This window comes from Cibotium barometz, chromosome 49, assembly GCF_041138505.1.
Source record: "Cibotium barometz isolate CiBa-2024 chromosome 49, ASM4113850v1, whole genome shotgun sequence".
NCBI lineage: Eukaryota > Viridiplantae > Streptophyta > Polypodiopsida > Cyatheales > Cibotiaceae > Cibotium > Cibotium barometz.
Window position 1 is genome coordinate 8,540,809 of NC_141094.1, and position 72,089 is coordinate 8,612,897.

The following is a 72,089-nucleotide window of genomic DNA, read 5'->3' on the forward strand; positions in this document are numbered from 1 at the left end:
TTCTAAGAATATATTCCTATGTTAATTCAAGCGACATCAGTGTTATGGTTTCTAACCGCATATACACTTAAATTGTGATCTCATCAGTGTTATGGTTTCTAACCAGCACATATTTTGAATACACCTGGTTAGTTGTATGGTTGGGAAGTCAAACTTGTAAAATTGTACTTGTAATGTTAAGAACTTCCATTTTTGCTTCTTGTGAATCTTTAAAAAATCCTCAACAAGTCATCATTAGATAGCCATAATTGATACGATGGGTCAGACTCAGTGTGACTAAAAGATCCCTACCCCCTCCGTGTAACGAATTCGGGGGTGCTAGCAACGGAAGTAGCACTTCTTGCACAGGGTAGAGCCTCTCACTCGGGGCCTCACCCACAGATATCCGGACAAGAGACTAATCCCTTGGTTTATTCCAAAACCGAACCCGAAAAAACTTCCCTCGCCCTTCACATCTATCCCGATTCACATCACATCACATCTCATTCATTCACATTTATCTCGATTCACATCACATCTCATTCATTCTCATCACATCACAAATCATTCATTCACATCACATCACATCTCATTCATTCACATTTATCTCGATTTACATCACATCCATTTCACATCACATCTCATCCATTCACATTTATCTTGATTCACATCACATCTCATCCATTTATCTCGATTCACCACATCACATCTCATTCATTCACATCTATCCCGATTCACATCACACCACATCCATTCACATCACATCTCATCCATTCACATCTATCCATATCCATATCACATCACATCACATTCATTCACATTGCATCTCATCCATTCACATCTATCCCGATTCACATCACATCACATCCATTTCACATAACATCACATCCATTCACATCACATAACATCACATCCATTCACATCACATCTCTTCACATCCACATCCACATCCATTTACATCCCATCCACATCTCATCACATCCACATCCATTTACATCACATCACATCCCATCCATATCTCTTCACATCCACATTCATTTACATTACATTCACATCTTATCACATCCACTCACATCACATCCCATCCACATCTCTTCACATCCACATTCATTTACATTACATCCACATCTCTTCACATCCACATTCATTTACATTACATTCACATCTTATCACATCCACTCACATCCTATCACATCTTATTCACATCGTAATCACATTTAGTAGCTTTTTCTACTTCGATACCGATGATGGGACTTTTTCTAAATTTCTGCCAATTGCTTGGCCTAGTTAAAGGTACTTTTTCTCGACGGATATTTTCATATTATTTCTCAAATTTCTCAAGTGAAATATATTCAATATTCTTCTTTTGAGTAAAAGATTCATGGGATTTACAAAAATCAATTCTACCCATATTTCCCAATAAAATTAATAATGTTCAAAATTCCACTTTTGATAAATACTCATAATTTGAATTATGCTAAAAATTTCTCTTTTTCCATTTAATTTCTTGGATCTCAAATATCATGAAAATTCCTCTTTTTGCATTTAATTGATTGAATTCCAAATGTCATGGGAATTTCTCTTTTATCATAAAATAAATTTATCTAAAATTTCTCTTTTCTTTAATAAAAATATCCATTATTTCAAATATATCAAGAATTTCACTTTTATTATTTAAATGATTGAATTCCAAATGTCATGGAAATTTCTCTTTTATCATTTAAAAATTTCTCATGCATAAAATAAATTTATCTAAAACTCCTCTTTAAATTTAAATAAAAATATCCATTAATTCAAATATGCCAAGAATTTCACTTTTACCATTTAAATGATTGAATTCCAAATGTCATGGGAATTTCTCTTTTATCATTTAAATTTTCTCATGCATGAAATAAATTTATCTGAAATTCCTCTTTAAATTTAAATAAAATTATCCATTAATTCAAATATGCCAAGAATTCCACTTTTACCATTTAAATGATTGAATTTCAAATATCATGGAAATTCCTCTTTTATCATTTAAATTTTCTAATGCATAAAATAAATTTATCTAAAATTTATCTTTAAATTTAAATATTCATTATTTTAATATAACAAAATTTCTCTTTTTCCATTTAATTACATGGATCTCCATTATCATGGGAATTCCTCTTTTTGCATGAAAATAAAATTACCAAAATTGCCTCTTTTCTTAATTACTTATTTATGTATAAACACTAAAAATTAGTTTCCCATGAGTATGATGAAAATCATTCTTTTAACATAGGATATTCAATCCTAGAATATGGTAGGAATTCCTCTTTTCACATTATGCATAAAAATGAGCTATGTATTAATTTTTAAAAATTTTGCCATAGCTTCGCTGCTATTATTGATAATTTTTAATATTTCTAGAAAGAATAAGACTTTGTAATACAATTATGATAGAATACTATCCTTAGACTTAAATCCAATTTATGGAATTAAATCATAAGTTTACCATAATTTTATTAGCATAAAAGCATAAAAAATTCATTTTCTTAACCTCTAGCTCACTTACGAGGCCTTGGGTGGCTAATATCTCATAATGTACAACTTTTATAGTGCCGTTTCATGACACTTATTAATGTCCTCAATTGAGGATCATGTTTGTTAATCCAAAATTGGATTAACATCCCCCCCTTCTTGATGTAGGTTCTGTCTTCTCATAACCTGTTACCTTGGTTGGAAGACCTGGCCACCGAACTCATGTCGGTAAAAAATTCTTCTGGATTGGAGCTTTTTAAGTGTACGTCTAAAAGCTAAATGGGATCTCCAAAATCCAGTATCCACCATATCTTCAAAAGCAATTGCATGTATCCTGGAAGACAACGAAGACGGTGGTAATAAAGTATGATCCCTCTATTTGATGGGCCTTGGTTCATGTCGAACCTCAAGTTTTCTGTCTCATGACCATCATAATGTTCCTTTGGTTGGTCTATGAGGACCACCACTAACTTCAAAAATCTGACACTGGCTACAATGGCGGGGTCGGGGATGTTGTGCCATGCTCATATCCATGTCAATATTTGCTGTCTTTGTTCTTGTAAGTGGCCAAAAGTTGCTGGTACAAAGATTGGGAAGCTGTAGCACACATGAGAATCACGTCTTTTGGCTTAACGGTGTCCATCATCTTTTAATTTGCATGTACAATGGATCGACTCACAATGTGGGTGGCGCGGTCATGTACACCTGGTTGTATTCTGGAATCACTAGGTACTCCTTTCTCCATTCGGGTTGAATTCCAAAATCCTCCAGGCGGGGGTGCTCGTCTCAGTAGTTACGATTGTGGCGTAGCCGCCTCTTGTGTGCATGAGGTTTGCTTTTCGTCGCCACCTGCAAAAACAGTAGCTAATCATAAATGTTACTATTCTAATCTCCAGTAAGTCAACATTTTTCCATAAGGTGGTCTCTCCTACCAATGGAAAAAGTTCTTCGAGATCAGGTCATGGGGCGCAGAGAGGGTATGGTACATTATGTTGCTTGGTTGGAGTGACCTCTGAGTATACTTCAGGCATGATCCGTCGTGTAGGCTCAAAGGGAATAATCTGCATTAGTACCTTGAAAATTAGTTTGGGCTCAAATATCCAAGTAACACATATGTGTCACATCATCATCATAAATCTCCTCAAACCATGATCGCGATCCTTTAGACGAGGACGATATGCACCAATGAGTGCGAACACTCTTGAACCACTATGATGAGCGGAAGATCCCTACAATGTCTCATATCCATCAACACAAGTTCTAAATAATCCTAGGAGTCACTTCTATTGGTCCGTCATCTATCTTAGAAGCATGAACAATCTAGGTACTAGTGCTAGGAGCCATATATATCTAGTACTAGCATCATGCATACTTAGCATGAACAATCTAGGTACTAGTGCTAGGAGCCATATATATCTAGTACTAGCATGCATACTTTGCCACTAGGCACTACCCTACCCATTTCACATCGGAGCTACTTCGTGTCCATCATAATAATCATACCAAGAGAACACCTACATTTGGTAGAGAGGGTCCAAGGTCTTGGACGACCGCCTTTGTGATTGCAACCCATGGATGACATCCACACAGTAATTCATAACATGTGTGGTACCTTCAACAAGCTTCCATAAACAAGCACATTTACATCATATGAATACAACAGTATTCCAAAAAACTAAGCAATATTCCAAACACTATACACCATATTTACATTTTGAAGTAGTGTAAACCAAGTTTGATGAGACATCACAGTTTTTCAATCAAAAATCTGAGAAAGTTGAGTTCCTCCAGCCATAATATACCCTAGTGAGATCTTCTCTAGACTCTTCCCTTCTTGGGATCATTTCCAAGTCATGATTCCATAAGTCAATCTAATCAACTTTACTTAAGGTCCTTTACGTATCAAAAAAATAAGTCATTGGTCTAGTTATCTTATTCGGCCTTATGTCAAGAATCTGTAAGGGTCTTTTGTCATTCTTAAGGATTTCCCTTCTCAAAGGTTCCTTAGATATCTTAACTTTAATTTCTTGGTCTCTTTACATTTATTATCATCTTTATAACTCATAAGGACTTGGTCTCTTTGCACTTGGTATAATCTTTACAATTCTTAAGGACTTGGCCTCTATGAATTTAAAAATATCTAATCTTTTCTTTTTCGTATTCTCAAAGGTTCCTTAGATATCTTAACTTTAATTTCTTGGTCTCTTTACAATTATTATCATCTTTATAACTCATAAGGACTTGGTCTCTTTGCACTTGGTATAATCTTTACAATTCTTAAGGACTTGGCCTTTATGAATTTAAAAATATCTAATCTTTTCTTTTTCGTATTCTTAACTTGATCTTAGACCTTACGCATCTCTGAGAGTTATTTTATTTGGTCTCTTTAGTGTAATCAAGAATCTCTTCTTAAGTATAACCATGTACTTGATTAAAGTACTCACAATTTCCTTGATTTAAGAACTAATTGAAGTTTTCTCTCTTAAAAAAATATTTCTTGAGAGAGACTAATTCAATCTAGCAATAGTTAATATAATTTGGTTTTCTAGAGGTACTTTAGTAGGGTGTTGACCTAATCTTGACCTTAATCCTACTTGTATAGAGGATCTCTTCCCTTTTCTCTCTCAAAGTTCCCTTTTCTCTCTCAAAGTTCCCTTTTCTATCTCTATAATTCTCCTTTTGTAGTTTTATTTCTCTAGAGTTCTTTGGTAGAACTGTCAATAAATTTAAAAAATAATTCTAAATATTAATCCTAAAAATAAACCCTAATTAAGCTAAGATATTGTTTTCCATCTTAATGTTATTTTCTCTCTCTATAATCATGATCTACTTTCTCTCTCTAGGCCTAGGACAACCAATTATAATTCTTCTAATTAAGTCCCAATTAGTCATAATTTATTCTAAAGGCTAATTTAGACTTGGGCTCATCTCAATTTAGAGCAAGTTTCTCTCTCTAGTTTATCTATCCTAAGGTTTTTCTCATAATTTAACCAAGTGATAAATTATCATTTGCTTAGGAATAGTCTATTGCAACATCTAATTTTCTAAAGTTCAAGATAATAAAAGGGTTCAACAGTTAAGGTTCTACTAAGCTCTAGATATTCAAAATAAAAATAAAAAGAGTGAAGGCTAGACCTTAGAGGCCTTTGGTCTTGGAAAATGTATAGAGATGATTAAATTACTTTCTTAATTTAATTTAATTAAAAATTATCAATTTTTAATACAAAAAGGTAAGAAAATTATAATTTATGAGCAATAGAATATTGTATGTTATAAAATTGAATTTGTGTGTACCTTATCGTGACTTGTGGTGCATAAAAGATTTGGAGTCTCTCTCCTTCAAAACTCCATGATGTTTTTTTGCAGATCCCTAGGTTATACAATCCCCAATAACTCACCTCTTACACCCCAATGATAACTTTAACCCTTGGTAATCTAATCTAGGAGCAAATTGGGATTAGCGGGTCGATGTGTTGAAAAATAGGTAGAGGGAGAGGAGACACACACACAGGAGAAAACCCTAATGTATATTGCAAACCCGAACCATAGAGGGAAGCCATCTCCCTTCTCACACAATGCATAAAGCCATAATCCATAATACACACAACACACTATGAGTTGTGTCCACAAACATCTAACCCTAGCTAATGTACACACACTATGACCAGCTGGACGCGGTCATTTATGTCTCACACATGTTGCTACCTCACATGCCAGCACATAGCATAGCTGGCTCACACTGACATCGAGCTTGAATCTCAACAGCCCCTCTCAAGCTCATGATGTACTGCCATAGATGAAGATGTAGATGAGCTTGGGCTATCAAAGCTCTCAACACTCCCCCTCAAGCTCATCCCATGTACTCCCAACATAGTACGGAAGTACTCAAACTTCTCCCTACTAAGTGGCTTTGTAAAGATGTCAGCCACCTGCTCTTCAGTCTTCACATACTGTAGATTGATTGTACCACATCCAGCACCTTCTCTCTGACAAAGTGATAATGGATCTCTATGTGTTTGGTCCTCGCATGAAACACTGGATTCTTGGCCAACTGTATACTGCTCATGTTGTCAATGAATGACAACTTTGCCATCAATATGCTCACCCAAATCTGCCAAGAGACTTTTTAACCATATTCCTTCACAAGTAGCAATGGCTGCACCCCTGTATTCAACCTCTATACTGTGGATAAAGCAACTGTAGGTTGCTTCTTGCTACTCCAACTCACCACGGCACTTCCAAGTGTAAAGGCATAACCACTAGTAGAAGCAACTGTAGGTTGCTTCTTGCTACTCCAACTCACCACGGCACTTCCAAGTGTAAAGGCATAACCACTAGTAGATCTCCTGTCATATGAGCTACCTGCCCAATCAGCATCTGTGTAGCCATGTATATCCAAGCCTTTACCATTCTCATATAGAAGACCATAATGTGCAGTGGTCTTTACATATCGTATAATGCGTCTCACTGCATCCAAATGAGGTTTTCTGGGGCTCTGCATAAATTGGCTTACTAGCCCCATAGCATAACTCAAATCCGGGCGTGTGATAGTCATGTAAATGAGACTACCAACCATCTTTCTGTACATAGATGGATCATCCAACTCCTCACCAAAATCAACCCGCAACTTCACATTTTGCTCCAAAGGTGTACTCATAGGCTTACACCCTGTCATCCCATATTTTGCCAACATATCCAATGCATATTGGCGTTGCACTAACCATGTACCTGCATGGTCTTTGATCACTTCAATTCCAAGAAAGTACCTCAACTCACCCAAGTCTTTCATGTCAAACTGCCCACTCAATGCTTTCTTGACATGCATCACATATGTACCATGATCACCTGTGATAATCAAGTCATCCACATAGATGACAAGTAAAACAATCCCATGATCTGTTTTCTTCACATAGAGTGAAGAATCTGCTGTAGAAACCTGAAATCCAAGAGAGATAAGATATCTGCTCATCTTATCACTCCAAGCATGAGGTGCTTGCTTCAAATCATATAATGCCTTTTTCAATCTGCATACATGAGTGGGATACTTTGGGTGTACATAACCTTCTGGCTGTGCCATATACACTTCTTCTTGTAGATCACCATTTAGAAATGCATTTTTGACATCCATTTGATGCATTTCCCAACCATTAGCTGCAGCCATAGCAATGACTGCTCTCACTGTTCCCATCTTTACCACTGGACTAAACGTTTCATCATAGTCCAAGCCTTGGGTTTGTGCATAACCCTTACCAATCTTGCTTTATGTCGCTCAATGGAACCATCAGATTTGCATTTCACTTTGTAAACCCATTTACAACCAATGACATTTTTGTCCTGTGGTAATGCAACCAAATCCCATGTGTCATTATGAACCAATGCGTCCATCTCAACATCCATTGCTTTCTCCCATACATACTTTCCAATAGCTTCTGTATAGCATGTAGGTTCCACATGCTTCACCAAAGACGTCATATATGCATAATGCATAGCAAAATCACGGTATGTCAACCTGTCAAACTGGATATCTGACCCTTTGGGATCTCCGCAATGCATGCGGATCACTCTAAACACCTGTCACTCTAGCATGTGGTGGCACATATCTATCCTGCCTAGCACCAGGTGTGCGTAGAACGGGTATACCAAGTTCCTCATCCAAACTCTCTGAACTTGACGACTCATAGCCTATAATTCCAATTCCTTCAACCTTCTTCTTTCCTTTATCCACAGCACTACTCCCAGTGCTCACACTCTCATGCCTCAAACATCTTGACCATGGACGTACAGTGCTACTCTCAGCCTCTACTCTGCTGGCCCAGACATAGTAATAGAACTAGAACTTGCTTGTGGCAAGTTCACATGCACATCAGCATCAAGTGACTCAATGACACCCTCATCCTTTGCTTTGTACCAACTAGCAAGCTCATCAAACACCACATCTCGTGAGATAACCACTTGTCTAGTTTGGGGATTGTAACATTTGTATGCCTTGCGATCCTGTGCATATCCAACAAACACACATTTTTCTACCTTAGGATCCAACTTCCTCCTTCTCTTGTCAGGCACATGTACATAAGCTATGCATCCAAAAACTTTGAGGTGTCCAATGTCTGGCCTAAAACTTGTAAGCCGCATCTCTGGCATACTTCCATGTATGGCTGGCTGTAGGTGTTTTATTCAGTATATACACCGCGGTAGCACAAGCTTCTACCCAATAATAATCTGGCATGCTCTTTTCATTAAGCATTGCCCTGGCCACTTCACAAATGACTCTATTCTTTCTCTCAACCACACCATTTTGCTGAGATGTATACCTGTAAGTCAATTGCCTTCTTATTCCGTGCTTTCTCAAGAAATGCTCAAAAGCATTTGAGGTGTATTCACCACCTCCATCTGTCCTCAAACATTTAATCCAACAGCCATATTGCTTCTCTGCAACACTTTGAAATCCATAAACTTTTCCAACACTTCACTCTTCTCTCTGAGAAAGTATATCCATGTCATTCTGCTGAAATCATCAAATGAATGTCACATAATATAAACTGCCTTTAATAGATGGGTTTTGTGCAGGACCCCATACATCGCTATGTACTATCTCAAGTGGCCTGCTACTCATATTTCCTTCTCTAGGAAACTGCAAACTTGCCTGCTTTCCAAACTGACAGGCTTCACAAACATGCATATTTCCATCATACTTGAATCTAGGCAGCCCACTAACAATGCCTCTTACCTGCATGTTCTTTAACCTTTGTATATTGACATGTCCAATCCTCTTATGCCACATATCAATGTCCTGTACCACATTTCTGCTTTTAGAGAACATGGCTGATTTTAACTCAGGAATCCCAGCATCCAGCTTTAATAACCTGCCTTCTTGGAACATCGTGCACATGTGCTTTATGTCATTGCATGGTATATTCTCACTATCAGATTGCTAGCCCAGACCATAATGCAACTTTATTAGGAATCCATTGTGATTGGTTAGGGAACATTCAACTTGACTTTAATATGAATCCATCTGCTAGTGAAGTCAAGCACTGTTCCTTGACCTAATGCTGCAGTTACCTGAGCTTTAGTTTTCTTAGATGAAGACCCATTCTTGACTACAGTCACCTTCCTGAAAGAGTTTGTACTTTGTATTTCTATCTTCTCTTTTAGATTATTTCTACAAGGATCTGACTCTTATGTCTCTCTTCCTCCATACTGTTTAGATACTCCTCCATCCACTAACTAGTCCAAGATAAGCCTTTTCATAACTAGAAATTCTCATGATTGGCACTATAAACTCCATTGGTACAATTTCTTCTAATCAATATGCAAACTTAAATGGAGTTTTACATGTGTTGACCTTATGCGGTGTTCAAAAAGCCTATAATGTTGAGATCGATCATGTTCTCATTGATGAGATCTTCTTCAGTATCTGCAAGAGAACTTGACTGCTTGCTTTTTCTTGACCACCAAATAGGAGGATGTGTACTTCTTGTGGCCCTTATAATATGCTTGCTTGTCATCAGTTCTTCTATTATTTCGTTTTAGAAAATGTTTTCCTTAGTCACTGACCAATTCCATTGGGCATCCGAACTGTGTTATGATGTTCTCATACAAAAAGCCTATAATGTTGAGATCGATCATGTTCTCATTGATGAGATCTTCTTCAGTATCTGCAAGAGAACTTGATTGCTTGATTTTTCTTGACCACCAAATAGGAGGATGTGTACTTCTTGTGGCCCTTATAATATGCTTGCTTGTCATTAGTTCTTCTATTATTTCGTTTTAGAAAATGTTTTCCTTAGTCACTGACCAATTCCATTGGGCATCCGAACTGTGTTATGATGTTCTCATACAAAAACTTTACCATTATTAAGAGATGGATGAGTTATTTGTGAGGGCTTTTTCCTCTACCCACTTAGTGCAATAGTCCGTTTTCAACCAAGAGATAACAGTTTCCTATCTATCCACTGGAGCTATAGGGCACACTTTGCCAATAAAATCCAATCCAAGTGGCAGAGTCAAAATGTGAGGCATTTTGTCTGCATAGTTGGCTGACCTATCCTTTGACATGCATAGTTGGCTGACCTATCCTTTGACATGCATCATATTGTTTTGATAATTGCCACGCATCCTTTAGTATTGTGGCCCACCAAAGCCTAGCCTACAATATCTTGTAGCATGTGATTTCTCCTCTAAAATGTCCTCTATTGATGCCTTGCGTGCTTCTATGAATATGGATGATACTCATAATCCAGGACACATCTACAAAGTTTTTGGTCTACCCTCATTCTATTCATAGAGTTGGTTTGCCACTACCACCATATACATCATGCTCATAATCCAAGACACATCTGCAAAGTTGATGGTATTACCCCATTCTATTCATAAAGTTGGTTTTCTACTACCATCATATACATCTTGCTTCTTAGTGTGAGCTTTTTCTAGTTGATCCTTATTCATGCTATTTAGAATGTTCCTTTCAATAAAAATGTGAGCATGTCAGAGTATCAATTACCTTCTAGTTGATGGACTATCACTATATATAAATTTACATCCGTTGGGTGGTTTGGTACTCCTAATTCTTAGCTACTTCCCCATTTTCTAATTTGGACAAAAAATCCACTGTTGCATGTTCACTTCTTGGTGTGTGCAGGGATGGTGAAGTTGAACTCCTACAGCAGGCAACATCCACCTAGCTAGCTTTCCTATCAAATTTGGTTTGCTGACCAAGTATAACAAAGCATGATGGTCCACATGAAACAATAAACGTATTTCCCGCAGATAGTAGTGTTCGAACTTGTTGACTAAATAAACTAGTCCTAGGGCTTCCCTTTCAGTAGCGTCATAGTTTTTTCTACTCTAGACAACATTCTTCTAGCACAATACATTGGTTTGTACCATCTTCCTTTAACTATTGCATTAGGATAATCCCAATTGCTATGTTTGATGCATCCACAAAGACACAAAGAACGGCTTATTCTAGCCTAGAAACCACCATCGATGCTGAGCTAAGCGTCTTCTTGGGCCAAAAGCTCTACTGCATTTGTCTAACTATGCATATGCTGCATTTGTTTGACCATGCATATACTGCACCTTTCTAGTAAATTACGTTTAAGACAAACACGTCCCATTCTGATGGTCATATTTTCCCTATCCACCACATCCATGCAAACTTTGTTGTATCTACTGAAGCCATCTAAGAATAAATCTCGTACATAAGTACCCCGTCTAGCAATATATCCATGGAAAGGGAAAGGGATCTAAAATGGTAGCTACATTCAATCTTCTCTAATTAAAATGGATTTTGATCTAAGATTATTCTTGGGCACAATTATAATTGGTGAAATCCAGGTTGTCTTTTCTATGGGTAAATGAACCCAATATTTAGTAGTTTGTCTATTTCTTCTTTCATCTTCTTGGTATAGTTTGGATTCATTACGTACCTCTGCTTCTTGCACTACATCCTCCTTGAGGTTAATCTAATGTCAGTAAAAACTAGGATCAATGCCTTGTATTTCAATAATGTATCTCCTTACAAAGACAACATTGAATTTTCACTAGGCTCACTAGTTCTTCTTTGAATTTTTTTATCCAATTTTGCATTTGATTCTGGCATTCTTAGGGTCTTCCTACAGACCTAGATTGGCATCCACCAATTCATCTTCTTGTATTCTGGCTAACTTTATGTTTAGCTTTTTTTTAATCTTTTCATTCTCCAATTCTTTATCTCTTCTAGGGAATGTTCTAGGTGTATCTGCATGCATTATGGAGTTCTTAAGTTATTTAGTAGGCCTAAGTGTGGCCAAGAAGCCCAACTTTCTTTGCTCAATAGCTCCAAACTATATGTACACAAAATGTTCGAACTGTGTACATCCAAAATGTTCAAAACTATGTGGAGAAAAAATCTCTCGAGAGGTCACACATCCCAGTTGTGTTCTTGAAAACAAGCACACTTAACCTTGGAGTTTCTAAAAATGGTGTAACCTTAAAATGTGGAGGCTTTCTTTGTGAATGTTTTATGCAAGACTTGGAGTTTTTTTTATGTTTTAATTTTTTCAAATTTATTGAAAAAACAAGCCCCCTTCATATTTTTGAGAGAAGAATTGTCCCTTATCTCCCTAAGTCCACTTTGACGGGATGTCTTGAGTCTCAACTTTTTTCCTCTCCACATTTTCTAAGCTTGTGGTGGGGAGTATCTTCCCACTTCTCCAAATCTTCTCCTTGCCCTTCCTTGACCTTAGCACTAGTTTATCATGACATGAAAATCTCTAACGTGAAAAAACTTGATTATGAAAAACTTATACACTGTGAAAATTTTTGACATGAAAAATATGAGGTAAAAAACTATGACATGAACTTGTACACCGTCGTCGTCCCATGAAAAACTTCATGGTGGTGAAAAACTCTTTTTCATGGCGTGAAAGTCTCTAGTTTTTCATGGCATAAAAAACTTGACTTTTGGATAATGTTACCTAGTCAATCCGTATTCAGTAGCTATGTTATCCCTAACATTTTCGCAACATGAGCTAAATACCTAAGAAACCTTGTATGCCATTTTACTTTACCTAGGAACCACTCTAGTTCCTTCACATTCTTTCGTGGTTGCATATTGTGAAAAACCTACACCTTTTATGGATCTATTGCCAATCCATCTTTTGACACTATGTGGCCTAGTAGTGTACCTTGATAATACTGTAAACATTAGGAACAAATTTAGGCTAAAAAAGGGCCATATAAGAAAGTATTTAAAAAAAAATGTAATGAGTATGATTCAAGATCCATGTAACATGCATCTTTTTGAATCTTCTGCCACCAACTCTAATAAGGTACATTTCTCATAAAATAATGAGAGGTTTACAATAAATATTGGAAAATGGCAAATGTACATTCTACTTTGACAACAAGGTGAGATTTGACTCTAATTCAAAAAAAATGCCTTTCTACTTTTTGTTTCCCCCTTTTTCCACGTTTCCTTTTTTTCCATTCCCCCCCTCCCCACCCCCCCACCCCTTTTTCCCACTCTTAATTCAACTCTACCATAGATTTTCTTAGGAAACATTTACAAGTATGAATCTTCTATTACAATTTGTTGATGTTTATATCATTATTTGAATAGATTTTAGGATCCAAGTTATTGATAATGTGTGTTATGTTATAGGTTTAAGCTTTCTATTTTGAAGTTCTGGTACTTAAAAGTTTTTCGGAGTAGGTCATAAAAACTCTTTAGGTCTTTAATTAAGTTTTGACTACAGATTTGGAGGTTATTCTTCTATGATATTTTTTTGGAGTAGGTAATAAGCAATCTTTAGGTTTTTTTCCTTAAGTTTACGCTTTAGATTTGGACAAGCTGGATCTATGGGTCCTACTTTTTCGATAATCTTCCATGATGTTTGTATTTATGTAGTTGTTGTTGCTACAACTTTATTGATTTGCTTTATCTATCAATAATCTTATTTATAGAGCTATAAGGTAACACATTTTACATTCTGCGTATTTTTTAATCGTTAGTCTTACTTTTAGTGTAATGTCCATTATATGCATATTTATTTTAAGATGGGAAACAAACTCTAAACTATCTTCCTATTGTACATGCAAATGCCAAAAAGACAAAAGATTATAAGTTCTATACATAGCATTGAGGTCTAAAACACGAGAGATGATGAGGAAAGATGGATTAAGAACACATACAACAAGTTTAAATGTACCCTAATAGTCAGAGTTTTTTCAAAGTCAAGTCAAAGGACAAAGGGGATTGGAAAAGCATTTGAAAGTTAGAATAATAGACTTTAAAAGTAGACATATCGATGGGAGTACAATAATGGAGGTATTAATCTAATATGTGTATATGCACAAGGAAATATCCCTACATCTAAACAATTAAATATAAGCCTAATGGTAAGAATATTACTTTAACACACTATTTTTATATTTGGAGTTTTGATATAAAAATATGGTATGTCTTTTAGTATTATATCCATCAATGGTTGAAGAAAATGGCAATCTGTAAAGTTCTTAAGTGAAAATTCATGTTTAAAAATTGAAACTTTGTTGTAGGAAGAAGAGAATGCTAGCTTCATGGCATCACAACGTAATGTATGTTAAAGACCTGTCGTCTCAGGGATGTGGTGCATTCTCATGTTGGGGACCAACAAAGATGGCATCACAACGTAATGTATGTTAAAGCCATGTTGTCTCGAGGATGTGGTGCATTCTCATGTTGGGGACCAACAAAGATGGCATCAATAAATGGATGCCACTGCTATGTACCTTTCGTTGATCACACTAGGAAGGTGTTAATATATACTTCATGAAAGAGTTAAGTGAAGAGTTTATGCATTTTCAAAGCATCAAGGCTATGGTTGAGAAAGAGAAAAGTGAAGAGTTTATGCATTTTTAGAGCTTCAAGGCTATGGTTGAAAAATACAAAGGCATGTACATAAAATACCTATGATCAAATGGTAGGGAAGAATACCTATCCAATGAATTCAGTGATTATCCAAGAAAGCATGGCATAAAGAGACAATTTACATCTACCTACACCCCATAGCAAAATGAGGTTACAAAAAGGAAGAACACGCATATTACAAAAGTTTCTCGTGCATTGATGTGAATGAGAAAGGAATGCCTCACAATTTTTGGGTTGTTGAAGCAGTAGCCCATGTGCAGTTTATATTATGAACTGAACCCCCGCTGCATGGCATGACCCTTGAACAAAAGTCTATTGGCAGAAAACCAAATTTGCCACACTTGAAAGAGTTTAGGTGCATTGCCTATGCATATATACTAGATGAGGTGAGAAACAAATTGAATCCCAGTAAAATGTATCTTTATTGGATAATTTCTTAAGCAAAAATGTTATAGATGCTATAACCCCACTACGAGTGAGATGCAAGTGAGTAGGGATATTGTGTTTGATGAGATGAGTATATATGCTATAACCACACTGCATGTGAGATGCAAGTGAGCACGGATGCTGTATTTGATGAGATGAGTATATATACTATAGCCCCACTACGTGTGATGCAAAAGTGAGCACCGATGTTATGTAGTTGGTATACACTAGTGAAGGATTCCATAGATGCTAATGTAAACAAGAACGTGGCTACATGCGAATGGAGAGTAGCAATCACATGTACTTAGTCCTCTAGCAGCATGCCTATATTAGACCTTGGTCGGCAAGGTTGAGGCAAAATGAATTTCAACACAACATTTAGTGGTACTACAAGTGCAAAAAATTTAGCAAATTTACATGTATCGCCGCATAAGGTAAAAGAGAAGGTGGATCGACCTTTCATAATGCATGATGTTTCAGCATGTCATTCCTTTATTTATGGGGATGATGGCTCAATGATAACCGGTTTATGAGGAGTTTAAGATCCTGATTGTTGTTACACTTGGTGTACAAGGAGCCAAAACAGTGTTGAGAACACCTGGCAATGATCCAGGTGTGCATAGGTATATGAGGGTCAGATATCTAATGGTGGATAGGTTGAGATATAATGGGTATACAAACCATCATTATGCATATATGGTCAAAGTAATATATAAGAGATAGAGCCCACATGTTTTAAGAAGGCACTGGATATAAGCACTGGGAAGATACCATGGATGAAGAAATGGTTGCATTGGATATAAATGCCACATGGGATTTGGTGCCTTTGCCTAAGGATAAGAAGAGGCAATTGGATGCAACTGGGTGCAAGTGAATCTACAAAGTAAAGCATGATTTAGATAGGTCTATGACCAGGTAGTACAAGGAAAGATTAGTAACTAAGGGATATGCATAGGCCTATGGCATTTACTATGAGAAGACTTTTTGCTCGATTGCTAAGATGGAAACCGTGACAACAGCTTGTGCTATGGTTGCAGTTGAGGGATGGTCTTTACGTAAATGGATGTAAAGAATTATTTTTTACATGGTGATTTACAAGAGGAGGTCTACATGGTGCAGCCACCAAGATATGAGGACCATGCACACCCTGATTTTGTTTACAGGTTACATAAAGCCTTATGTGTATGACTTGAAGCACGCACCTAGAGCATGGTCAGACAAGATAGGAGAGTAGCTTGCTACTATTGGTTTTAGATATCTATAGAAAATTTTTCACTTTATGTGAAAAAGACTAGGGGAATTTTGCTGGTAGTCATATATGTTGATGACTCAATTGTCACAATAGACAGTGATGTTATCATTAACAAGGTGAAGATGCTTGGTTTGAACTTAAAGATGTGGATGATCTGCAATACTTGTTGGGTATAGAGGTGATTAGATCACATGATGGGATTTAGCTTTTGCAGAGGCAATATACTTTGGACATGCTATCCAAGAATGAGATGACAGTGCCATTAGAGTAAAACACAAAATTGGATGCAAGAGGACCCTACTAGTCAAGAATCTTCTTGCTCTCTAGCAATAAAGAATCTTCTTTTGTAGAGGCAATATACTTTGGACATGCTATCCAAGAATGAGAAGACAATGCCATTAGAGTAAAACACAAAATTGGATGCAAATACAAGAGGACCCTACTAGTCAAGAATCTTCTTGCTCTCTAGCAATAAAGAACCACAGTGTTAGTGGTTATACCACTTGCCTTGGATCATAGAAGTCCCTATTGAAGAGACTAAAGAGGACAAGAGGTGTGTCAATCCCTCTTGCTTGAGCCCTTCCTCTATTATCAATCTACTAAGTAATCCTTTCAAAAGGCAATGGTTAAGGTAGAAAGCTTGAACCACCTTCTTCTCCACTCTCTCACTCAAGCTAGCAAGCATGCACACTCAACACATTTGAATCACACACACAAGCATGCATCCTAAGCAAGAGGGTAAGAGCTCAAGAGAAGAAGAAAGGTTTGCACTTGAGAATGTTTGAATTCTCCCAATCACACACAAGCATGCATCCTAAGAAAGAGGGTAAGAGCTCAAGAGAAGAATAAAGGTTTGCACCTGAAAAATGATTGAATTATCTCATTCACATTATCAAAAGTTGTATATATACAAATGAGCTTTACCCGGCCACCCAACTTAGGTGGGTGTCCATTGCCTATCTCTAACCATATGTACAAGGCTTATGATTGGCTTTTGATACATCATTCGGCCATACATAATATGAACTAATCCTAGGCTAGAGACAAGGATTTCATATGTACGAAGAGAGTTGATAACCCCCTGCCTAGACATTCTTCTATCCTCAGATGTGAATGACGGGCTTTGTCGATGAGAGTATCTTAAGTTTACCTTTGCAAGATGACCTCATCATGTAGAAGTGTTGCGCCACCTTTTAGCATTGGAGTGGCTTCCCATTGTTGTGTGGGTGAACACAAAGTTGTAACCTGAAATGATGAACTTGGATGCGAACATCTCTTCAAAGGCTCACATCCTCAAAGACTCGCATCTTGAAAGCTTCCAAAAACTAGATGTCCACAAATAGCCCATAAATTTATCGAAGTGTGGGCCTGAGGTTGACGTCAAATGCAAGGCCCCACACATGATTCATTGTATTTCTACCATTGCATGGGTCCCTTCTCTTCCTTGAAGTCCTGTAAACAGATCCGAATGGTATTCAAGAACTTGATGTGGCTACTTGGACTACGACATCTGGGGCATCTTGATATGACGTAATAAACTGTACAATCATCCCACACATCCATTCTTTTGTTGGGATCATGCCGAATGGCCGAGATTCATGTTGGGACATTAGTCATCAAAAGTTTCTAGCCACTTATGTGTTAAAGGGCCTCAATGTTCAAGATTGAAGGGCCATGAAAATTACACTCACTCATCTTTGTCTAGGTGCCTGATACAAGTGGGTGTAGATTCCAAAGTCTTGAATATAGCTACCACCCTAGATTCATGGAAAAATTTATGGTGGAGATGGATAACAAATTTATGGTGGAGATGGATGACATCATCAATGATGTACTTTGCGTTGTATTCCCAGCCTATGAGAGACATCATTTGATGATGAATAAACTATGTGTGTGTGTTCCTCTATCTCTAATCAACTCGAGGTGTGTTGAGCTTTATCATTATCTCTTTTACTTACTCTCATTTGCTTCAATAGTCATAAAGTCCTTTGATCCTTCTTAGCTGCATTGCACCACCCTAATACCTTCTTCAAATGGTATGAGAGTCATCGTCGTCTACCTATGTGCTACCTTGTGTGTACAAGCTGTCATTGAAGCCTAAGCAACCTGTGAGCCTGAGTTCCACACAACTATCCGATAGAGGCTACAGCACGAGGGACAAGTTGGCTCATGTCGATCGTGGTCTAAGCAACGAGCGCCTTGTTACAGAAGGCCTTCTACGAAACACTGCCTTCTAAGCTTAATGGCACGAGGTTTCACACATGGAAGACCAAAATTAAATTTGTGTTAATGAAAAAGGGGTTGTTGACCATTATCAATGGCAAGGAGAAGAAACCAACCGCAAGAGAGAATGAGGCACCATGGATTGATATTAAAACGACCCTTCTTACTGGGACTCGCACAAGGAAGTGCATGTGTCAACCCATGGGTTTTGTGGCACATGGTCATGAAGGAAGTATATAGATTACATAAGGCATTATTGTATAGCCTCGAACAAGCTCCTCGAGCTTGGTATGAAAAGATACATGCTTATTTGAGCAGCCAAGGCTTCCATAATAGTCTAACAAAGAGTACCCTCTACGTCAAGGTGGACAAAGAGGATTTGATTATCATCCTTTAGTGAATGATATGTTGCTAACAAGGACCAATGAGGATAAAATTACACCATTCAAGGCTGAGCTTGAATCCTCATTTGAGAAGTCAAATCGCAAGTGTTACACTATTATTTGGGCATATAGTTTATAAAGTTACAAGAGGACATTGTTTGACTGCGATCCAAGTACATAAAGGGACTACTACAAAGATTCAAATTTCAAGATTGTAAGCCTATTCCTACTCAAGTAGAACCTGAGCTTAGGCTGAGTATGTTGGATACTAGAGAGCCTTGTGATGCCACTCTTTATAGCCAAGTTGTTGGCTGCCTCTCATATACTTGTGTAACACAAGGCCAAACATATAGTTTGGAGTTTCCTAATTGAGCAACTTTACGCATAGCCCAGGGAGAAAGCAGTGGCAAGCTATTGTGTGTTTAAGTACGTACATGGCACCCAGTATCTCGGTTTATTCTATGCCAAGAGGGGTAATTTTCAACTCCATGCTTAAAGCGATTCACAGTGGGCTGGTGATTAGGACACAAGGCAATCCACAAGTGGGAATTGCTTTTTCCTTTGGAAGCTCATGCATATCATAGTTGAGCAAAAAGCAACCTACTATGGCTACATCTTCATGTGAAGATAAGTATGTGGCAGCATTCACTACTATAGTTGAGGGTGTATGGTTGAGAGGATTGATGGTTAGATCTTCGTGGGAGTTAGTATACACGCATTCCCATTCTCACTAATAGTCCCAGTGCTCTGGCTATAGCACGAAATCTAGTCTTCCATTGTCAAAGAGAGGCTACATGCAAGGGAGAACAGTTTGGTTTATTGTCCTACTCATGGGAACATTACAGACATGTTTACTAAGGCATTGGCTACAAAGAAGTTTGAAGATTTCTGCAAAACTTTGAGCCTACTCCCATTTGGAGAGTGATCTAGTACCCTATACATATTCGCATTATTACTAGAAGGGAGATTTGTAGGAAAACTCATATTGGTAGTGCTAGGTGTGAAGTTAGGCTTATAAATAAGGGCACTTTTTTACCTTCTATATTGAAGGGTTTTTTCCCCTTGAGCACCCAATGTGAAAGGACACCATATGGATAGCATTTTATTATTATGCATTGTACTTGTGGTGGCTGTGTACCCACGACACTATCTCCCATGGGGTCTTAAAGACCCTTGTCAAGTGGCATCAATGGATGGCATTGATTAAAATCGTGACACCTTTTTTGGACCGTCGAATAAAGTAAACTACGGCAAGTAAACTAGAGGTGAAAAACATAAAATATAATGTCTTGAAACCACACGATTTCATTGCTTGAAGGTATAGTGTAGTGGTAAGACCATTTCAATGGTGACCCAAGGTCTCAAATTCAAATCCTCTTTCACACATAACATCTTGTTCCAAATTTTTTTAAGTCCCACACACAAATTCACCCTTATCCCATGATGTAAAGTACGAAGTAAACTATGATTTGTTGAGTAAACTAGGAAGTAAACTATGTTCTCTTAGTAAACTAGGAAGTAAACTATGAAGATGAAATTTACCCAGTTTTTTGTAGTTTACTCGACGTAATTTACTCGCCCTAGTTTACTTTATCCGACGGCCCAAAAAGGAGTCATGATTTTGATTAATGTTATCCATTGATGCCACACCTGATAAAGGTCTTTAAGACCCCGTGGGAGATAGTGCTCAGGGTTGTGTACATGCAATCTTATCATTCTAATACATCTCTCTCTCTCTCTCTCTCTCTCTCTCTCTCACGACCTTGTGAATTTGTGCAGCATAACTGTGAGCATGGTGGTCGGTGGGCAAGACATTTTTTTAAAAAAAATGTTCATACTTAGGACAAGGGAACAAAGGTTTTAAAAACTAATAAAACCCCATAGGGACAAGGGGACAAAGGTTTAAAAACCTTATAATTAAAAGAACTTTTTTTTTAGAGTATGACCTTTTGGGGGGGGAGGGCCACGTTATTTTTGGGACTCTCTTTTTGGAGGGTCGGCGCAGGCTGCAGCTACGTGTGCTTTTTCTATGGAGGAGGAGCCACCTAAGGGATACGCGCAGGTGCTCTCTCTCTCTCTCTCTCTCTCTCTCTCTCTTTGTTTGTGGTGACAGTCGGACTGCGGGAGAAGTGTGCTGGACAGAGGGGCAGAGTTGACAGAAAGCTAGCGGGCAGTTAACAGGTGGCTCCCTCTGAGTGAACAACAGGCTGGTTGGGCAATTTGCAAGCGATGCACAGGGGCTGAACAGCAAGCCCCTCACCTCTTTGCAACCGGCCGGTTGTAGGTACACGCGCAGGCCCTTTTACTCCCTCTCTCTCTCCTGGTGACTGGCTGGACTACAGAGAAAAATAGGTTTGGACTACACGTGGGCTGAGGTGCAGAGAAGCGCAAAGATAGACTGCACTTTCTTTCTCTCTCTCTCTCTCTTGTGGAGCGTGATACGTTGCAGGAGAAACAGAGAAGAGGAGTGTTGCTGGACAAAGACAGCCGACTATTGTTTCTCTCTCTCTATCTCTTTTTACAGGTTTGTGGGCGGTGTCAGATGCACACAGGTTCAAACTCCTCTTCCTTCCGACACATGGGTTGTTCGGGAGTGCTACTCCTGGTCTCTTGTGAGAGGAGGGATTTGTAGCCTAAGAGGGCAAAAACAGGAGTAAACTTAGCACGTTTTGGAAGAGATTATGAGCTGATGTATGGCTGTGTTTTTGGCTATATGCATGGGCCATTTAGATGTGTATTCAAGGCCTCATGGATGTACTATCTTAGTTGATTAGAGGTGAATAAGAGTGTGGTGTTTGGGGGCACAGGGCTATGTGAAACCTCTATACTAAGAGGTCCAGAGGACTGGCAGTTTGGTCATGCATGTGTATAAGCCATGAATGGCCATGATGTATTCAGTTAAACTCTTCCATTGAATTTGAATAAAGAAATACCGAAAGGGGCGCCAAGCTTTGGGGCCAACAGGTGTCACTGTTCTTTTTGTATAGGAGCACTCTAGCTCCCTTTTCATGTCTTATTTGCTGGATTACAACCGTGTTTGGGTGACTGCTAATCTATTGGACTTTGGTTTCTACCAGACGTCGATTTCAAGGTTCCGTTGCCGAGGCCATCACCAACTTTCTTAAGGGGGTGAGCTCATGGTTTTCTCGAGAAAAGTCTTGCTGAAAATTTCAGCAAAATGTCAGACTATGAGGATGACTATGACTATGATGATGAGGAAGGGCAAGAGACCACTCCTGAAAGGACTGAATATGAGGATGTAATTGCAGGAGAACAAGTTGCAAAAGATGCACGTTATGAGGATGTAACACGGCCAGAAGATATGCCAAGTAAAGAGGAAGATGATGCCCAATTCAAAGCCCGTTTGGCAGGGGCAGTGGATATGCTCATGCAGCTCACGCAAAGTGAGAAGTTTACTAAATTTCTGAGGACCCCTTCTGAGCCTAAGAAGAAGAACAAGAAGGTGCGTTCTAGGAACCCACCTCAGGGCAACAGTGGTGCCTTCCCACAGGATCCTGCTTTTGGACAATTTTCCAACATGCAAAACACTTATGGTGCGAACCCATAGAGTTCCGTTTTCGGGCAGCCACCTATTCCGTAGCAATCGTTGCATCTAGGCTATTTTGGCAGTGGTTCTATGTTCCAATCTATGATTGGGGAGTTACCCTCAAGGAGGCATGGGAATGCAAAGGAATTTTGGAGCTAGTTTTCAGCCTGGTATGCAAGGCAACATGTATGGTGGCATGCAATCCGGAATGCAAGGAATATGTGTGGGGGCATGCAGCCCGGAATGCAAGGAAACATGTATGGGGGCATGCAGCTCGGTATGCATAGTGGCATGTTTGGAAACATGGGAGGATCAGCAAGATTGCATGGTATGCAAGGTGTGGGGAATGTTAACCCTAGTATGGGCATGAATGTAGGGGGTAGCAATCTTGTGAAGCCACTTCCTTATGATAATCTAATGCCTATGGTGTCAAATCCCCACGGATCTTCCCTCGTGATCGATCTTGGTTCGAAACTCGAATCCTGCAAACAAACGAACAACAAACAAGCATGGGGGTGCAGGCCTGACTCACCTCCCAACCATGACAGCCGTGGGCAAGCCCACAGTCTTGGCTGTCCCCACCGAGCCACGAGCTGAGCTAACTAGGATGACGTACCGACCAATCTCCTCCTCGCGACGTCCCATACCGCCACGAAGCTGCCCTCGCGGGCCTCGAGATCGCTGCCGGCCTCGGCTGCATAAAGCAGGTGCACGTCTGCACTAGATCCAGGCTCCAAGACCATAGAGCTCTCACAAACTCGCGAGACTCTCTATATCAATAACTAACCTTGGCCACCCTTTTATAGGCTCTTGGCCGGTCATCGGGCGTCCACACTTGGCCGCCCGTCCGTCCATACTTGGGTGCCCGCCCGTTAGTATATCCCTAACTCAGCTCGTCAATCAGCCTGCCTAGTTCCAAGCTTCCCCAAGCCTCGAAACTAGTCTTGCATGCGTATAGCACACGGTAGATACCCACTGTGCACATGACATACTCCCCTTCCTCTAAGAGCTCACTCCTGAGCTCACTAAAAAGCCAGGGTAATCTCTCTGAAGAGAAATCAGTGTCTCCCATGTAGCGTCCTCCTCAACACGATCCTTCCACTTGATCTTGTATTCCGTGATAAGCGTATGACGCAATCTTCGTTCACGAAAGCCAAGAATCTTTTCAGGTTCGTGCGGAACAAATGTCATATCCTGGACATCTATAATTTCTTGAGGAGTAACTAACTGATCTGCTCCACCCAGTACTTCCTTAAGTCTACTGACATGAAATACAGGATGAACTTTCACATGAGAAGGCAAATCCAATTCATATGCAACTGAACCAATCCGTGGTGTAACACGAAATGGTCCACAGTATCTAGGGGATAATTTCGGAGATCTACCTGTCCGTAAAGTCTCGGAATCTTTCGGGACTCGCAAATACACCATCGTTCCTTCAGAGAACTCTCTAGGTGAACGATGTCTATTAGAATAAAACCTGTCTCGGTCTTGAGCACTTCTAATAGATTCCTTCGCAACTTGTAACATTTCTTGCATATCTTGCAAAAAATTACGTGCTGCATCATGCTGAAGTCTTGAGAATCCTACTGTAACCGGTGATAAACCGTACATAAGCATGAAAGGACTAAACCCTGTACTCGTATGCTTAGTACTGTTATATGCAAATTCTAACATAGGAAGATAATCCTCCCATGAACTTTGTCTTTTGGATACATATGCTCGAAGCATATCCTCCAAAATCTGATTCACTCTTTCAGTCTGGCCATCAGATTGAGGATGATCTGAGGAACTCAAATTCAAAGTTGTTTCCAACTTCTCGAAAACAAGTTTCCAAAAGTCACTCGTAAACTTAGAGTCCCTATCACTGACTATGTCCTGCGGTAACCCGTACAGTCTAAACAATTGCTCGATAAACTGCCGAGCTAATTGCGTAGCTGTAATAGTCTTCCGGGTCGGTAAAAATCTAGCCATCTTTGTCAAGCGATCTATCACAACCCAAATAGAATCGTGGCCTTGATGTGTTCTTGGCAATCCGGTAATAAAATCCATGGAAATACTTTCCCATTTATTACCTGGGATTTGCAAAGGATGCAACAACCCAGCCTGCCTAAAGCGTTCAGCTTTATTTGCCTGACAAATCTGACACTTGAGAACATAATCTTCTACATACCCTTTCATCTTGGGCCAATAAAAAGTGTGTTTCACTAAAGATAGTGTCCTGTGTACCCCAGGGTGTCCAGCAGAAGGGGCGTCGTGACACTCACTCAGAATCTTGGACCTAATGTCCGGGATCTGTGGTACACAAATTTTGTCATTACGGAATAGTAAACCATTCCGAATCATCCACACTGACCTCCTGCAACCTGAATAGTAGACTGCACAGTCACCGAGTCTTGGTCAATCAATGAGCTCCCGTCCTGGATCTTCTGCCAAAATGGACCAAAATAACTATCAGTCCTGCAAAGCCCTCTCAATGACTGAAATAAGTCAGTAGAAATCTCGGTGAACGACAAAGTATTCACCTCTCTAATCCGACTAAGTGCATCTGCAATATTATTCATGGACCCTTTCCGATAACGGATCTCAAAATCAAAATCTTGCATTAACTCTGCCCAACGAGCTTTCCTGCCTCTCAAATCATCCGCATCACACACATACTTGATTGACTGATGATCAGTCAATACCACAAACTTGGAGCCATATAAATAATGTCTCCAAACCTTGAGAGCATGAATCACAGCATAAAGCTCCTTCTCAAGGGTTGGCCAACGAGATTGAGTGTCGTCTAGCTTTTTACTTTCAAAAGCAACCGGTCTACCATCTTGAAATAAAGCAGCCCCGATAGCATAGTCACTGGCATCAGTTTCAAGAACATAAGGCCGACTAGGATCAGGTAGTGCTAAGATAGGTGCTTCCTTGACTTTATCTTTCAAAAGTCTGAAGGCCATATCCAAATCGTTATTCCAAGTGATAGGCTGATTGGACTTACGTCCACGACCTTTCAATAAGTCGGTCATCGGTAGTGTGAGCTGAGAGTACTCCCGTACGGATTTCCTAAGAAAAACAACAAAACCGAGAAAAGAACGAAGTTGTTTCACTGTTCGTGGTATAGGCCAGTCCAAAACCTTCTGAACTCGGTCATAGTCAATGCTCAATCCATCTCTAGTGATCTTGTCTCCCAAGTAAATGATGTCGGTCATAAAGAACTCACATTTACTGAATTTAGCATATAGTCGATTCTGTCTTAAAATAGATAAGACAATCGTGAGGTGTCTGACATGATCCTCAAGAGTACGACTATAAATCAAAATATCATCCAGGAACACCACCACAAATTTTCCCAAATGTTCACGAAAAAGATCGTTCATCATTTGCTGGAAAGTGGCTGGAGCATTGGTTAACCCAAAAGGTAATACGAGAAACTCGTAATGGCCATACCTAGTCCGAAAGGCGGTTCTTTCGACATGCCCTTCATGAATATGTATCTGGTGGTAGCCAGTACGCAAATATATCTTCGTGAAATATTTCACTCCTGCTAACCGGTCAATTAGGTCATCTGATCTAGGGAGAGGATAACGGTTCTACGATGATCTACTGCCCGTTCAGGTGGTAAACCCGATGGCAATTCCTTAGGAAATACATCTTGAAACGAATCAAGTATCTTCTGTAATGCTTTGCTTTCAAACACACTTAATTCATTCACATCCATGGAAGGGATGAGAAAAGAAGAAAGTGGAATCAAGACACAATGGAAAGCGGTGTACAAAGAAGAATTCATTATATTTCCAAAATCAATTGTATTTACAAGAGGTCCCTAAGAGGGATGGATACAATCACCTAAAATACTATACTTGGTGTCCCTATGCTGAAAAGAAAAAATATGACTAGACCAATCTATCTGGACATCAAGAGTCTTAAACCACTCAATCCCTAATAACAAGTCTACATTTTCCAGATGCATGACATAGCATTCCAGAGTATCTTTGTAGTCCTCAATCTGGATTGGAAGCATCTCCACCTTGCGATCCCAAACTTGTCTGTCCGCAGGTAGACGTACCTCATAGGTATGGTCGCTGAGTGTCGTGTCAAGACTCAATTTCTGCACAAGTTTGTAGTTAACAAAATTATGCGAACTGCCAGGGTCTAAAAGAATGTGAATTTTATGGCCATTCACTTCTCCATAAACTCGGAGAAGATCATGCATGCCAAATACCTTAGAATTGAACAGACAATCAGAACAAGTACTAGGGCGAGAAAGTACAGTAATTGACGTACCTGTCAAAGACAACTGGTTAGCTGCCTTTGGCTTGGGTCCTGCGTTTGACTTGGTACCCTTTTGCTTCGGGCACTCATTACGCATGTGTCCTTTTTCTTCGCAGATAAAACAACGTCCTTCCTTCTTGAGCTTCAAAGCCCTAAGGAGTCGTTTTTTCTTCGCTGGTGTCGAACTGGAATTCTTCGAAGGTTGGTCCGAAGACTTGCCTTCAGTCGTGTTAGCCATAGGTGCGGAGAACTTTCTTTTATGCTTGTTCCCCTGCTCGGTAACGGGTTTTGACTTGGAAAAGACCATCGTATCATCATAGATACGAGCTGAATGAATGGCCTCGTCCAATGTTTTACATTTGTTATTTTTAACCTGTAATCGGTACGAGTCGGGTAAACCAGCTACGAAAAATCCCAAAAGGGTAGTGGGATCCATCTTTGTAGCCTTCATCTGCAAGTCACGAAACTTCTGGAGGTAGACCTCATAAGTGAGGTGCTGCGAGGTCATGGTCAAAGCTGAAAACCGGGCAACAACATCGTAGTCATCCTCTTTCTTGAGGAATTCTTTCTTGAAAATATCTTCAAATTGCGCCCAAGTCATTGGCTTTGGGTTCAGTTCCTTCCACCAAAGCAAAGCTTTGCCGGACAGGAAACCTGCTGCTAACTGTATCTTCTTTCCATCATCATATGGATGAAACTGAAAGTGAACTTGCCACTTGTGTAGCCAAGTGTCCACGATCTCCTTGGTTCGCTGCTTTTGCTCGCCCCCGAACGGTTCCGGAGTAATATTGGGGCCTAAAGCAGAAGCCAAGGTATCCATTCCCGAAAAAGTAGAGAGGGTAGTGGTCAATAGAGCGATGGAGTTCTGCAAAGCCTGCATCTGGGCTGCGATTTGTGCCTGACGTTCCGCCGAAGAAGCTTCGAGAGCTACTTTGAACTCTTGGAAATCTGATTTTGACACAAACTCGTCAAAAAGATCGGCATCAATGCCTTCCGTAGCCGGCAAGCCTTCGCGTTCCACGAGGGGCTCCAACTCTGATTCTTGGGTCGACATCGTGAAGAGGGTACGTGGAGAGAAAATTTGATCTTTGCACAATGAAAGTGCGAGCGAACTCGAGAGCTTGAGAGCTTGAAAACTTGAGAACTTGAGAACTCGAGAAGTCGAGAGATGTGTGGCAAGAAGCCCACTAGAGGGGTTTATAAAGGTTTCCCAAAAGCCAAAAAAAATCTCGAAAAGCTATGCTTAGCTTTTGCTTTAGCTTTTGTGTTTTTTTTTTCTTTTTTTTTTCTTGAATAAATATATATATATATATATTTTTAATATATATATATATATATATATATATATATATATATATATATATGGATATATATATTCTAAAGTCTTAAAAAAAATAAAACCTTGGAAACCTTTTGAACCATGGAGGTCTTTTTAAAACTTTGAAATTTTAAACTTTAAAAAAAAACGAAAGCTAAAAAAAAACGAGCTTTCCTTGTGTTTTCTTTTTCTCCAAGACAAATCTGCCGGCGCCTGGATTAGACCGCCGGTGAGTTGACGTCGCCTGCACGCTTGCGCGTCGACTGCTGGGCGCCTGCACGAAACCTGCGCTGACCTGGCTGGGGCGCCTGCGTATCATACGTGCTGCTGCCGCTGACATCAACCTGCGCTGCAGGAGTTTGCTTTCCAGCCAGCGCTGCCTGTGCGCACACGTGATCTTTGCCACTCTTGCCTGCCCGCCTGGCCTAAGCGCCTACGTAGGCCTGGCCTGGGCACCAGCCCGCCTGGCCTAGGCGCTGCGTAAGCCTGCTGGCCGCCTGGTTACATGGCTGGCTGCCTGCGTACAAAGCCTAACAGCCTGCCTGCGTACAGAACCTGCCAGCGCACAAGTCTCAGCCAGCGGTACCCTGCGCATACCACAGCAGTCGACGTTCTCCTCTCTCTCTCTCTCTCGTTCATTCAACGAAAAGCAAACTTGCTTTTTCGTTTTTCTGTTTCTCTCCCTGCAGTTTATGCGACTGCACACACAAACATGCTTCTTCTTTGCAAAAGCAATCAACCCTACATAACTACCATCTCCCATCAACATGGGGTTCTTTCATGAAGAAAAAACACATACAAAATCTGAAAACTGCAGTATGCACAGAAAAAACAGCAAGTTTTTTAACACATACCGTTCTTCGACCTCTTCTTCTCTACCTACCGACTTGCTCGTTCACGAGGTATGCTCTGATACCACTGTCAAATCCCCACGGATCTTCCCTCGTGATCGATCTTGGTTCGAAACTCGAATCCTGCAAACAAACGAACAACAAACAAGCATGGGGGTGCAGGCCTGACTCACCTCCCAACCATGACAGCCGTGGGCAAGCCCACAGTCTTGGCTGTCCCCACCGAGCCACGAGCTGAGCTAACTAGGATGACGTACCGACCAATCTCCTCCTCGCGACGTCCCATACCGCCACGAAGCTGCCCTCGCGGGCCTCGAGATCGCTGCCGGCCTCGGCTGCATAAAGCAGGTGCACGTCTGCACTAGATCCAGGCTCCAAGACCATAGAGCTCTCACAAACTCGCGAGACTCTCTATATCAATAACTAACCTTGGCCACCCTTTTATAGGCTCTTGGCCGGTCATCGGGCGTCCACACTTGGCCGCCCGCCCGTCCATACTTGGGTGCCCGCCCGTTAGTATATCCCTAACTCAGCTCGTCAATCAGCCTGCCTAGTTCCAAGCTTCCTCAAGCCTCGAAACTAGTCTTGCATGCGTATAGCACACGGTAGATACCCACTGTGCACATGACATATGGGGTAAGGCGAAGGATTATAAGGGGGAGCTACGGTGAAATTTGACACGTTCAATGGGGCCAAAGACAGGCTCAAGACTCTTTATCTTTTTACAATAGTTTGATGCTGCTTTTTCTGGTGGAAGTTACACGGAGTCCTCGAAAGTGACAAAAGATGCGACTTTTCTCAAGGGTCATGCATTGCAGTGGTGGTCCACTCTTCTTTTGCAAGGCATAGCACCATCTACTTGGGTACAGTTTAAACATGTGTTATTTTCTGTGTGGCTCACATCTACATTTGAGGTGGATGTAATGATAGCATGGCATAAGTTGGATGCATCAAAATGTGAGAATCTCGAGGATTACAACAAGAAGTTTTGAAAAGCTCTACTCCCAGTTACTTCTTATCATACAATGCCACTGTCTAAGCAAGTTGAGAAGTATTGTTGTGGGTTGCCCAAGGAAGTGCGTGACTATTGCATTAAGACCCGAGTAACAAATATGTCGCAGATGATAGAGAATGCCATGACGGCAAATGCCTTACTCACTTGGATTTTAGTTGGATTTAAGGGCAGCAAAAGCACTGGCAAGAAAACTAAGAAGTCATGGCATGCATCTCGGGATGCAACAATGCCTACAGAGAAACGACATAAGATGTTACCAATGCCCAAGAGAACTCCTGAGGAGAAGCAGGCTTTATTGGATGCCAAGAAATGCTTTTTATATACCAAAGAGAGACATATGTCTTTCAATTGTCCCAAGCGTAAGTCCAATAAGGACTCTGATACTAAAGGGGAGCCCAAGTCTAAGAAAGTAAAGCCTTCTGTGCAGGGTTGGTTCCTGATCTTGTTAGGGAACAGCCACGTGGTGAGGAGACTGAGTTATGCAGAGCATGGGGCAAAGTTAGAGATCAGAATGCTTTGATTTTCTTTGACACAGGTGCTAGAGCCAACTTTATCTCACCAGATTTGACTGGCAAGTTGGGGATTTGTGTAGAGGAGATGAGGCCTTTGTATGAGACTAATATGGCTTGTCTTGGGTATGCAGAACCCGTTGCCCCTCTTATTGGGAAGCTGAGGCTTCATGTGCAGGATTATGTGGACATTGAGGAATTTTATATCATGCCACTTGATGAGTGTGATGTTTTGTTGGGTATGCCATGGTGCCATAGAGCACATGCGGTGGTGGATACGTACAATAGGAAGATTACTTTGACTCATCAAGGGAAAGAGCACATTTTGGATGTAAAGCTTAAAGGGAAATCTGTTCCTATTGTATCGGCTTTGACCATTTCATCAGTAATGAAAAGGCATCTTTCTGCGTACTTGGTTTTTGTTAAGGATGCAAAAGATGATGAATCTCAATCTAATTTGTCTATGTTAGATAAAGACAAGACTGATTTCCTACGTGAGTACTAAGATTGCTTTTCAGAGTCATTACCAGAAGAACTTCCTCCGGAAAGGCCAGAAGATCATGCTATTGATCTTATTCCGGGGAGTACCCCACCAAATAGACCGCCGTATCGTGTTAGTGCAACCCAACAAGAAGAAATTATGAGCCAAGTACAGGAGTTGTTGAAAAAGGGGTTGATTCAACCAAGCTCATCACCCTTTTGCTCACTTGTACTCTTAGTGCAAAAGAAAGATGGTTCTTGGCGCATGTGTATAGATTACATGGCACTAAACAAGAACACCATTAAGAATCAATTCCCTATTCCGAGGATCAATGAAATATTGGACTGCTTGCAGGGCTCCACAATCTTTAATCGGATAGACTTGAAAAGCGAGTATCATCAGATACACATTAGACCCGAGGATGTGCATAAGACAGCATTTCAGACCACCTTTGGGCTATATGAGTTCTTGGTCATGCTCTTTAGCTTGACAAATGCTCCCGCTACCTTTGAAACAAGATGATGGACAGGGTTTTCCGACCTCATAGAACGTTTGTGGACATTCTTTGATGACATGATTGTGTATTCATGCTCAGAGGAGGAGCATAGGGAGCATTTGGCCACAGTGTTTGAAGAACTTAGAACCAGTGTGATGCATGTGGAAATAGCATTGGGGCAGTTCTCATGTGATAGACTATGAGAGTTCCCACTGCATGTAGGAACAGCAGCGGGGCAGTTCTCATGTCCTTCCTACAATTCTCATGCAGGAAGGACATGTGATAGCCTATGAGAGTCGTATATTACAAAATGCCGAGAAGCACTTACAAGTCTATGAGAAAGAGATGTTGGTTGTAATTCATGCTCTTTCTACATGGAAACACTATTTGCTTGGGACTGATTTCACTATGTAGACAGATCATCAAACCTTGCGTTATTTCACCCAAACTAAGCTTTTTGAGAAGCATATGAGATGGACCAATTTTTTGTCTATGTTTCACTTCCAGATCGTACATGTGGAAGGCAAAAAGAATGTTGTGGCAGATGCTTTGGCATGCAAGCCACATGTCTCAGCAGTTTCACTTGCTTATCATCATGAGCTTGATGAGATGAAAGAGCAGTATGCCCAGGATGAGGATTTTAGCAGGGTCTATGATTAAATGTCCGAGGATCAGCGGCATGATCATTATACTCTCAGGGATGGCTATTGATGCATGGTAGACTGTGTTACCACGCAGTTACGGCTCAAGGTTATGATTGAAAGTCATGCTCCACCGTATGTAAGTCATAGGGGCATTGAGGCCACGGTAAAGACAGTTGAGGCTTTCTTTTATTGGCCAACCTTGAGGATAAAGGGTAAAAAGCGCTTATTCCCTAAGTTGAGCATGCACTACTATGGACCTTTTCAGGTATTGAAAATCATCGGTGAGGTGGCCTATCATTTGAAGCTACCAGATCACTAGAGGATTCACAACGCATTTCATGTGAGTCTACTTAGACCTTTCCATGTGGATGTGCCTGAGGATGTATCATATGAGGCTCAGCCGTAAGTGGAGGAACTTGATGAGCTTCTTATTCCCGAGCAAATACTGGTACATAAGGAAAGAAAGGTACGAGGTAAAGTTTCCCATCGCTATCTTGTGAAGTTCAAGAACTATTTACCGATGGATGCGAAGCGGATGGAGGAGGGCGACTTAGCAAATTCACCTCAGGTATTGCAGCTTTATCTTAATGCCTTTGAGTTGGAGCCGACTCTTACTACGGCTCATTCAGGTTCACCAGAGCGTTGTCATCTAGAGGTCGCTTGGTGCAGCTTCTGTCTCACCCGAAGGTACTGACAGCTAACAGTACATCTGCTTATGGGACTTCTATGATATATGTGTACTAGTCACATTTGATGTTATGGTTATGTATGGTTCACAGTGGGAAAAACTAATAAAACCCCATGTGTGGAGGAGACAAGGGGACAAAGGTTTTAAAAACCTTTTAATTAAAAGAGCTTTTTTTTGAGAGTCCTAGCCTTTTGGAGGGGGGGCAGGGGGAGGGGAGGGGCCACGTTATTTTTGGGAGGACTCTCTTTTTGGAGGGTCGGGCTGCAGCTACGTGCGCTTTTTCTCTGGAGAAGGAGCCGGCTGAAGAGATACGCACAGGTGGTTACACACTCTCTCTCTCTCTCTCTCGTGACAGTCGGACTGTGGGGGAAGTGGGCTGGACTGCCCACAGGCTGGACAGAGGGGCAGAGTCGACAGCAAGCTAGCGGGCAGTTGGCAGGTGGCTCCCTCCAGGTGAACAGCACGCTGGTTGGGCAGTTTGCAGGTGATGCACAGGGACTGAACAGCAGGCCCCTCACCTCTGTGCAACCGACACGCACCGGCCCTTTTACTCTCTATCTCCCTCCTGGCGACTAGCTGGACTGCAGAGAAACATAGGTTTGGGCCACACGTGGGCTGAGGTGCATAGAAACGCAGGGATAGACTGCACTTTCTTTCTCTCTCTCTTGTGGAGGGTGATAGCTTGCAGGAGAAACAGAGAAGAGGAGTGTTGCTGGACAAAGACAGCCAACTATTGTTTCACTCTCGCAGGATGCCAGGTGGAGGTGGTGACATCATACGTGTACCTAGGGGTTACCTTCTCTGCAGCAGCCACACGCTTTACCATGGGTTCAGCAGCCAGAGCTAGATTGACACGGGGATATGCAGCATTGGCTATGCTAGAGAGACAGTGCCACCAGGCGCATTTTCAGGAGCCCCGGACGAAGGGGTGGCTATTTGACACATTAGTCACACCGGCATTGATGTATGGAGCAGCAGTATGGGCGCCAGGCCTTGCTACCCATTGGTGGACACAGATAGAGAGACCACAGGCCCTCATGATGGCACGCATGATACGCAGCAAACCGTCAGTACCTCATGACATTATCCGAGCAGAGTTTGCTGCGCCTCCTATGATGGTAGAGGCCATATTTCAGACTATATGCTTGCTAGACAGATTCAGAGAGATGCCACAGGACAGATTATCATACAGAGCTTTTCAGGCATCTAGACAGTTGGCTGAGGCAGGAGACAGAGGATCATGGTATGCACAGGTCACACATTGGTTCTCACAGCATGGCCTAGACATGGATCATCTACCACCATTCCAGTATGACAGGGATGCACCACATATCCGTCTCTCTCATAGTGAGAGGAACAGAGTATTGAGACAGGATCTATGGCAGCTCTATACACGAGAGACATGGATTTCGCCTACACAGCCTCTTCCACCGAAGATGCTATACTACAGAGATCACTTCATGAGTATCACTGATGATGGATTTATAGAGAGGCCTAGATACATGGAGGGCTTTTTACCACACGGCTCCCGAGTGGCTATTGGTCAGCTCAGAGTTTCATCACACCGATTGGAGATTGAGACTGGCAGAGCAGCACGGATCCCCCGAGAGGAGAGGGTATGCAGATTGTGCAGAGAGGAGGTGGAGAGTGAGGAGCATTATGTATGCAGATGCAGAGCATATACAGCCATCAGAGAGAGATATCCCATTTTATTCAGAGAGCCACATTCCCTACGCCAGATCTTTGAGGCAGCAGACCAGCGCATACTGGGGAGATACATTCTAGACATACAGCGCCACAGAGAGACATTATTACAGGCTCAGACAGCTCCAGAGGGGGGGCGACAGACACAGATTACTACATTTTTTCAGAGATCCATACCCCTCCCAGCCCCTACACGGCAGGGAATTACTCTCCAGAGAGCAGAGACACTTAGAGCCCGCAGGAGACAGAGGACACCTGGCTTTCGGACACCACGCCTATACCAGAGAGAGATGACAGAGATCAGAGCTCAGTTTCACAGAGAGGGTGCGGAGCGACTGGCTCGCTTCAGAGCACACCCAGGCATGTTCTTCAGGGAGCTGTGGACACCCCCTTCACTGATGTATACCATTTTATACCCCCAGTATGGTACAGGATGGAGCTAGCTAGGTTGCATATCATGATTGTATACTCCATGCATATAGCTTTGCATTCTCCTAGTAATAGAGCTCCATCCCCTGCACACCCAGATTCAGCTTTTTTATTCAGTACTTTTTCATTTTGTTGGGATGACAGAGGATACCCCATACATGTACTCCGATTTGTCTCATAGGCCGAGTTCGGTCTTTTGGAAGACGTTAATAAAATCTTTCTTTCTTTCTATCTCTTTTTACAGGTTTGTGGGCGATGCCAGACGCACACAGGTTCAAACTCCTCTTCCTTCCGGCTCATGGGTTGTTTGGGAGTGCTACTCCTAGTCTCTTGTGAGAGGAGGGATTTGCAACCCTAAGAGGGCAGAAACAGGAGTAAACTTAGCATGTTCTGGAAGAGATTACAAGCTGATGTATGGCTGTGTTTTTGGCTATATGCATGGGCTAGTTAGATGTGTATTCAAGGCCTCATGGATGTACTATCTTAGCTGATTAGAGGTGAATAACAGTGTGGTGTTTTGGGGCACAAGGCTATGTGAAACCTCTATGCTAAGAGGTCCAGAGGACTGGCAGTTTGGTCATGCATATGTATAAGCCATGAATGGCCATGATGTATTCAGTTAAACTCTTCCATTGAATTTGAATAAAGAAATACCAAAAGGGGCGCCAAGCTTTGGGGCCAACAGGTGTCGTTGTTCTTTTTGTGTAGGAGCACTCTAGCTCCCTTTTATCTGTCTTATTTGCTGGATTACAACTGTGTTTGGGTGACTGCTAGTCTACCGCACTTTGGTTTCTACCAGAGGCTGGTTTCACTCTCTTGTAAATGCCCCCATTTCCTGTACATTAGGGTTAAGCCTAACCCAACAAGCATGGAAATCCTCTGAAAGGGATAGGTGTCCTAAGAGAGTTATAGCTACAAGTGCTTGAAGATCCATGAAGTTTCCACCCTTTGTCAATATGATAATGAGTGTCGATGAGGTGCTGCCATCTCAAGGCCAAGAGCAACAAAATTGACGGCTACTTAGAACGTTAGATTGGGTTGAGATGAAAATGCTGGAGCATTTAGCTTCAAATGCCATACCATCCTCTTACATATGCTATTGAAAAAAACAGAATTTTAATGAGGAGAGTAATTGAAAACTTCGTACATTAGTGCTTGGTTTGTGCAGAAGATGTCTATATTGCCTTGTGTTTTGTTGTCGTCTCAATAACTTCTTTTTGAATGCGCACTTCATTGGTAACTCTTATGTTGCCTCTGTGTTTGTGTTGTGTTTAGCTTTGCCTTCTAGTGCTGCATTACTGCCTGAATGACTTCAACTAGCTGTTTTGCTTGAAAAGGCTTGCACACATACGCATCCATCCCAGCTTCCAGGCACTTGTCTTTGTAACCTTGTATGGCATGAGCAGTGAGGCCAATGATTGGCTTGCGTGAAAACCCGAATTCCTGCTCGTCTGCTCGGATTATTTTCGTTGCTTGGAGTCCGTCCAAGACAGGCATCTGTTCAAATTCCAAACCATAAGCATATCAAGCATATACATGCAAGGGCATAAATGCAAAAATATAAGAAAAAAAGGGGTCAACAGGCAGGAAGCTTCCCCCTCCCTCTGCTTCCCTCCCCTCCCCTCTTCTGAGGATGTTGGTTGTGTGAGCGCCCGCGCTTTTGTCCTTTCCTTTCTTAGTTTTCTAATAGGATGATGTTAAAGATACCTTGAGGGGAATTCAGACATGTCCATGGACAGGAACTGCAAAAAAAAAAAAAAAGAGGCCATCTGCGAGCTTTTCGACTCGAGCGATTCTTTTTCATCCAATGACGACTTGCCATGTAAGAAAATCCTTCAGTCCAGCATTTTGTGTAACCCCCCTTATGCATCTTATATCCCAGTACTATTCTTTTGGTCACATATACCTAAGTTTGAACCCACGCTCCCACACCCCCCCCCCTGCCCCCAAAAAAAAAAGACGTCAATCTCTCTCCCTCCCTTTGCCCACCCTTGCTGCTCCTCTGACCTAAACCTGCATCCACCATGCTGCACATGTCACCATTGTGTTACTTCTGCCCACATCTGACCATACCAAGCACCTCCTCCCAATTGCTCTGCTGCTCACCCTTCTGCCTACCAACAGCTCTGCCTGCCCTTGCTGCTCGTCCAACATGAATCGCTCCCATACGTATTATGCATGCAAGCTTTCATGGAGGAGACTTGCCTCATGGCTACATGCTTGCTCTAAATATGTGCAATTAAATCCCTGTAAATTATCCTGAAGATCAAAACAAAAAATGCAATAAACGAATAGAATGTAGAAGTAGAGGTGGAGATACCTGTACATCCATGAGGATAAGATCATAATTGTCCCGGCCCTTTTGAAGGGCACTAAGACATTGTTGTCCGTCCCTCACAATGTCCACTTCGGTTCCAAACTTCTTGAGTTGTTGGCATGCTACCTTCTGATTAACCAGATTATCTTCTGCCAGAAGAACCTTCATGCCCTTAAATAAAAGACATTGAGCAGCCAGCTCTTGGCCTTCTGATGACACAGTAGCAGAGCTCTTGACCAGCTCACCTCTTCTTGAGTCTTCACCAATCTCCTGCAAACCCAAGACTTGAGATGCATTGACCTTCAGGCTCAAAGCATTGTTTTCTCTACAATCACCGGATATTCGCCATTTTGTCGTCGCCCTGTCTTCCATTTTCTCCAGCTCATTGCTACTTGGACGACACCGACCACCTGGTTTAACACTTGCATCATCAAAAGTGTCACTTCCACACTTTCGGTTATTGAAGGACACCGCCCGGGTCATGATAGAATGATTGAGAAAGGATTGCCTAAACCTATTTTCTACATTCTGTGGGGATTTTTCTGACACCTCAGGATCACACCATGAGTGTAGATTCCCTTTCTCGAAGCAAGCCACAAAGAAGAAAGTGCTCCCTTTTCCTTGCTCGCTTTCCAGCCAGATGCAGCCGCCCATCATCCCTAATAACCTGATACAAAAAAACATGTTTGTTTTCCAGACTATGGCATACATATGAATGCACACGATCCCAAAGTACAATATACCTTTCCACAATGCTAAGTCCCAAACCCGTCCCGCCATAGAGCCTTGTCGTAGAACTATCTGCTTGGGAAAATGCCTTGAAAATTTCCTTCTGGTTGTCCTTGCTTATGCCTATCCCCGTGTCAGAAACGGCAAATAGCAAGGCTACTTTCTCGACTGCTTTCACATCATGCTGATGTATCTGGACATTTTTCTGCATACCATTGGATGCTGATATCTGAAATGCCAACGAATCCATTTCCACTTCAAATGAGGACGCCCTGCTACTTCTGCTTCCGTACGGTACTTTTTTAGTATTTCCCAAAATGTAATGTCCACCATCATCGATTAAAACGGCTGGGTTTTCATCTTCACCTTTTCCTGTAGTCTTAATGCAGTACTTTGAGGATCCACTTGTCGATATGACAGTCCCTTTTTGGGGCCTCTTGCCATGTCTATCTGTATGAGGGGATAGAGAGCTTTTATTCCCTTTTACACCCTGATCTTCGAATACCACTTCTGTGTACAATTTTATAGAGAGAGACACAAAGCCCTCCTGGGTGAATTTGATTGCATTTCCAACTACAGAAGGAAAGAGAGGGACAAAAAAAGTAATGTCAAGTTTGTGAAATAAGAGTTTTAATTATCAAACTTGCTCAATATTTTTGCCTTACCTAGGTTGAGTATGCATTGTTGCAGCCGCCCAGCATCACCAATCAAAGCATTAGGCACGTCAGGAGCTACATCCCACGACAAGTCTAGATGCTTTTGCTTTGCTCTAACCTGTCATAATATTCCATTGAGCGTATAAACTAGGGACCCTCATCATTAAATTTGGAGATATGGAAACCAGGCAGGCATTCCTCGCAAGGAGAGCCCTCAAAGGGGAGAAGATTTACCTTGAGGCTTGAGGATGACCTGACTCCGGTGCAAGTGGCACACAGGAAGGAGTGTATGCCATGCATCTTAGGCATGGAAGGCCAGAAAATGGGCAGTATAGGGGGGACGGGAGGCTGATTATCACAGAGAGACGTGCCAAATGATAGCATGCCACCTATGAGACCAGTCTTTAGATTGCAATATGGGGCCCTGCGACTAGATGCAGGATTATTTGAGGAGACTTTCAGGGACCGGGATATAGTCTAGTATACAGAGACACACCAGTGCCAGGGGAGTACGCTACCCGGAGTAGCAGGATACAGGTGGGAATCGGTCCATCGCCCCCACCCACGCATCACTGGAAGGACCAGGGGATCTGGAGGTGTAGCTCTGCTCTACAGACAGGAGCTCCACCATATGATACAGGTGATTAGACGGGATGAGAAGGCACAGTACATGTGGATCAGCGTCAGGACTCAGGACAGGGGATGCCTGACATATATATTGCAGTTTGTTACTTCGCCCCCCATATGCATCCAGGGAACACTCACCATACCAGGCCCTTCACAGTGGCATAGCTGAGTTCTCCAGGATAGGAAACATCCTTCTTACAGGGGACTTCAATTCCCAGACTGCCAGTGTTCAGGTGCCCTTTTTGTGACAGAGTACCTCGTGTACCAAGAGGTTGATATTGAGGAAACTGAGCTTAGCCGAACTTCAGCAGTTATGGCACCATGCACAACATATGGAGACTACCTTCTTGACTTGGGAGGAGCTCATGGATTGGCCATATTTAATGGCAAGGCTCAGGAGCATTCACATGTTACCCTAAGAGAAATGGATCTAGTACGGTGGACTATCTCATGGGCTCACTCTCACTGATACCTCTCATTTCAGGATTCACTGTCTCACTCAGACCTATTGGAGTTGCAGCTGATCATGCCTACCTGGCCTTCTCTCTCACCTGCAGATACACCACTCAGCCATCCACCATACCCTATCCCCACTACCCGAAGTACCACTTCACCAAAGAAACCCCACACATCAGCATCCATAGCTTTCCCTCATATCCGAGCCACCTCCAAGCCACCCTACGGAAACGTCCCACAGAATAGTTGGTATGATGAGGAATGCCGAGAAACCCGAACCCGCCTCCACTACGAGCTAGCCCAGGGCTCCACCACACACCGACAGGCCTGCATCGCTTTCCGTCACCTCGCGTGAATGAAAAAGCAAGCCTACCTAGCCAAGCTTGAACGCGAATTATACCAACTATTCTTGGGACATGACTGTAAGGAGGCTTGGAGGCTTTTCCAAGATCCTCCCTAGCAGGCAGACCCCGATTACTTCAGCAGAAACCTGGCACATCTACGCCACCTCCCTTTATCAGGTCCCTAATCAGCCACCCATACCCACCCCCCAGGAGCTCGCCCCTCACAGTCATCCCTTTTCAGTCTGGGCATGGTGAGAGATGCCATTGACAGGTTGCAGAATGTGAAGGCACACGATCATGATGGTCTGGTAGCTAAGCACTTTTCCCAGGCCAAGGAAATTTTGGCACCCATACTGTTCCATGTGTTTAACAGGGCTCTTTGTGAGGACTTTCCTCACAGCTGGTCATGTAACACTATCGTACCTATCCTGAAGAAGGCAGGAGATGCTATGCATCCAAATAACTATAGAACTATCATGATTGGTCGCACACTGGCCAAGCTTTATGGATCTATTTTGCAACATGAGTTGAGTAGATGGTGGGTGGAGGCACAGCGCCTTAGAGCACCAGGGCAGGCAGGATTCAAGAAAGGGCATTCCACATTAGATCATATTTTCACATTGAGGGCCATCAATGAGGAGGGGAGTGTTATAAGTCATCTCCTGTCTTTACCAGACACCAGGGCCTCTGTTTTGTGTTTTCTTGGCTTGGGTGGTTGCCCTGTGTTGGCAGGAGGGCCCATGAGCTGGCCAACTGATTCTTCAGGTCCACGACCTCTCACAGTTGCTGGCCGACTTGATACAACTGGTCGACTGGTGCACTTTGCTGGTCGTGGAGATTTCAGTCCCTGTCGGCTGCCTTTCTACAGGCTGACTGCTTGTTTGGGGCCATATAAAATGGCCCCATAGCCCCTTGCCATTGTATCTTGTATCACTTCGGGATCTTGTGTATATAGAGCAGAGTTACACACATATCTCTCTCCTTCTCTTGTGCTGTCTATTTTCTGCAATCTACTTGCTCTTGTGGTCTCAGATTTGGTTATCATCTTCGCTGTGTATTTTGACATGGTATCAGAGCCCTAGGCTCTTGATAGATCTTGGGAGTTTTCTGAGAAAGAGGGGGACTGTTGCATTGCTGATCGGTGGATTGTTCAGGATTGTTCGGGAAGAGAAGAAGCCGGGCTGAGTTGCTAGCCACTTGCAGGTGTAAGTTTTTTTTCCCACCCACCCACCCTTTTCATTTACATCCCCGCGATGGCAGATTTGTTAGAGATGGCTGAGAAGCATGTGAAGATCCCAACACTCCCCACGTTCCCGGTGGACCGTCAGTTGGACAGGAACAATTACGGCATATGAAAGGTTATGATGGAGTCTGTGCTGGAGTCATATGACCTTGCTGATTTCATCGTTGTCGGGGTTCCACGGCTGGAAGCAGAGGAAGGGGAGTTACAGTCAACCAGAAAGGACCGCGACGCACAAGCACAGATGTGGGATCGTGTCAACGCCAGGGTCCGTTCATTTATCTTCCTCAACTGCACACCGGAAGTAATCAATCACGTAAAGCATATGACGCTGGCTAGAGGCATATGGCAACACTTGGCTTCTCTTTATAACAGGGTATCGCCCATGAAGAGGATTTCCTTGAAAGTACAGATGTGGGTTATGAACCCTGCAAAGTCGTCGATGATGCGGGAGCACATTAACAAGCTGCAGGCCCTTCAACAAGAAGTCCTCCAAGCTGGGAAGGAGATATCATCAGAAGATATGGCCATTACTTTGTTGTCCCACTTGCCTTCTCAGTATTCCACTTTCTACTCCTCTTTGATTACTAGTGGCAGGCTCAGCACCATTACATGGGAGAAGCTTGTGCCCATGGTCTTGGACCATGAGGAACGATTCACGAACCCTCCTCGCAGCGGAGGTTCGGAGGCCTTAACTGGCCAACGGCCGAAAGACCGGAATAACAACAAGGGCAAAGGGAAGGCTTCACCGGAGAAGTCTTCTGAGAAGAAGCCTGACACAGATCAAGAGAAACTGAAGGCCGAGAGGTCCTGCAATGATTGTGGCAAGAAAGGCCACTATTGGTGGAAGTGTCCTAAGCGGACTGGAAGAGTGCTGATTCTTCAGCCTCAACTGCAAAGACTCCAGCATTTGTGCACTTAGAGATGATGGACTCAGATGCTTCATCGTCTTCGAGCAAGGAGGCAGTTGGCTTCATCGCAAAGGATTCCCGGCAGTGGATTCTTGACAGTGGTGCTTCCAGGCACATGACTCCTTCCCGAGACTTCTTTTTGGATCTGAAACGGCAGTCAGGTCGCATCTTCATTGGCAACAACTCCACCATTCCGATACACAGTGAGGGCCGGATGGAGATTATTCCCCACGGCAAGGGGGGTAAGCATTCCTCCCGTGTTCTTTACGTCCCTGCTCTTGATTTTCATCTTCTGTCAGTGCATGAAGTATGCAAGACTGGCTTTCGGGTGGAATTTGAGGAGCATTCAGTTGCTCTACGGGACCGTGAGACTGGCCAGGTTGTTTGGGAAGGCGGTGTGGAGAATGGTATCTACAAGCTCTCTGCACTCTCCTCATTGATGACAGGTTCTCAGGTCGGAGATCTGTGGCACCTTTGTTTTGGCCACTTAAACGTGGATGCATTGCGGCAAGCTTTCCGAGACCAGATGGTGGTTGGCTTGCCAGATGTTGGCAGCAGGCAAGGACGTTGCAATTCTTGCATACGTGGTAAGCAGCACAGGGAATCCTTTCCAAAGTAGGCTTCCAGGCGGGCTTCAAAGCCATTGGAGTTGATTCACACTGACTTGTGTGGACCTTAGCAGCAGACACCATCATTGGGAGGATCTCTCTATTTCATGCTGCTTGTTGATGACTGTACCAGATTCACATGGGTCTACTTTCTTTCACAGAAGGACCAAGCTTTTGCACGGTTCAAGGATTGGCACGTGATGGTGAAAAAAGAGTCTGGATTGCAGGTAAAGACTCTCAGGGCTAACAAAGGGGGTGAATTCTCTTCGAATGCTTTCGTCAGATTTTGTGCAGATCATGGCATCAAGAGGGAACTGGCCAATACAGGATCGCCTTCAGAGAATGGAGTTGTAGAACGCAAAAACAAGACTGTGGTGGAGATGGCGAGGACCATGTTAGAGCATCGTGATCTTTCTCGTCCACTTTGGGGAGAGGCTGTGGCAATGGCTGTCCATACGCTCAACCAGTCTCCAACAACTTCAGTACCTAATATGACTCCGTTTGAGGCATACTTTGGCAGGAAACCTGATATCTCCCACTTCCATGTTTTTGGGAGCGATGCGTATGTACATATTCCGAAGAAGCAGAGGGGGAAGCTTGACTCCAAATCCCGTCAGATTGTATAATCCAGAGAGAAATGAGATTGTTGTCAGCCGGGATGTGGTCTTTGATGAGCATGTTCCAGTATCCACTGTCAAGGAGCCGCCACTTCTTGGAGATCCAGAGGAGTCTAATGATGATTTTGAGCTCTTTTATGCAGACGCCATTGAAGTCTCATTGGGACGCAGGATTGCGGATCTTGAGGTATCTGCAGAGTACGAAGGATCTAGGACTCTTCTACACAGGAGGGGATGGAGTCAGACTCCAAGGTTGGAGTGACTCAGATTGGGGAGGAGATCCAGACACGAGGAGATCTACGTCAGGTTACAGTTTTACCCTCGGCTCAAGAGCAGTTTCTTGGAGCAGTAAGAGGCAGCCAACTATTGCCCTATCTTCGACAGAGGCAGAGTACCGGGCTGCTTGTGGTGCTGCTTGCGAGGTTGTGTGGCTGCGGAGGCTGCTAGGTGAGATTGGGTTTCCAGAGGAGGAGCCCACAGTCATCCAGTGTGATAACCAGAGTTGTATAGCTATTGCTCGGAACCCGATCTTCCATGCCCAGACCAAGCACATAGAGATACAGTATCACTTTGTACGTGAGAAGATCTTGGCTGGGGACATCTTGCTACTTTATTGTTCGACGGAGGACAATGCGGCGGACCTCTTCACGAAGTCTCTACCTCAGGCTATGCTCAGGCGGCACTCCAACTCCCTAGGGTTGGTTTCACAGCCAGGAGCTGAGAGGGGGTGTTAGAAGTCATCTCCTGTCTTTACAAGACACCAGGGCCTCTGTTGTGGGTGTGCCCGCCCTTTGTAGGTGTTTTCTCATTTTTCCTCACTCCCCGTATTTTTTCCCCATGTTTCCCTATTTTCTTGGCTTGGGTGGTTGCCCTGTGTTGGCAAGAGGGCCCATGAGCTGGCCGACTGATTCTTCAGGTCCACGACCTCTCACAGTTGCTGGCCGACTTGATATAGCTAGCCGACTGGTGCACTTTGCTGGTCGTGGAGATTTCAATCCCTGTCGTCTGCCTTTCTACAGGCCGACTGCTTGTTTGGGGCCATATAAAATGGCCCCATAGCCCCTTGCCATTGTATCTTGTATCACTTCGGGATCTTGTGTATATAGAGCAGAGTTACACACATATCTCTCTCCTTCTCTTGTGCTGTCTATTTTCTGCAATCTACTTGCTCTTGTGGTCTCAGATTTGGTTATCATCTCCGCTGCGTATTTTGACAGGGAGAGCTCACAAGAAGAGGATCTATTGCTGCTTTGTAGATTTCCGCAAGGCATTTGATAGAGTCCCACGAGCCCAGCTGATGAGGAGACTGCAGGACTTGGGAATCCTAGTGGAGATGTCATGTGCGATTCTCTCCCTATATGAGTAGGTGACAGGCCAAGTACGCGCCCCAAGGTGATCATAGACAACACAATTGGAGTAAATCAGGGCTGCCCATTGTCCTCTACCCTCTTTGGACTCTAGATTGATGAGGTGTCAGATTGGCTGGACAGACAAGGAGGGCAGGGAGCACCACTAGTAGGAGTTCTAATACCAATCTTCTTGTAAGCAGATGACATACTCCTCATTTCGGATTCACCGGAAGGGCTATAGAGACATTTGGATGCTTTGCAGGCCTTCTGTGAGGCACAGAACCTTACTGTGAACCTTGGCAAGGCCAAGGTTATGATCTTTAACACCACAGTGGATTGGCAGATCTGCCCCACAGTTTACATACAAATGAGAGATAGTGGAGTATGTCACTTCATGTGTACTTGGGAATCACTTAAACCGGTCCAACATTCTCTATGAAGAGAGCAGCAGAGGTAAGATGGACACGAGGGTATGCAGCCTTGGGATCATTCGAGAAGAAGTGTGCTTGTGTACAGTTCCAAGAACCTAGAACAAAGCTATGGCTATTTGACACATTGGTCACTCCTACACTGTTATATGGGGCTGCCATTTGGGGGCCAAGCTTATATCACAAGAGATGGAAGAAGAAAAACGAACCCAATGACATAGAAATAGAGGGTGAGAAGGAGCTCACATAAACAAAAATGGAGGGTGAAGAGGAGCCCACATGCCTAGAGACTGAGGATGTATATGATGGATGGGGACATATGGAGAGACCTCGTGATGATCAGCTCACGGATGATCAGGATGATCAGCTCACAGATGATCAGGAGTAAGCCATCTGTGCCACACAAGATTGTACGGGCTGAGATGGGAGCCCCACTGACATAGTCACATGGAACGTGGAACGGGAGCGGGAACGAGGCCTGATTTTGGAATGGGGAACAGGGACGTTTGGACTCGGAACGGGAACGGGAACAACACGTCATCATGAGAGAGAGAGAGAGAGAGAGAGAGAGTCATATTAACGTCCACGGAATGCCTTGAAGGCATATGGGACCAAAAACCGGTACAAGCATTTGGGAACGACGTTCCATGTGACTATCCCCACCGATGGTAATAGAGGCCCTGTTCCAGACAGTGACATTCCTACACAGATGTCACGTGCATCCCACACTTGGATGCCACGTAGACATATCTGTACAGAAGGTGCAGGACCTGGGATGGTGAATTGGTCCCATGTGAGCCCAATCCGGGACGAGTCAGCCAAGGATCCATCTCAGTTGTCCGAGATCAGGTGTGCATTGTCCTGCACAAGAGTCTAAGGTCAGGTGTGCACTGTCCTGCACATGAATCAGTGCCAGCCCGCGCTATGAGTCTCCCTCTGGAATGATGTCAGTGATTCTGTGTAGCTGGTATGGTACCGGATGCCAGATCACTGAGCAGGTAGTTAGGGTTTGCGTTTAGAACAAGGGGCCAGCCCATAGGGCTACCCCGGTCTTTGTGTGGGCATGGGGATAGTGTCGAACCACCCCCATGAGGGCCAGGAAGGCCCTGGCTGAACCCACCAGCCATGGAGGGGGGGCTGTAGGACAGCCCTAGGGGAGGCAAATTTCACGAGATGCAGGCTTTGTGTGGCTGTAGGGCAGGTATGGGGCAGCCCATACAGGCTGCCCAGCCCTAAAAATGTTTGCAAAAGCCTTGCCCAGCCACCCAGAAGCAGGCGCATGATGCCCAGCCAGTTAGGGAATAAAACGCAGCATTTTATGTGATTATGGGACCTCCCTCTACACAGATACCCTTGCTTAGCTTTTGTGTCCTCTAGATAGCTAGCTTGGGATGGGGATACACAGTGTTGGTATGCACAGGTGGTTACATGGTTTGGACTCCATCGCATGCGGGCGGATGCTTTGCCTCCATTTCAATATAGTATAGAGGCCCCCACCTATGACCTCAGCCACACAAAGCGGAACAGAGTGATCCGGCAGGATATCATCAGGCTTAATGATAGAGACGCCAGATGTGGACCAGTGAGGATTGCACCAGCAGATTGGATATGTGAGCTGTGACACATAGAGGCTGAGATAGCATTACATATATGTAGGTGCCCAGCATACTACGAGATCAGGGGGGAGATCCCATTGTCAGGGACTATCATGATCAAGGATGCCTAGGACTCTCGGCAGAGGGCACTTACAGACTTCTTCCGGGGAGAGACTTTTAGAGTAGTCCCCCTCCATCTGGATCCCATCCAGAAACCTCTACAGAAGCCCCCACCCTATCACCCGAACCCCAGGTGGCAGCCATGAACCCGATACTTCAGGCAGATCAAAGCCATCATCTCCCACCATAGGAGGGCCTTCTCTCGCCAGCTCAGTCCCACCACCCTGAGCACCATGCAGCAGCTCCCAATGAGGGATATATTAGGATGAGGGTAGAGAGCTATACGCTCTCAGTTCTAGTACCAGCTTTAGCTTTTCATTTTTAGTTCCTAGCATTTCCATTTTTTTATGTAACTCAAACATTCCATCACATGGACTTGATGTAATTATTTTGGTCTCATAGGTCACTTTGGCCTTTTGAAGACATTAATCTCTCTCTCTCTCTCTCTCTCTCTCTCTCTCTCTCTCTAACACACACACACACACACACATGCGTGCATGTGGACATGTGAGTACATAGATGGGATCGTAGCTATGTTTGTTATTTGATTTAGCAAATAAACATTTGACACGTGATACAGTAATTCAGAATGGGATGTACTTGAAGCATCTTCATGGTCGACTCGATGGTCCCAGAGAGACTGAATGGCATATTCTCCAGCTCCAAACGCCCTGCTTCAATCTTTGCTAGATCCAGTATTGCATTCACAATGTGGAGGAGGCAATCAGCAGACTGTGAAACAGTTTCAAGGTGCTCCCTTTGCTCACCTGTAAGTTCTGTATCCAGTGCCAACGACGCCATTCCAATTATGCCATGAATTGGAGTTCTGTAAGGTACACACAAATATCCCCAAAAAAACAAGTAAATACCTAAGTTGATGCTCTCTCTCTCTCTCTCTCTCTCTCTCTCTCTCTCTCTCTCTTCACTACAGTATGACCTCGCCTCCCCTCTCCTACAGATCGCACACGGAGAGATCAACTGGCTCGCCCGGTTGGACCTCTTCACACAGCATATCCGGGACACTCGTGTGACACCCACAGCTGAGCTTGGCTCGAAGATGGCCTTCTACTAAGACCATCTTCTCCCACTCACCGAAGATGGCTTCATCAGGCGAGCCACCTACATGGACATCCACATGTCACATGCCATGAGGATTGCCATAGGCCAAATCAGAGTCTCGTCCCATAGCCTACACATAGAGACTGGGAAAGCCACATAGGAATGAAGAGAGAACACAGAATTTGCAGATTATGCCCCACAGTGCTGGAGACAGAGGAGCACTATATGTGCCGATGCCCAATATACTATGAGATTTGGGGGAGATTCCACTGCCTCTTCCGAGAGGGCTTTGGTCCACTCTCTAGGATTATGAACTTCCGAGACCAAGATAAGATTGCTTATGTACTAGCTAACCCTAAGGTGCCCATTCACACTTGGATGGCCATGGAGAAAAACCCTTCGGGACGAAAGTGTCCATGGCATGAGTGCATGACCTCAAAGGTAGTACTACCAAATATCTAACAAATCCTCCTGTAGTACAAATGTGAGGTTTACAGAGATTGCAAATCGATCTTTGAAAGGGAAGAGACCCAAAGCTTTGCGGAAGGCCTCAAACTTTTCATGTGATAAGGCTTTAGTGAAAAGATCTGCCACATTGACACGTACTGCAATAGATTAGATTGATCTCTCCTGCATGGAGTCTCTCTTTGACATATTGATAATGCACTTCAATGTTCTTCGTCCTCTGCCATTGCACTCTGACTGTCAGTGAGAATAGGTAGTGTGTCCACTAGGTGTAGGCTCGCAATATCAAGTCCTAGCTTCAAGGTCACACACACTCACGCAATACAGAGATATCAGATCAACTCTCTCTTATGGGGTGCACACCATGGATATGGGGTGGAAGTAAACCTCTTGTTGAGGAGGTTGACCGTGTGTTTCTCTTCAGAGACATGTGAGGACACAATGAATTGGGATCAGAGTGGTAACTGGAAGGTGAAGCATCTCACCACCAAGATTGGCACCACATCTTAACCCAATTCAAGATTTTTTAACATAGCAAGGTCCTTTTACCCAGGCATGGAAGTCCTAATCACCTGATTTCATGGCTCATGTTGGCAAGGAACTCTGACTTAGCTTTGCTGGCCTCTTCAGCTGCAGCTTGTGAGGCTTGTAGTTCAAGATTTGCCTTCTCGAGTTCCTTCGTGCGCTCTCGAACCTGTAGAGCAATAAACATGACACGTGTCCTTAGCACAAGCATGCTAGAGACAAAAGCTCAAAAATCACATATGAGCACAATAAATCACATGGATAATAAAAGCATGGCAGGTTTCATATGTGTCATACCTGAGATTCTAAAGTACAATTCATTTGATTTAACTCTCCTTCCATTTGCTTCCTATCATGCACTATTGCTGCCAATGTGATTGCCACCATTGCCAACACACTAACAAACATTTGCACCTAACGTAAAGTAACACCAATATCCATCAGATAACTTCCCCAAACTCCAAATCTGATCCTTGACCTTGAGAAAGTCTTGAAAAAAAAAATTACCTGTAGCAATGAGCTCTCACTGCTATCACTGTGATAGAGGAGTCCATTGTGTTTGGCAGTGCCCGCACTTGCTATTACGGCCACCACCACCACAGCCAGAGGTAGACCAACACGATTGAAACGAAAGGACACCCAGATGACCACAGGAAACACAAGGTAATACAAGTGCTGCACAGATCTGTGTGTCGAAGCCCCAAGATTGAAGAAGATGAACAAGGACAAACCTATTAGAAGCACGAACAACACCACACACTCGGCCAGCCTCATGACAAACTTCTGGATGGAGAAATCAGGGGCTTCACAGAGACAGCGCTTATTGGTTGCGTTGGCAGCAGCAAGTAAAACTGAATCCCCTTCAAGATTCAGATTCCAGGGTTGAACCCATCCATTTCCATCACTGTCGTGACCCAGGGCACCTTTGGTATCAGAGATCACTGTCTGAGCATTTGCCGTACGCCATAGTAATTTGCACTTGCGGCAGCAGCTTCCTATTAGCTTGTTCAGAGATACAATATGCAGTGAGACATGCTCTTCTGCTAAGGATTTCTCATTAGGACAGCTCTGCTGCGATATTGCAACCTTGATGTCTACCGTACTCCTTTGTTCATCAGATCGTACCTTAGACTTGGTGCAATCACCTGCTAGGGTGGTGCTTGATGGCATAAATGCCAGTGGTTTGACATGGCAGCACACTTGCGATCTCCTTGACATAACAAACTGACTTCTTTGAGCTGCCAAAAATGCTTTCATTTGCTTGCTTCTGCCCCAACAGAAAGTGTTGAAGTCTTCATGGAAAAGGTTCCAAACATGAAGAATACACGGCATGTAGCAAAGGATGGCCGACAAATCACCAAGGACCCATGTCGGCCAGATTTCCATGAAGCGACTCCATGTAGAAAGCCCTGACAAAGAGAGCACGAGTGAATTGCCAGTCCCGGCAATGAAGGTTGTAATTGGAGCTACGATAAACAGCCATAATGCATCATGAAACGTGTCAACAGTGAGAGTACCGGGCCTTGCATCCTGCAGATAGATGGCACCCAAAATCAGGTTGACTTTTACCAACTTTCAATTATGTCTAGGGAGCATAATAACAACGCAAAACTTGATTCAGTCAGCTCCTGCTTTGTACACTATAGTATGTTGATCCAGTGGGGTATTTCAACAATGAATGTTATGAAGAGTATAGGATGCATAGTATGAAATGCTTTGAAGAACTCCAACAATCCCACGAACCAGATTGTTACTGTCTAGATTGACCCTAAAACCTTGAAATGAAACACACACACAATGAATTGCCCAAAACGAGAGAAAATTTTCGAAGATACCTGCCAATGAAAACAGCCATTCTTGTAGCAGAGAGGATGCTTAAGCAACCAGGCACAGGAAACTGACTCCACCAATGAAAACAAGCCAAAGCCAATGGACGCCGGTAAGTAGGACAACGGTTTGTGCTTTTGAAAATACCACACATTTATTGCAATGGTACCAAAGAATATGCCTGGAAACACTTTGTACCCAAATATCAACACTGCAGCTACCATGATGCCAGATGGAGCCCAAATGGGAGAGGCCTGAGATCTCAGTATTGACAGTGTATCAGACAACTGCCCCGTTCCCATATACACAGATGCAATCATAAAGTTGAGGAAGAAGAACTTGGGTGACCCCCATCTGAGATCCTTCATGTTTTTGGGTTCTCTTTGTAAACCATGAAAAGTCCAGGTTTTTCAAGCCAACGAAATACCCACGTAACTACACTTACCGCAGTGCACAGCTTCGACTTCTACGCTTGAAGAGTGTGATTTTGCATGTATATTAATTCTATAGGGCCTTTTTCTGAGAGCCAAAAAAAAAAGGATTTACCCGTGAATTTGAAAACTGCAAAATGGCAAGAGCGCCATATCTTCCGTGTGGGCTGTTAGGGCAAACAACCCATTGCACCTTTTTCTGTAAAGCTTGAAAGTGCAGAGAGAACTCTCTGCAGACTGCAAGGCAAGCTTTTCTTTGAAGTGGGTATAAAGAAATAAAGCTTCTGAAAAGCTTACCTGTCTTAGAAATCAGAGAAGAACCTCACAGACTGTGGTCGCTGCCCAGTTTTGAGGGCCCAATCAGGGTTTATAATTGCCCAATTTTGAAGATCGTTAATTTGACTTGATTAGAGTTGATAGCTGCTCAGTTTTAGGGCCCAAATTGGACCCGATTAAGGTTTAGCTGCCCAGTTAATAAAATGGCCAAATTTGAGGACCCAATTAGGGTTTATGGCTCCCAATTACGCCTCAATTAAGCCTTGCAAATCCAAAACTTCATCTGCTTTTAAACAATGCGGCAAAGCCCAAAAGCTCACAGAAGACGAGAGGAAAGCTGTGAGAGATGAAAATACAAGGTGCGGCGAGAGGCAGTGCACATGGGCTCCCTCTTTCTCTTATTCACACATTCACTAAACAGCAAAAGCTCACTAACTCAACAGAGAAAAGGGACTCCATTTTGGAAAGAGAAGAGGAGGGCCAGGGCCAGCCCCCCAACCCCCCCTCGCCCGGATTAGGACCTGCACAGGAAAAAAAGAAGTGACAGCCCACATAGGAGTTTATGCGAATATGCCCGTACCTGTTGGTTTGGCATGCTAATCGTTCTTTGCAAGCCCTCCCCTCAGTCAAAAGCGCGGAGGCGCCCATAATGTAGCAAATGTACAGAAAGAGAAAGAGAGAAAAGATTAAGCGCGCGCGCGCGCGCGCACACACACACAGAGGATGGCCAAGAACTGCAATGGCTTTGTTTTTGCAATAGAGAGAAGGTGCCCTTGGAGGGTAACCCTGAGAGAAGGTTCCAAAGAAATACAATTGCTTGAAGGTGCTCGAGAAGGGCATTTGCAGATGAAGATCATCAAGTCAGTAACCTAGAGAGAGAATGTGTACCCAAGAAGAGCATTCGCTCACAGTGCTGAAGATCCACACGGGAGAGGGAGAGGGAGAGGGAGAGGGAGAGCTCTCGGAGAGGGGTCCCCTAACCAACTTTTTAGATTATGGGAAGATTCAAAATGAGAACCAGACGATTGACTGACATCACTCACACGCAGTTGGCCCTCATGGGAAGTCTTAGGCCCAGTTCACACTGAAGCGGCGGAAAACACACTCAAAAATGAGCAATTCCAGGTGGAAAAGTTAAAAAATGCACACGTCCGCCACCCGAGTGTTCACACAGAGGGCGGAAGGAAGACTGCATTAATTTTATTCCGCCGCCCAGTGTGAACCTTTCGGGCGGCGGAAGAAAGAATAAAACAAAAACATGGAAAGTAGAGCCAAGAGTTGATTGGTGCCAACATGGCACTTTTTGCCAAGTTGGAGGGTGGAAGAAGTTTGTTCCAAGGGGGGGGGGTTGGAACAAAACTCCCTTTTTTCTTCCACGATGTGGCACCTCTCAACCTTCTCTTCCGCCGCTCTATGTGAACACTAATGTCCATATGGCAACTTTTTGTTGGCTTCTACACTTTTTAAATTCCTTTCGCCGCCTTAGAAGACAACTTGAGTTTTACACTCCTGGATCGTATGACGGAGTAGGATTACAAAATCTACGTTTTCACTCTCATGAAGATCCTAGAAGATCCTAGTAATATTGATGATCATGTCGTGCACATAGAAATCAGCATAGAGCCTCGTCTGTCTGTTTAGCTATTACAGGGGGAGGAGGGGCACTGGGGAGAAATGAAGAGAAACATGTCCCGCTTAGCTGTGTTATAGGGGAGGAGGGGCGCAGTTGAGAACATTTGACTCATTTCAATGACTTTTATTAGAAGCTGGGAGCGATAAAGGTGGAGGGATTAGCCACCTCAAATATAGCTTAGACCTTGCAGATTTCAACACTTTAGTGGGAGTTTGAAAAGTAAGGCGATTAAAAAGGAACCTCCCATGATTAGTATTTCTTTTCCCTTACTTCCCCTGTTAAGCTAGTCAGACGGTGCTCTTAATTCTAGAGGTAAAAAAGATAGTAGCACAAGCTCCTACAAAAATGTTTGGTACAAGAAGCCAAAATCCCTAAAAAAGACTACTATGGGCTAGGTGTTTTGGAGGTGCATGCAAAAATGTTCGTAGCTTCTCATTTTACACTAAGAATTCTATATGTTGGGAATATTGCAAAGGTAGCACCAATAAATAGAAACTAGAGAAATCTTAGAAGCCTTTTAAAGCCTTGGTGCAATGTAGCTCTTACTCCCAAGATGAATGAAGAAAAAAAGAGTAAGGGGGTTGCTTTGTAGGGGCATGCACACATATTTTTAAACAACACCCTTTTCCCCAAAAGAAACAAACACAAAAGACACATTTGGCCTCACAAGGTTGTCAAAAGCCTAGTGTGTGTTTTTTATCTCGTAACAACCTCGTGTGTGTGTGACATCACTCACGCACACTTGGCCCTCATGGTAAGTCTTGAGAAGACAACTTAAGTCTTACACACCCCCTTGCTCAGCCCTAGTGCATAATAGATTAGGGGGTCGTATCACTGAGTCGTGCCCTGGTGTGAAAGGATAGAGCCCCATCCCACTTAGCTGTTTTGCAGGGGGGGAGGGGTACTGGGGAGAAATGAAGAGAAACATGTCCCGCTTAGTTGAGGAGGGGCGTGGAGGAGAACATTTGACTAATTTCAATAAATTTTATTAGCAGCGAGACAAAGGTGGAGAGATTAGCCACCGCAAGTATAGCTTAGACCTTGCAAATTTCAACACTTTAGTGGGAGTACGAAAAGTAAGGGAAACCTCCCATGATTAGTATTTCTTTACCCCTACTTCCCCTGTAAACAGTCGATGCTCTTAATTTTAGAGGTAAAAATAATAGAAGCACAAGCTCCTACAAAAATGGCTGCTATACAAGAAGCCAACATCCCTAAAAAAGACTACTATGGGCTAGGTGTTTTGGAGGTGCATGCAAAAATGTTCGTAGCTTCTCATTTTACGTCGAAAATTCTATATGTAGGGAATATTGCAAACATAGCACCAATAAATAGAAACCAGAGAAATCTTAGAAGCCTTTTAAGGCCTTTGTGCAATGTAGCTCTTACTCCCAAGATGAGTGGAGGAAAAAAGACTAAGGGGGCTGCTTTGTAAGTGCATGCACCAACTACAACCCTCAACACTCAACACACCATATACAAAGATAAGAGTACACACAATATGAAAAGGTACTCAACCAAATACATACTAGGGTTCTCTATAGTGTGAACCCAACTAAATGAGCTGGCGCTATAACTATGCCAGTCTCAAGAATGGCTGTCACACAGCCTGTCATCCCACTGGCCGCATATCACCCATGATCTCACCAACCATGCCAGTGGTGTAAGTGTGGGGCCTATCCCCCAGGCGGGTCATCAGTGTCCACCGCCTCACTAGATGAGCTCGATATCTCAACACTCCCCCTCGAGCTCAACTCCATCTCATGTACACCAAGCAAAGCCTTGCATCTGCGGACCTTCTCTGTACCCAATGCTTTGGTGAAGATGTCAGTGACCTGATCCTGTGTGCTGACATAAACAAGGTCAACGTCTCCTGCCAAAAATCTTCTCTCTGACAAAATGGTAGTGGACCTCTATATACTTCGTGCGAGCATGAAAAACTGGGTTCCTGGCCAACTGTATACTACTAATGTTATCACAGAAAATGACAACTTGTCTATCCCCATTAATAGACCCAAATCTGCAAGTAGCTTTCTCAACCAAGCTACCTCACATGCTGCCATAGCAGCACCTCTGTACTCGGCCTCTGTACTGGATAGAGCAACCGTAGGCTACTCCCCAAAGAAAACATGAAGCCACTAGTAGATCTTCTATCTGAGATACTACCAGCCCAATCAGCATCTGTGTACCCATGTACACATATCTCTGTCCCAATTTCATAAAATAGTCCACAATGCAAAGTAGACCTCACATACCTCAGTATGCGTCTCAATGCATCCAAATGCGGCTTCCGAGGAACCTGCATAAACTGACTCACCAACCCAACAGCATAGCTCAAATCTGGCCTGGTGATCGTCATGTAGATCAAGCTTCCTACTATGTGCCTATACATAGTAGGATCCTCCAAAATCTGGCCTGGTGATCGTCATGTAGATCAAGCTTCCTACTATGCGCCTATACATAGTAGGATCCTCCAAAATCTCTCCTGAATCTGCACTCAACTTGCCATTCTGATCTAATGGCACTGAGATAGGCTTACAACCTGTCATACCATACTTGGACAACATGTCCAAGCCATACTGTCTTTGCAGTAATCCAATACCATGTGGTGACCTAATCACCTCAATGCCCAAAAAATATCTGAGCTCCCCCAGATCCTTCATCTCTCAAACTTGTGTCTAAGTAAGATCTTTACATCAAAGATCTCTGCATCATGGTCCCCCGTAATGATCAAGTCATCTACATAGATGACAACAAGCACAACCCCTCTATCACTGTGTCTCACATACAGCGAGAAATCTGCATTGGCTACATGAAAGCCAATAGTGACAAGATATTCAAAAATCTTGTCAGACTACCATGCTCTTGGTGCTTGTTTTAAGCCATACAAGGCTTTCTTCAACCTGCAAACATGCTCGGGCTGACGCACATCCTCATAACCAGGTGGTTGCAACATATACACCTCTTCTTGCAAATCCCCATGCAAGAATGCATTCTTTATATCCATCTGATGTAAAGACCATTGCTTTGACGTAGCCACTGCTATCACAACTCTCACTGTTGCCATCTTGGCAACTGGGCTGAAAGTTTCCTCATAATCAATGCCATATGTCTGCGCATATCCTTTGGCTACCAGTCTAACCTTGTACTTGTTTATGCTTCCATCACTGTTATGTTTTACTTTGTACACCCACTTGCATCCAATGGCTTTCTTGCCTTCAGGCAATTGCACTAAATCCCAATTCTCATTTCCATATAGTGCATCCATCTCCTCATCCATAGCTTTCTCCCAACACACATTTCCAACACCCTCATCAATGATTGTGGGCTCTACAACCTGCACAACTTTTGCCATGTATGCATAGTGATGTGCTACATAACCATCATAGGTAAACCTTTGCATAGGATTCTTCACTCTCCCAGATCTTTGCAGCTTTGCATTCATGGCTTCCATAGCCTTCTTTACACCAGGTGTTCTCATAGCTGGTATCCCAAGATCCTCATCTCTGAGCCACTAGACTCTCCATCAACATGAGAATGCCCCGCAGAAATGTCAGGCATACTAAGGGGCTCAATCACTTTCTCTTTGCCTTTATGTGATGTACTAATCACATTTGCAGGACTGGTATTATGATGCAGCCTGCCACTCCATGGTCTATTAACTGAACCACTAGATGAGGACTCTCCTAGTCTACTCAAAGACTGTGATTGCTGACTTGCATTCTGTGCAACCACATTTCCACTCACATCAGCCCCAACAGATTCTTTTTCAGTAGCATACCAGCTGCTTATCTCATCAAAAACAACATCCCTGCTTACCCTCAACTCACATGTAGCAGGGTTATAACACCTGTATCCCTTTTGCTCAAGGGAATACCCAATAAACACATTTTTCAGCTTTTGGATCCAGCTTAGTTCTCAGCTCATCTGGCACATGCACATATGCTATGCATCCAAAGACTTTCAGATGAGACAAATCAGGTTTTCTGCCACCAGTAAACCTCTCCTCTGGAGTTACATCATGTATGGCTACAGTTTGGGAGTCATGTTCATGATGTAAACTACTGTAGAAACAGCCTCAGCCCAATAGCTATGCGGCATATTCTTCTCTCCCACCATCAATGCTCGTGCAATCTCAGCAATGTGCATGTTTTTCCGCTCAACAACTCCATTTTGCTGCGGAGTGTATCTGCATGTAAACTGTCTCCGAATACCATTCTTCTTCAAAAATTCAGAGAACTCATTGGAGAAGTACTCTCCCCCTCCATCTGACCTTAGGCACTTTACATATTTCCTTGTTTTCTTTTCAACCATAACTCTGAAATTCTGAAAATGAGTGACACCTCGCCTTTCTCCTTCATGAAGTATACCCACACTTTCCTTGTGTGGTTATCAATAAATGTCACATAATACCTGCAGCCTCCCATAGGCATGGTCTTCGTAGGACCCCATACATCTGAATGCACAACATCTAGTGCATTTCTGCTCACATTTCTCTCACGTGGAAATACATGCTTTGTTTGCTTTCCAAATTGGCATGCTTCACATATTTTCTGCATACCTTCAACTTTAAACTTTGGCAGCCCTATCACAATTCCTTTAGTCTACATCATAGACTTCATTCTCTGCACATTCACATGTCCAATTCTTTTATGCCAAATGTCTGTGTCTGCAACAATTCCTGAACCAATCGCAGCACTCACTTCAGGCATGTTTACATTCAATGTAAACATTATGCCCACTTTGTTGCCTTTTGCAACCACCTGCACTTGTCTTTAAAGTCTTCAACATAACAACCATCAGGGTTAAACCGAACCTGCAAACCCTGCTCAATCATCTGGCCAACTAAAATCAGATTCTTTGTTATGTTTGGAATTCAACTTCAACTTTCAACTTTGGTAGCCCTGTCACAATTCCTTTAGTCTGCATCATAGACTTCATTCTCTGCACATTCACATGTCTAATTCTTTTACAAATGTCTGTGTCTGTAACAATTCCTGAACCATTTGCAAACATCGCAGTACTCACCTCAAGCATGTTTACATTCAATGTAAACATTCTGCCCACTCTGTTGCCTTTTGCAAACCAACCTGCACTTGTCTTTAATGTCTTCAACATAACAACCATCAGGGTTAAACTGAACCTGCAAACCCTGCTCAACTAGCCAACTGAAACCAGATTCTTTGTTATGTTCGGAACATGAAGTACATCTGCAAGGTACTTTACTTTGCCATCCTGCATAGACAATGGCACATCTCCAACATGCGCAATTGGATGAGCAGTGTCATCCCATGTTTCCACAAAACCTGGTCTTTCAAGGTTTTTCATCTCCTTTAACCACTCCCCATGACTTGTCATGTGGTTCGAAGCACCTGAATCAACGTACCATACATCATCTTTATGTGCTGTTTCAACATTTTCAGACATGGCATTAACGACATACTGCATAACAAACAACCTTTCATTATCCTTATTGTTTCTGCTAGAGGATGCATGGCATTAACGACATGCTTCAACATTTTCATACATGGCATTAACGGCATGCTGCATAACAAACAATCTTTCATTATCCTCATTGTTTCTGCTAGAGGATGCATAGTTGTTTTGCTACAATTTTCCATTTTGCATGTCAGCTTGCTTCTTATAACAATCTGCCTGCACATGTCCAGGCTTACCACAATAAAAGCATCCCCGTGTATCATTATATTGTGCATGTGCCAATTTCCACGACCTCTTTGACTCCCCCTGCCTCTGAATCGGCCTCTTCCACCTGCGTGTTGTTGTTGTTGTGAATTTTGGGACTGTTGTTGGTTCTACTGGCCATAATTTTGATTACCTGTTCGACCACCTCCTTGGCCGCATCCACGGCCTCCTCTACCTCATCCTCTTCCTACACTTGTGTAGAAAGCCTGCTGCTTTGAACTGTTTTTGTTTTGTGAAGGCTGTTGGTCTTCACCCAAGCTCTTCTCTTCTATAATCAACATAGACACCAAATCTATGAAATTGGGAATGTTTTCCTGAGCCTGAATAGACATCTTGAACGCCTTGTATTGTGGCCCGAGACCATGTAGACAGACTTCCACCTTATCATCATCATCTACTGAAATGCCAATAGATGCAAGGGATTCCACAATACCCTTGATCTTCAATGCATAGTCATTCACAGACATACTCTTTTTCTCCATAGTATGAAGTTCATTCTTCAACTGTATCTTTCGTGCCTTGGTATTCGTTTCATAGAGTTTTACCAAGGTGTCCCACGCCTCCTTGGGGGACTTGGCATCATGTATGTGCCCAATCATGGTGTCCTATATACTGATAGAGAGCCAATACATAACTTTTCTGGCTCCTTGGTTCCAATCCTTGAACTCTTTCACATCTGTAGCAGTCGGATTGATCTCCGGTATCATCGGTGCCTCTTCATGCTCACCTTCTATATAGTCCCAGCAGTAACCCTTTCCCATCAGGAAATTTGTCAACCTGAACCTCCAAGCATGGAAGTTGTTCTTGTCAAGCTTCTCAGCAACAATCTGGTCTATGCCATCATTTGACATCTTGCCAGACACACAAATTTACCAAAAACAGCACTCTGGTTTGTCCTGCACAAGCTGCTGTATTTTCTGCAGCGATACTGTACTACACTCAAATGTCACAACCAGTGACCTCAATGTGCATACATACACCCAATGGCAACTGTTTGATCTCCTTGCAGCACACACAATGTCTGCACAACCAATCTGTCTTCCTGCAGTTCTTAAAACAGAGTTCTGCATAGAATCGATGACTTACCCGCAGTGCTCGAAATTGCCTGCTTTTCGAAAAACGGAGGTCTGAAAAACTCTGTCCAATAAGACGATATAGTTGCCCTATAGCTTTACTCCCGCGAAGAAAGCTCCTCAATCAGAGATCGTTTGCCGGTGTCTCCAGTAGAGCTCCTGACAAGGGTGTAGTCACCAACACAAATAGGGAAGAGTAGTTGAAGCTCTTACCCTCGTACCGCTTTTTGTGCTTCTCTTTGCTTGTTACAGCTCAGCCCTTAGCATGAACCAGGCTCTGATACCATGAAAAGATGTAGGGGAGAAGAGAGCTTGAGCTCTTGCAAGCACACACACACTCACAAAACCCTAAAAGAGAACACACAAGGTGAGAGGCTGAAAATCTTCTTCTTCTTCACACAACACTCAACACACCATATACAAAGATAAGAGTACACACAATATGAAAAGGTACTCAACCAAATACATACTAGGGCTCTCTATAGTGTGAACCCAACTAAATGAGCCGGTGCTATAACTATGCCAGTCTCAAGAATGGATGTCACACAGCCTATCATCCCACTGGCCGCATATCACCCATGATCTCACCAACCATGCCAGTGGTGTAAGTGTGGGGCCTATCCCCCAGGCGGGTCATCAGTGTCCACCGCCTCACTAGATGAGCTCGATATCTCAACCCCCTCTCCCCCCCCGAGTGTGTGTGTGTGTGTGTGAGAGAGAGAGAGAGAGAGAGAGAGAGAGAGAGAGAGAGAGAAGGAGAAACAACACCCTTTTCCCCAAAAGGAAAAAACAAAAGAAGCAAACACACAAGACACATTTGGCCTCACAAGGTTGTCAAAAGTGTAGTGTGTTTTTTTTATCTCGTAACAGCCCTCTGTGTGTGTGTGTATGTGTGTGTGTGTGTTGCTAGTTTAAAATATATACAATATTCACAGATGAATAGACAAAACTATCCATGAAGCCATACCATCTTGATTCAAAGAAATGTTATACATGAAACAATTTCAACTATGAGTCATGTACACTTTAGGGTCAATTGACAAGTTACATCTGTGGAAATAAAATTAAAATAGAAAGGGAAGCATGTTTGAAATTAACCGCAAGAGAAGTGAAGGTAGGTCTTGTTACATGCATCCATATAAACAGACAAAACAATTTGTTAGCCTGAATGCATATTATAGGTGTCAATGGGCCTATCCACATAGCAGGAAAAAAGGTATAACTTGCTGGATAATAATAACCTTGTGTTGAGCCAGACAATAATATAGAAGATCAAAGAGAATGCGAAGCTCAACGCCAAGTTGGAACAAGCAAAAGAACAACTCTAGAAAGAAGTAAACTACACAAAAGAAATCACGACACTGCATGCGTAGCAAATACAGGTCTTTCAAGACAATGCCAAGACCAAAGAAGCAGCATTACAAGATCAAATTACACAACTAGCAACATTGCTCAAAGCAGAGGAAGAGAAGACACTACGTCTGCAAAACAAGAAAGAGAACAGACCAACAAGGCACATGCAGAAAAGATCAAAGGTCTCAATAGCTGCATGCCAGGCCGAAGCACATAGAGGTGAGTTGGCACACAAGGAAACATTGACACAACTCACGGAACAACTTCAAGGCACTGAGAGTTTAGCAACACAACGACTACAACAGATCACCGAGGTTCAGGCAAAGGAAGCAACAACTAGGCGAGCCCAAGACGAAGCCACCCAAAGGTTTGAAGTACTGGATGCTACGCAGATGGTTAGAGCAACTGCAATATCAAATCTCATGAACAACGCAAAATCCCGCACGCCAGCTTGCCATACAAGAAGTCAGCTTACCATCATACAAGAAAGAAGTCAGCGGCCATAACCTAATGAAGACCTTTGTCTACTCCTTGAGCGAGCCTCCAAGTTGGGATAGTTGTTGCCAGTAACTCCTCGGGCCCCTCCTCACACTCTGTCTTTGTTTTTGTCTACACTAACCCTCTCTTTACTTCAATATGACATAAATCTAGCAGATGATATAGGCCTAGGGGAACTGACCCTAATCAAGCAAAATACAGAAAGAGACGCTGATCCCACCATAATCATGGGAATTTTGCGAGGTGATTTGGTATTAACTAACCCTCAGGATATCTTTTTTTATCCCCTACATCCTATCGTCTTAAACCTTCGTAGTTGGTGTTGCGTGCTCCAAAACTCAAAAATTTTGGACAACAATGTTGAAAAATTAGACTTGTTTGTCCCAGATGACATTCCAGAGACGCCCACCAATTACGAAGTCATAGCATATAGCTACCAGTGGATCATAAGTCATGGCTAGTTAGAGGTCTATAACACTCACCAACATCTAAACCTCTGTGATTCCACTCTCTATCACCCTTATGGCATTCTAAAACTCTACAGTAATATTTACAAACATTTAGAAGCCATGCTGACAACTGCACAATACAATTTTGATGCTACCCATATAGAGTATCCAACTATAAACGAAGAGGAAATTCCAGACTTACGAGAATTTATTAAGTCTCATAAGCCTAATCACCTGCCACCTAGCACAGGACAAGGTCAAGAAGAAACTTCTTCTTCATTTTCAAAATCCACTTACCCTGTATATGCTAATGTCGCTACTAAGCTACTTAACCCATATCCTAGCTCGAAACCTACTACTAACACCTCTCAGGAAAAATGCATTTTTTCATCTTTTTATCCTCCTGAGATAGATTTTCCCACTAACACTCTCCCCCTCGAGGAGGTATTGGCACCTACCCCATCTCCAACAAGGCACGCTCAAGAGGTAAGACAAACTGTACCATAAGATAATCTTCAACCATTTACTGTGATGAAAGAGTATTGGATTCTTTGTCAGTTGCACGATACGAGGGACTCATAAGAGTAGGCTACATGGACATATGATATATGCATGGTATGATAAAAATTATATGATGAATGTTTTCATTGAAAGGATAAACTTTCAAAGGATTGTTTGTGAGTAAACTAGCAATTTTCAATTATGGTGCGTGAGTTCACACCAGCTCCATGGGTCTAGTGGTAGATGGAAGGCTAGATCCATAAGATTAGACAAGGCTAGGTTGAGCCCTATGGATTTGGTCAAATTTAAAAAAAGGATTAAACACTTTAAAGTAGGCATGGTCCTATGGACTTGAGTTATGTGGGTACTTTCTAAACAAAACAATCTTGTGTCATTAAAATGAGAAAAACTTGGGACGAGTAATTTAGTTGACAATCATAATAAGGATAGATGTATTGTCTTCATAATTGAGGAGTCAAGACATCTTGTTGACCCTTGAGGAGTCGCTTGATATGTCCTACTTGTGATAATTATGAAGGAAAAAAACCTAGAGGAATCATTTATCTTTCCTGCATAAGGATTGTTCTTGTCAGAATGAGAGAAGCTGACATAATAGACAAGCATTGAAACATTATGATATGAGGCCACGAGTGAGTTGCTCCACCCTTACTATGATTCTTTTGTCATAGATTGAGGGGAAAGGGTCTCATAGCTAGTATTAGAGTAGAGCCAGGATTAGATGATGTCTGATGTATTTTTATCCTATGGTGCATAACTTGAAATTGAAACTTACAATATTTTAGTGGGTTTCTCTTTTAGATGGAGTAGAAAATGGTGAGATCCTATTTATATGGAGTCCCTAAGTTATCTTCAATGGATTATATGATAGCCTTTGCATTCAACCACCTTCTTTCCTTGGCTCACTACATAGATCGAGTAACCTTGGCCAAACACTTTGAGAGCCTCTACTTTTTGACTGCTACATGTGGTACATGTGTGCTGCAGATCGAGTCACCTTGGCCAAACACTTTGAGAGCCTCTACTTTTGGACTGTTACATTTGGTAGTACATGTGGTGCAGACCGAGTCACCTTGGCCAAACACTTTGAGTGCCTCTATTGATTGGAGGTACATGTGGTATTTAGAACGCTAGATCATGGCACCTTGTAGAGACAGGATGAGCATTGGGGGAGAACATTACCCTTGCAATGATTCTTATTTGACTAGATGTTGTGAGAGGGATAGTCCTCTATGGAACACTTTGCCAAGATCTTAGATCTCATAGAGATTGATGTATAGGACTCTTAGGCATTGTATTTGACCCTTATAGCCAGGATGAGCGATTGGTGGAGAACATTACCCTTGTAATGCTTCTTATTTGATATTTGACTAGATGTTGGGAGAGGGATAGTTTGCTATGGAATTCTTTGCCAAGATCTTAGGACTCTTAGGCATTATATTTGACCCTTATAGCCAGGATGAGAGATTAGTACCCATGTATAGGACTCTTAGGCATTATATTTAACCCTTGTAGCCAAGATGAGCAATTGGTGGAAAACATTACTCTTGTAATGATTTTTATTTGACTGGATGCCAAGATCTTAGAGTTCATAGATTTATGTATAGGATATTTCTCTACAGAACTCTTTGCCAAGATCTTAGAGTTGATGTATAGGACTCTAAGGCGTTATATTCCTCAACACAAGATCTCGATTACTAGCTGCGCCCCTGATCGAGTTTACTATGGCATGTCCATTCGCATGCATCGTTGCTCCATGAGAGCTAGTCTTGGTCATTTGATGACCCCTTTTGATGTACCCAAATATAATTTTTGGGATAAAATATATATTTTGTTATCTTGTGTTTGAATCTTGTCTTTTATTTTAAGTTATGTTGTGTTAAAAAAAATGTAGCATGGCCCAAAACTTGTCTTCTTCCTTGGAAGGACAAGCAATTTGAGTTGCATTTAAGCATCTGACCAATAACAGAGTCATGGTTGCAAATTTCTATGTGAGTTATTATCAAGAATATTATTTTGGATAGCCATATTAGTCTATTCATGTGGCATCGTTAGTGGGACACTGATGAAGAGAATTTCATTGTGGTTGATAGACATAGATTATCTTCTATTCTATGCCTCAAATATGAGCTTGGCCATGATTATAGAAAGTTAAGCTTTTGTAATGAATATAAATTTTGTGGCAAAAGTCTTTTCACCACCCATGGATGAGTATTCAACCAGACTAAATCATCTTAGTTTGTATCTTCCTCATATAAAATTTATAATTGTAGGCCAATATCATCATTTTTAGTTTTTTGGATGATTTTAAATATTTCCTTGAAAATGTAATTAAAATTTCTTAAGAAAATTCAAAAAATTTGTTTCTTGTTATACAATCATTGCCAAGATTTTGATTTAAGAAGAATCTTTTCTTTTCATGAGGCAAGCTCAAAATGTTGTACTCAAAATTGAGGCATTGGATACTGAGGAAGCACTCCATGCGTCTTAGTCAGGACCATTCCAAGGCAAGGGTAACAAGCTCGAATAGCAGTGTTAAATTGGATAGATTTTATGAATGAGTACTTTGACATCGTGGGGTATAATAATAGAAGTAAGATTGGTCTTACCAGATTGAAGATTACTGGTGTTGCCTAGTATAGTTAAAGGCACCATATTGAATCTAACCATCTCAACTAAGACCAATTGAGATGGGAAGACATGAAGGCTTAAATCCATAAGAGGTTTTATCCCCCTAGATTTCAACAAGAGAAGATGACCAAGTTTCTAGAGTTATCACAAGTAGGAAAAACTTTTAAGGCATATCATCAATCTTATATAAGCCTAATCTGATATGCTCCTATGATGGATGATGAGACCCTTCTTCATTAGTTTGTCAGAAGATTAGATCCTTTCCTAGATAGATTGGTAAATAATGGATGATGAGACCCTTCTCCATCAGTTTTTATCAAAATATTGGATCCTTTCCCAGACAGATTGGTAAAGAATGCAAAGCCGTCTTTGTTAGCCAAAACAATTAGGAAGGATAAGGAATTCATGCAAGACTTTCCTAAGGATATTTCCCAACAAAAGCCCTTTTTGTTCCCTCTCCCAAGAGCTCCACGTGATTCTAGTATGCCAAATCCAAAGAGAAATAAGGGATAGGACTAGAGCTAAGTATTAAAAGCTAGTGGGCCCAAAGGATAGGATTCTTTCCCTGATACCTTCAGTTTTATAGTTCCATACATTTGATGAATGACATCCTAATGTACCCATCGTTTTGCTATTACCTTTCTAACTCCTCCTCCTCTAGGATCCCATTTACTAGAGGCTTATGGTTTTAGTACAGAAGGACATCCCCCCTTAAAATTGGAGAAATCACAAGAGCTTCTAATGCTATTACAGTAGGCAACTATGGGGAAGAAGAAAGAGGCATACATGCCTTAAAAGCTTTGGTGACACTATCTTCTATGGTAGAAGTTCACCTTGGTTATATATTATCAAAGTTTAAAGTGAATTTTCACATGTAATGATCTTAACATGAGGCAAAGAAAATGGATGCAAACACTTTAAGAGTTTGATTTTAAAATTAAGTATAGACAAGGCAAGGATAATGTGGTTGTAGTCTAGGCTAGGAGAATGTGGTTGTAGATGCACTTAACAGGAAGGCCTCGTTACTTGTGGTAACAATAATTTTGAATCCATTACTTGTTGAGATCAAGGATAAGATTAGATTAGATAAATTCTTTTCCCATGTTATCACATTGCTTAAGCAAGAAAGTAAGATGGCCCAAGAAGTAAAGAGAGCTCAAGTATTTAGGTTAGATGATGGATGCCTTTACTTCAATAATCGGTTGTGTATTCTTGAAGATAGAGATCTCAAGAGAAGAAACTTAAATGAAGTTCATGCTAGCCCTATAGCAAGACACCTTGGATATGTGAAGACTTTCATGGCTATAAAGAAAAGTTTCTTTTGGACCAAACTTAAGAAAGATGTACTACATCATGTTCATAAGTTCTTAGTCTGTATTAGAAGATCATTGTTGAAAGGATAAAAATGCCAAGAAAGTTGCATGCTTTAGATATTCCATAGATAATTAAATGGGAATGCATAAGCATGGATTTCATTACTGGATTACATTTAGCTACTAATGTAAGATATGATTTCATCTTAGTCATAGTAGATCACTTGATGAAGGTAACTCATTTAACTTCAATAAAAAAGACTTATGCTACTCTTGATGTTGCCAAAGTTTTTCTAAATGAAATATTTAGACTCCATTACCTATTCAGACTCCATGGATTACTTAGAAGAATAGTTAGTGATTGAGATGTAAAATTCACATCTCGCTTTTAGGCATAATACCTCTCTAGATCTTAGTATTGCCTATCAACTAGAAATTAATGGCCAAATATTAAGGGTAAACTAGGTGATCAAAGATATTTTTTGACAATTATGTGGATGGGAACCCAATTTGCTTATAAGATTTGCTTATAAGGTATCTCATTATTGATGAGTCTATTTAAGGCACTTTACGAATGAGATTGTGTAATACCATTGAATTGATCTGATCCACTGGTCAGAATAATGGAAGTTTCAAAGAAAATGTTAGATGAAATGGATCATCAAATGTAGAGTCTAAAGAAGAATATGAAATCTTCTCAAGATAGACAAAAGTAGTATGCCGATTTGAAGTGAACTACCAGAGAATTTGAAGAAGGTGACATGGTCTTTCTTCATGTGAAATCCAAGAGAAGTTCAAGTACTTTCAAATCATATCCATGGCTTTGGAGATGGAGTTGTGATCATCCAAATGTTTGGAGATGGGCTAAAAATTCTTTCAAATCACATCCAGCTTGGTGGATGGGGTTGGAATCATGCAAAGCAATTCCATAGAGCTTGGGTGGATGTGGAAAGGACACAAAATATTGGGCCCTACCAAAGAATATGTCAAGGAACATGCATCCAAAATGTGTTCTCCTATCTACATTTTTTTTTAAATATTTTCCTTTAAAACATTCTTTCTATGGCTTGGGTAAGCTCCTTAGCCATGGTTACTTCCACTACCATCTATATTATTTTCTAGACCAAAAAAACAAATCACACCCTTTCTTGCCATTATTGCTTGAACGAGCATACAAATAATAATACCCAACAAACATACATTTAGTTAACAAGTGATTAAGGACTTAAATACCTTATCTTAGCCAGTTAAACTAAAAATTAACAATAGTTTGCCAATAGTTTTGTATCTTGCTTAGATTTCTCAAAAATAATGTTGAAGACCAATTTTTATTAAATTTCACTAGGGGTTTCCAGCAAAACCCCTTGTGCTTTTGTTTTTCTCTCTTTTCAAAATTACTTTTTCCCTCTTGCCTCTGTAATAAGTGGTGCTTGCAATAACTAGTTGCACCTGCCTATCATTGGCATGCACTTGAATAAAATTTGAAATTATTTTCATTTGTCAGACATCCTTAAGAGATCAATCCCTTTGACCCGATTCTTGCACATGCTTTATGCAGTGGGGTTGCTCTTTGTGCTTGTTCACACATGAGCTTTGGAGGTATTTATGTTCTATTTTTCTTGCTCTTATTAGTAATGTTTTAGATTTGCAAATGGGGTTATACCTCCCTTTGAATACATTGCATATACTTTCTTACTTACTTAATTAGCCAAGTGATGTAATGTCACCCGAGTGGTGAGTCTCATCACAAAGGAAGTCATGGGTTGACCCATCTCAGTCAATGTGTTCTCTTGATACCAATCACTGTGATCGACAAGGTGTAGCTTAGGCTATACTAGTCAAGATAGGTCTAGGGACTTGAGATGCATGTGCACGTTAATTTCATGTGGCTCCTCTGTGGTTGGTTGGCCAGAGCATTCTTGCGTTGGCAATGATATGGCTATTAGAAGTAGCTCCCTACATTATAGCATGATTTTTGGATTCAAATGTGAGACTTGTGGGCTCCTCTGGTCAGCATAGTGGTCTAGGAGTGTAGGCTCAGTATTGCATACCTTCCTAGTCTAGGAGTGTTCGAGCTCAATAGTGCATACCTTCCTAGTCTGAGAAACACGGTTGTGGCATGTGGAGATTATGATGGATATTCTATAGAGTGCTGAAATATTTTATGATAATGTATTTTATATATATATATATATATATATATAAGTTTTATGTTGAGTTTTTTAGTATTTTTATCTTGAAAAGAAATGTTTACCATGGAATACATGTGAATTCGATTTTCTGCTTGAGTGTGCATGCATAATGAAAAATTAAATTTCTATTAAGCCTGTGTGAGTTTACACCGGCTCTATAGGCCCAGTGGAGGTGATGATCTAGGAGAACATCTCTCTAGCTATGATATGTTTCATGACGAGGCTCGCCTTAGGTTGTATGGGCCTCTGCTTAGAAACTTTAGAACTTTTAAGCAAGTTTACCATGTTCTTAGTTTCTTCATTACCTAACCTAGGATTTTTACCCCTCCCCTAGCCATGGACCATGTTTACCATGAGGCATGACAAGGAGATAGTATCGCATGGCCAGCTAGATGAGGGTTGAGGAGAGAGCTCATGGGTAGGGTAGAGGAGCAAGATTGATGAGATTTATGAATCTCCTTGTACATAAATAAACTTGATATAGTAAAATGTATGATTCTTTTTTATGTATTGTCTTCTATACAAATTTTAAGTATGTAAAGTTGGAAAGTGCATTAATAGCTCTATCAGAACGCTTGACCCTCCTATGGATACTCTTATAAAGAATGCCAAACTGGATTCTATTCTAGAAGCAGCAAGAATTTTGGAGGAATTTGCAAAGCCTTTCCTAAGGGAACCTCTTAGCTTAAAGAATTTTCCTCCCATATTTCAAGTCTATGTGAACACTTATGGCCTTGTATATATGTCAATTTCTCTCATAATACAACATACTCTCCCCATTGTGCAAGAGAGTCTTGCTCTTATGCTAATCCTCTCTCAAATCTTCTTCTCTAATGCATGCTAGTGAGCTTGTATGAGTGTTGCAAAAGGTGAGAGAAGGTACAAGGATCCATATTTCAAAACAACAATGTGACAATGCTTGTAGGAGATGATGATTAAAATTTATCCCCCCAAGGATGAGTGGAGCTTAGAGACTCAATCTTTTGGAAAGATTTGCATGATGGTTATAGCTTGCTAAGGCAATCTCTTGTGGTTTTTTTTAGGAGAGGTCAAAGTGAGCAATAATAAGAACTAGAATGACAGGACTCTCAAATTGCACATTGATTATCGTGGGTTGAATCAGCTTGCTATCAAGAACAAGTATCCAATTCCTAGGATGGATGAGCTATTATATCATTTGCATGGAGCCCATATATTCACAAAGATTGATTTGAAGTCTAGATATTGATAGACATTATAAGTTCATAGTAATGCCATTTGGATTGGCGAATGGATTTTAATATTCCTAAGATGGCTTTTAATATTTGGTATAGACATTATGAGTTCACAATAATGCGGATTGGTGAATTACCTTGATAACTTTAATCAATTAATTAAGAAAATATTTAGAGAGCATCTAAATAATTACGTTTTAGTCTTCTTTGCTGATATCCTGGTTTACTCCAAGAGTGTTGATGATCATGAGAAACATATACGTAAAGTCATAGAAACTCTTAGAAAGCATAAAAGTTTTGCCAAGATGAGTAAGTGTACCTTCTTTACCCACCAAATTAAATATTTAGGTTTCATAGTGTTGAAATATGGTGATCCCACAAAGGTGTAAGCTGTCATCCATTGGCTAGAACCCAAGATGGTAAAGAAATTAAGAGGATTCATAGGATTGATGGGGTGGTATTAGATTTGTATTCCCTGATATACCAAGATAGCTTTTCCATGATAGTACTTCTTAAGAAGGATATTTCATTTCAATGGTCTCTGCAATGTTTGATAAGTTGAAGGTCGCTTCAATAATCCAGTGTTGAAGTTGCCAGAGTTTGGTAAGCCCTTTAAAGTTATTATGGATGCTAGTGGATTCATTGTTGGAGGAATCTTAATATAAGAAGAATGTCCTATAGCTTATGAGTCTTGAAAATGAAGATCTCATGAAAGGAACTACATTGTATATGATCTTGAATTGCTTATAGTATTGTATACCCTTTAGAGACATTATATTATCGAGTATAAGTTTACCTTGGTTATATATCATAAGAGTTTAAAGTGAATTTCCACTAAGAATGATCTTAACATGAGGCAAAGAAGGTGGATGCAGATGCTTCAAGTTTTATATTTTGAGATCAAGCAAACACATCAGGCAAGGCAAATGTAGTCCCAGAATGGCTTAGTAGTAGGAAGCACTTATAGTAATTTATAACCCATTACCAGTTGAGATCAAAGAGAAGATTGGATTAGATAAAATTTTCACCCTTATTATCACATTTCTTAAGCAAGAGAGTATGATTGCTTAAGAAGTTGAGAAAGTTCAAGGATTCAAAATTGAATATGGATTTTGGTACTACAATAATAGGTTATGTGTTCTTGAAGATAAAGAACACATAATAGCCTTATAGAACACCCCGGATATGTGAAGACTTTTATGGTAGTAAAGAAGAGTTTCTTAAGAGAAGAAGCTCATAATAGCCTTATAGTAGATAGAAGAACACCACGGATATGTGAAGACTTTTATGGTAGTAAAGAAGAGTTTCTTTTGTCCCAAACTAAAAAGAGTTGTATTGTAACATGTTCATCAATGCTTAATCTGGCATAAAAGATTAAGGTCAAAAGGATAAGGATACCGTGGAATTTGTATCCCTCAGATGAAGTGAGAGTGCATAAGCATGAATTTCATTATTAGATTTATTACTAAATTGCCTTTTGTTAGCATAGCCTTGCTAACATGGTGGAAAACACACACATAGACATGGAGTACACATGTACACATGAGTATGGAGTAAGAGACATGGATCAAGAACAAGATAAAGTTACAAGCAAAACATCATAGTGTATTCCATGTCCAATTAGCATACAAGAGGGGCTTTAAATAACCATCCAACCATGTGACTTTTGGGATACCCATGTGACTATTGGGTTCCCATAACCTCCATAAGATCCTAGCTCCCCACTAGCCCACTTCTTGATATGACATCTTTTAATGACCAAATCCCACAACTCATTAGCCTAAGCTAATGCTAGTAATGCTAGGGGGTGTTTACACCCAA

General features: G+C 42.0%; 2 protein-coding genes across 4 annotated transcripts; one reads left to right on the top strand and one right to left on the bottom strand.

The window, feature by feature from the left end:
* Window positions 1-21,228: 21,228 nt before the first annotated feature.
* LOC147610262 (uncharacterized) lies at window positions 21,229-22,871 on the top strand. Its single transcript, XM_086786517.1, has 2 exons — window positions 21,229-22,126; window positions 22,240-22,871. Exon 2 carries the CDS (start codon window positions 22,341-22,343, stop codon window positions 22,728-22,730), a length of 390 nt encoding a protein of 129 aa, XP_086642643.1. The 5' UTR covers window positions 21,229-22,126; window positions 22,240-22,340; the 3' UTR covers window positions 22,731-22,871.
* Window positions 22,872-36,148: 13,277 nt separating this feature from the next.
* On the bottom strand, window positions 36,149-52,713 carry LOC147610263 (osmosensing histidine protein kinase SLN1-like). Of its 3 annotated transcripts, none has more exons than XM_086786408.1 (10): window positions 50,992-52,673; window positions 49,664-50,686; window positions 49,454-49,570; window positions 49,204-49,325; window positions 47,875-47,933; window positions 47,708-47,778; window positions 38,822-38,930; window positions 38,171-38,729; window positions 37,431-38,094; window positions 36,149-36,607 (listed from the first exon to the last, which is right to left on the bottom strand). In XM_086786408.1, exons 1-10 carry the CDS (start codon window positions 51,349-51,351, stop codon window positions 36,395-36,397), a joined length of 3,297 nt encoding a protein of 1,098 aa, XP_086642534.1. In that variant the 5' UTR covers window positions 51,352-52,673; the 3' UTR covers window positions 36,149-36,394. The 3 variants fall into 3 exon arrangements, with proteins under 3 accessions (XP_086642534.1, XP_086642532.1, XP_086642531.1); XM_086786406.1 differs by having other exon boundaries at window positions 47,708-47,933; window positions 50,992-51,502; window positions 51,712-52,630; XM_086786405.1 differs by having other exon boundaries at window positions 47,708-47,933; window positions 50,992-52,713.
* Window positions 52,714-72,089: the final 19,376 nt, after the last annotated feature.

Coding starts and splice junctions, on each gene's coding strand:
- LOC147610262 (XM_086786517.1), top strand. CDS start 22,341: ATGTCAGACTATGAGGATGACTATGACTATGATGATGAGGAAGGGCAA.
- LOC147610263 (XM_086786405.1), bottom strand. CDS start 51,351: ATGAAGGATCTCAGATGGGGGTCACCCAAGTTCTTCTTCCTCAACTTT. Junction 50,687..50,991: donor ATGGCTGTTTTCATTGGCAG/GTATCTTCGAAA, acceptor ATCTATCTGCAG/GATGCAAGGCCCGGTACTCT. Junction 38,931..47,707: donor CGACCATGAAGATGCTTCAA/GTACATCCCATT, acceptor ATATTATGACAG/GTTAGAGCAAAGCAAAAGCA.